The 72,089-nt window shown below is 38.0% G+C and overlaps 3 protein-coding genes and 1 pseudogene across 3 annotated transcripts; 1 reads left to right on the forward strand and 3 right to left on the reverse strand.

The window, feature by feature from the left end:
* Positions 1 to 275: 275 nt before the first annotated feature.
* Positions 276 to 52,857, forward strand: LOC132130062 (serine/threonine-protein kinase TAO1-B-like). Its single transcript, XM_059541681.1, has 20 exons — positions 276 to 802; positions 32,823 to 33,070; positions 33,187 to 33,258; positions 33,762 to 33,863; positions 33,980 to 34,025; positions 34,345 to 34,441; positions 40,216 to 40,329; positions 40,404 to 40,495; positions 40,587 to 40,680; positions 41,768 to 41,849; positions 41,975 to 42,142; positions 44,293 to 44,493; positions 44,632 to 44,769; positions 45,577 to 45,813; positions 46,395 to 46,523; positions 48,093 to 48,296; positions 48,403 to 48,642; positions 48,725 to 48,937; positions 49,194 to 49,376; positions 50,670 to 52,857. The coding sequence occupies exons 2-20, from the start codon at positions 32,939 to 32,941 to the stop codon at positions 51,183 to 51,185; spliced, it is 3,060 nt and encodes a 1,019-aa protein (XP_059397664.1). The 5' UTR covers positions 276 to 802; positions 32,823 to 32,938; the 3' UTR covers positions 51,186 to 52,857.
* Positions 5,399 to 6,947, reverse strand: LOC132130329 (uncharacterized). The gene is made up of 5 exons (XM_059542011.1): positions 6,845 to 6,947; positions 6,480 to 6,737; positions 6,140 to 6,311; positions 5,688 to 5,836; positions 5,399 to 5,583 (listed from the first exon to the last, which is right to left on the reverse strand). The coding sequence occupies exons 1-5, from the start codon at positions 6,894 to 6,896 to the stop codon at positions 5,399 to 5,401; spliced, it is 816 nt and encodes a 271-aa protein (XP_059397994.1). The 5' UTR covers positions 6,897 to 6,947.
* On the reverse strand, positions 7,466 to 8,689 carry LOC132130613 (uncharacterized). The gene is made up of 4 exons (XM_059542378.1): positions 8,528 to 8,689; positions 8,053 to 8,275; positions 7,846 to 7,972; positions 7,466 to 7,693 (listed from the first exon to the last, which is right to left on the reverse strand). Exons 1-4 carry the CDS (start codon positions 8,595 to 8,597, stop codon positions 7,475 to 7,477), a joined length of 639 nt encoding a protein of 212 aa, XP_059398361.1. The 5' UTR covers positions 8,598 to 8,689; the 3' UTR covers positions 7,466 to 7,474.
* A 15,715-nt stretch (positions 52,858 to 68,572) lies between the features above and the next one.
* Positions 68,573 to 72,089, reverse strand: part of LOC132130330 (coronin-6-like) — a 23,290-nt pseudogene continuing 19,773 nt past the window's right edge.

Below are 72,089 nucleotides of genomic sequence, written 5' to 3' on the forward strand. Positions count from 1 at the left end.
GGACAGGAAGCTCTCGTACTAAATCTAAAATACTTTAAACTGTGTTCCGAAGATGAACGGAGGTCTTACGAGTTTGGAACAACATGAGGGTGAACTAACCCTTTAAGTTCCGCTCAGACCGATTCAGCCAGATTCGTTCAGAATGATTCAACTGATTCATCCAAAAGATTACATTCAAAGGAACAATTGGTTCACGATAGAGGAGGAGGGTGACGGGGAGATAGAGAGAGAGAGAGAGAGAGAGAGAGAGAGAGAGAGAGAGAGAGAGAGAGAGAGAGAGAGAGGGAGAGAGATGAAAATCAATGCCTGGCCACACTACAGACGCGCCACGCATGAAGAACTTTTACAGCCGAGGCAACATTGAAAGGCTGTCATATCTTGGGTGGTTACGGAGAGCGCCCATGGTGTTGTTTAGAGAGCTACTAACAAAATTTCTCCCATGTTTTCCACGAAGTGAAGGAGGCAAAAACTACCCGCCGCCATTTTTTTTGGAAGTGACTGACTGGGAGTGGAGAGTTAACGTTAGCTGTAAACTGGCCACAGCTGATTTAGTTTATATTCCTTGTGAGTCATCACCTTCAACACTGTCAGCCCGGACGGCCTGGATACTGTAACGTTAAATACACAGACTCTTCTTCACTGTACGAGGTGTGGAATGCCCAAAGTAATAAACAAAAAAAGTGATTTTGTTTACACATTTCTCCTGAATTCTTACTAACGTTAACTGTTGTGGGCTAAGTTAGCCACATTAGCACACTGAGGTTTTCTTCTGGAGTCCGCTCAAACCTGGCCTGGTGGACGGGTGAGTTCAACTAAATTACAACCTCAAATGAGCCGTTTATCTGTTCTTGTCAGGACCTTACCGATGTCTCTTTGCGGATGTCTCTTATATTGTCGTCGTATTAAGTTAGCCAACATTCCATCAACTGCTGAGCTAATGTCTAGCTAAGGTGGCTAAGTTGGGTTTGGTCTAACTTTTGGCGCTGTTTAATCGTGTTTAACAGACAAACTACACACTTTTAACGTTTATTTTTTTCTCGAATTACATAGCTGGTGTCACTAATTTTTGACAGTTTTGCTGCTTGGTAACGTTAGGTATGCATAGTTTTGTTTGTGCCAGCCCAGCATGCAGGGTTGACAAACTTGGTTTAGGGTGATGTTGGTCTATATTGGTAAAATTGCTTTGACATTCATGGACTGCTAGTGTTTATTTAACTAGCTAAATGTATAAATTTTGTAAAGTTGTCCCCTGCTTTGAAGGATTGAGGTGAGGGAAAACGTTGTGATTTTGTTTCTGAATTGTACTTTATAAATTGAATTATACTTAATTTTGTCAGTAAAATATAATCTAACCACATTGCTTTTACGACAATGTCGAAAGTCGCATATATATATATATATATATATATATATATATATATATATATATATATATATATATATATATATATATTATTGCAATGACACTCCCAGTTTCACTGCTTTCAGCAGCAGGCTTTGATAACTAAACAAAATACAAGCATTTTAGGGCCTAGTAGTGTCCTTCCTCATTATATAAATTAACTATCCACAGCTTTGTTATGACAAGTATTCATCTGATTAAAGCCCTGGTTTATCGAGTTGGGTATTCCCTTGTTGTGAGCTTCATTCAGTGACGCGCGCCGCATTCCTCAGCGGTGTTGACATTGCGTAACACTGGACTGGACAGCAGCCTTTGTACTCATCTCCATATCTATTTAAAGCATCATTCATGATAGTCACCTGGCCTAGGGACAATACAGTTCATTTATTAGCGTAGTTACGCATTTTAATAGATTAGTTTCAAACAGCATCGTCTCAGAGCTGAAAGAAGCTCAGCCTGAATATTGATCGTCTATTGAGACTGCGCTGCTCTTCCCATCCTTTGTCATCGTGGATCTATCGCTGCGTATGTATACGAGATTCAGTGTGCGTATATGGAGTTTGGCAACCATTTGCATTTGTTAAAATATCTCTAAATCCATACGCCATATTAACTGATTGCTATATATATATATATTTTTTGTTTAACAAGGGGCACATTGGCAAGCCTTTCTAATACATACTGTTACTGTTTAAGCTGTGAATTGAATGCCTAAGTGTTTTTTTTTTTCAAGGATGTGATGACTAAATATTTTGCTGACAAATATTGTGTGCCTAAAGTTGATTTTATTCCCCTGTAGATACCTTTGTGCTGAAGTGACAAAGGGGCGTGATTTTACACCTTAATTTTGGAAGCAGTTATTACATATTTAACACTTTCTAGCCAAAGTAAAATTTGTATATTTTGTTTGATTCGTATATGAAGCTCTACATATGAACTGAATCCTTCTTTTTATTACATTTTATAGTGATATACAGTGGTCGTCAATTTATGATACACATAACCAGTTTAAGCTCTCAGGCACACAAATTTGACCTACTGTATGATAAATTATAATAATAATGATAGATTCAATAATATTTTAATGGGTTGTTTTGCATGAGCAAGCAACAGGAATTACTTCTCTAAATCACCCATTATAAATCACTTTTTGTTTGAACCCCCGTTCATCAGTTCTCTTTTTTCATTGGCCTTGATTGCAAGTTCTCAACGTTGATGATGTCTGTAATGACCCCTTTCTTCAGTGTTGTATTATTTTGATGCTGCATGCTATTCCTTTTGTCGTTTAAAGGGTTAGTTCACCTAAAAATGAGGCTGCGTTTTACTCTTTAATATTGTGACAGTTACTGTGCATTACTGTTTTTGTGCACAGAACTAATAGGACTGGGAGCTTGACATTTATACTGAACATGCTTTGATTTAATGTACTGTATCTAACCATTTTGTGTTGAATGTACATACATAGATTGTCCTTATATGGCATGCACAGCGTATTTAATACAATCTCACACTGGCACATTCTGAAATGCTATGTATGGGGGGGATATGTATAGTGACCGATACATTTATCTAGCCTCAGATCTTAAAACTAGCATAGTATTTTATGTCATCAGCAATGAGAAGATGAATGGGATCAGTGTACAAACAACAAACTGTATAAAATGAACCGTACCATGTGAAAAAGTCACCAATGATTGATGGGATCAGATCATCTGTTTCTATTCCACACTCGTGTATATGAAATTTCAGAATCATACAAACATTTTTAGTATCAAAAGTAGGGCTGTAGCTATCGAATATTTTAGTAATCGAGTATTCTACCAAAAATTCCATCGATTAATCGAGTAATCAGATAAAATGTGTTTTTGCGTAATTAAAGTGCAATATTAATTATGCAAGATAAAATAAGACTCCTGGGTTTCTAAAAATTAACAACTAAGTTTCCGTTTTTGGAAAAAAAATATTTTTATTTTTTAAATGCATAGAATGCAATGCATACATCAAAAATAAACATTTAATTATTACCCATTGTTTCTCTGCCTGTACTTGTACTGTGAACAATGACAATAAAGTTGACAGATGAATTAAGGGCATTTAAAGCCTATCTTTCAAGTTGAAGATCCCTGTGAATAAACGTGTAGATAAATAGTGTAGGAATTCGACTTGCGTGAAGAAATTAATCATAAATGTGCATTAAAACAGTTTTTTAAAAGAAATTGTGAGTAAAATTACTTCCGTTGTGAAAACGCTCTGATCGGAAGTGACGCAACGGCCGGTAAACATCGTCTCTTCGTAATGGAGTCAGACAGTGAAGAGGTTGCAGTAGGGATAAATGTCAACTCTTACGATGGGCCATTGCCGTATAATTACGAGCCGCCTAGGCGAGAGAGGGGTCAGACAGAGTTAAGGGGAAGGGTAAATGGACAGAGGAGAGAGATAGAGTTGTGGTGTGAGGAGAATCGGTTGAGAATTGGGCAGGTGTCTTGGTGAGTGACCACAGGCTAAAGCCAATTGTGGCTAACGTCTCCATGTTTAACACATTGCAGTATCTTTAATAAATCATATTTAGCAATATTGCTGTCGACTTTGTTGTTTTTCAAGCATCCATGTAGATTGTCACCATTTATGCCAGCAACATGTGTCTTAAAATAATTAATTTAGATCCCAGATTTTAAATGAATGTTGTAGGATGTAGGCTATAGCTTACATATGTGACGGTCAGCTAGTCTGGATAGAAATTCTGTGCATTTCTATTCAACACAGTTTAATGTGAAATTTTGTAGAAATTGCTAGCTGATTTTTAATCAGTAACTGCTTTTAGACCTAGGTGTCCGCATGTTCTGCTTCTGCAGATGTCAAGCGTTTGGGCCGTATATCTAAACAACATAACTGGACAACTGGCTGGAACCGGCTGGAATTCCGAACTTAGTCGGCTGTTATACTACTCACCTTAGTATTTCCGACGGACATTATGTAAATGAGCTCACATGTACTGTGGAGTACGTGTATGAAAGCGGTTAGTCTTCCGACTAGGACGGGAATATGCTGTTCATGTAAATACAGTCATTGTAACAAGGATCTTTTATTGTCATGTGAAGGGATACTGGTTGTAAGGCATGCAGATAAATGCATCTAATTGACAGCCTATACTGTACAGGGGGTGTGTCTTTTTACAGTGCATATTTACCCAAGTTTTAGGAAGTAAGTAGTCTACATGTCGTTTCTTACAAGGTCTTACACCAACCATTAGAGCTAAAAGGAGGGAAGGAGAGTGAGTTTATCTTAGCACATTTGTTTAACAGGTGCTTGTGTGGTAGATGTGAGGCTATGCCATCAGCAGTGGAGAGTGTGTGCTGTAGGGAGGTCGACGCCTATTGGTCCCTTGTCCAAAACCTAGATCCCCCAGAAGACATTACCTGCCTCACACTCCATCCAGGGTTTGAAGCATCCTGTCTGAATCCTTTTGTGCTGCAGATAGCATACATGAACTTCAGACAGGAGCATGGCCCTCTTCAAGCCAGCAGACCAGAGTAGGTTTTGAGCAAAAATTATTTCACACTGCAATTCAAAGAAACAGCTTTTCTACACCAAAATAGTAAATCCTGTTAAGCAGGTTTTTAAACTCAGTGGTTTCCATATACTTCCTATAAAAACAACTTTGGTGTTGTGTAGTACAGTAGAATATCAGCCAACAGGACATGCAATATTTACCATTGAAATTATTTACTATGAAAACAAGGTATGATAAAAATGTAATTATGTCCCAATCTACACCACAGGCAGTTCCGATACACAGCATACAGGCAGGTTGTCCGCTGGGCGTACGGAATAATAGGCAGGAACATTAGGAAAGCCATACCTTCATGTGTTGTGTCAGCAATAAGGAGGCAGTTTTCAGAGGAGGGACAAACATACAAAGGTTTCCAGTGGCCCCGCTTGGAAGACGATTAATAAATACATAGTGAAACAAACTGTACTGGTAAAATTGATCTTTTATTACATGTTAAAACGTGAGTGTCGTGCGAGATGGAGGCTGACTGCCTCATCCTTGGCAACCTTCTGGACGGAAGAGGTGAGGGGGGGCGATGCAGCAGAGGACAAGACGGCACTGCTTTCTTGTAGGGCCTGTGGTGACTTGCAGTATTCCTCTACCAGAGAGACCATAAGATTTGTTGCGTATCCTTAAGGAGAGAAATGTTTAGAAAACATTTAGTAACATGGATGACTCGCATAAAGATAAATTCACACAAAAAAAGATATTGAAAAACTAAGTGAAACTACTAACCGTAAGATGGTTTCTCCTTGGTGGGGTGGACTACCCAGCCACCTTTCCGAAACTGTGGGTAGCGAACAGCGTAGCGTACCTCACCCTCACTAGTTCGCGCTACATCTCTGTTGCCATTACTATTGAAATGTAGGGCTGCCAAGAGAAGTCTGTACGAGATAAGTAGATAGAACATTAGTTCTCCAAAGCTAACCCAATGCAGTGAAATGCAACAGAAATATGACATTAATGTTTTCAGTTCAAATGGGTATAAGACAATGACTCATCTTTGCAATTATTTTTTTGCAAAAAATAAATTGTAATAATGTTATCAATCTATAACATTTTGGTCTGCTATACAAGACTGCATTAGTTTTTAGCCATATTCATTCTGTCATAATTTCCTGAAAAAAAAAAAAAAAAAAAAAAAAACTAATTTTATTAGTATCGATACTTTTAAGTGATAACACTACCTGCTGTACATCCCAAGAAAAGAAAAGCCAGTGTGTTTGGGAGCAAAGTGCAGAATAAGGGAATGGTAGGCCTCCAGGGAGAATGTCTGATGCTGAGGTGACAATTGTCGAATATCCTTTACCAGTGCTTTCCTGGCAGCTACACTCTCCAGTTTAGTGGCTGCTGGTGATCCTGAATAAAACGTATTCTGTCATATAATCTCTCGCATTTCATAACACAAGTAATTATTAGTACACATGGGGTTACGTATTGATAAAACCAAACTAAAATTTACAAGCACTGAAAAAAGTTTAGCCTCAAAACATTTGACATCTTTTAACATAGGGTATTATGTTGTACCTGGTTCCAGCCACTCCTTGTTTCTTGCCTCTCCTTCCAACGGTGGATGTGCGCAGCTGGTAAATGCTGGAGAGCTGTGTTCATGTATGTCCTGTACATGATTTATCATACTCTGCCATTTTGCCTGCATCTCATCTGGATCTCCTGTAGGGGTGGAAGCTGCGGTCCAGTAGAGATGGTTGATAATGGCAGGCCTCCACAGCTTCAGATCCTCACAGTCCCTCTCTTTTGCAGCAGCATCCAGTGCTTTCTGTACACCTGTTCCAGAGCAGACAAACAGAGCAGAGCAAATTAATTATTAGGAAAGTGAATTTAACTACAAAAACAAGTCTGTTATATAGAACTACCAGCATCACAATACATACTTTTCCCAATATGCCAGACGTCAAAGAAATGCTTTGTTCCTTCTGAACACATTTTCTCACGTACCCACTTGGCCACCTAAAACACAAATTGATTTTATAGAATTGATTTTGAGTGATACTGTGCCTGTCAATGCTGTTCAGCTTTAGATCTCCTAGCATCATTACCTGCCGATTTCTGTCTGTTATCAAAGCAGACACTTGCATGTCTTGGTCCATCAGGAACTGCATACTCCGCTTTAGACCCTCTAGCTCACACCAAGAGCTGCTTGGGACTTCTGAGCTCTGTAAAACCAACTGATTATTACTGAACAGTAACTGTAATATCAGTAACTAAATCAGACACAAGATTTCTGTGTGACATCAACTTACTTGGACAAGCTGAACATCCAAAACTTTGTTAATTCGATCCTCAATCAAGGAGTAGCTACCATACTTGGCACAGTGTCCAGGAGAATCTGATCTAAGAACGTCAAAAACAGTTACATTTATAGGTTAATGCAAAAACACATTGACCTGTTCTACATCAGTGACGTGAGCTGGACCATTCTACCTGCAGTCACAAGACAGGATCAATCCACCCCCAGTCTCCTTCAACTCCCTGATGATCCCACTCTGCTCATTCCTCCAGGCCTACATGATGGTAGGGATAGTGTAATAGCGCTGATGGCGGAAAAAAGTGCCGGGACTTATGCACTGAAGTCCAAACAGCTTCAGCATCCTGATTGTCTGAGTAGCCATGCAACCTGAGAAGTGGATGGCACCGCTGAGTAAAAGGTTGCAGGCAGGCATGTTTCGATGCACCTTCTCTTGGTTTTGCCAGTAACGCTCATAGCCACAAGTTCCGCAGGCCTGAAAGATGAGAGAAGATTCAATACTCAAGCAGCTTTAAGATGAGCCAGTAAAAAACCTGTATAGTTAAGACACAAATAATGAATATACATACTGTACATTCACAGACTATAATTCAGCTCCTCATAGACAGTTGACAATTAAGACATTACCTGCTTGACTTTTATGAAAGTTCCTTCCGGGTGCATTATGTGTCCCTGGGTTTCCCCACAGCATGTAGGGCAAACTGTGAACAAGGACAGCAACTGCCTCTGGCAAACAATGAACTTGTCAACAGCACTGAAAACAAGAAAAGGAAAACACTCATTAATTCTGACTATGACATCAGAAACAGTTTCCATTAATAAAAAGGTTTTTACTTTGGGTCACTGAGAGATTCCAGCTCTTCTGGTTCCTCCTCAGAGGACTCTCTCAACATCTCCTCCCCTGGACTCCATGACATATCACCAGAATGGTTGACAATATCAGAAAATGACCATTCATCATCACTTTTTTCAGGACTGGCCAGTGGAGTTGATCTGCGATGCTCAAACCTTTCGGTTTGAGTCCCCACATCCACCATCTGAGGCTTTACCTGAACACCTTAGATGAAAGAGATTCATCTTAATAATTGTTCACCATTGTACATTCATTGGTAACAACACATGCATTATCTAATGCAACCCAGTAAAAATGTATTTTTCTAACATGAAGTTCTTAATTTTTAATGTTTACTGTCTGAAAAGTGGAAATGACAAAATAGTAACCATGGAGATCATGAAAATTTTTGACGTAATCCTTATTTGTGATTGTTTACGGCATGTATGTTGAATGCTAGATATATAAGCTAACTACCTAATGAACGATGTAAACATCTTATGTTGCACTGTGATCCACGATGGACCACTTCTGGCTCAGGGTCCATTGTAGAGATGTCTCCATCTCCATCAGGATTTGAAGTGGCAGTTGCACCCGCCCCGTCTTTGCTGGCAGCACTCTCTCCCAAAATCTGAAAACAGACCGAGATCACAACTTTAAACTCTAAAAAATGTAGTCCTTTCATGAAAATCCCCCATTCATGCATTATTTAAAAGACTGTTAAACTTTTCAAAATCTTTTTAAAGTACGTTAGTCCCGAGCTGCATTCCCTCGCATGTGCCTTGTTGATACCAGCTTCGATTAGTCAAAGAAAACCAAGGCAAATCCGATTTAACTAAGAAAACTAATATTGTAAAGAATTACTTGGATGCGTTTTGGAGACGGTGAAAAGTGCGCGCTCTTTCTTTCAGTCAAACATGTGCCCTGTCACAAGGGCAGCAGTTCATCTACATTACTCACCGATCAAATAAGACTTTGGCGGGACAAAAAAATCAATTTGGCGGGCGCTAAAACAAGTTAAATGCAGGAAAATTCATGCGTGAATTTAACCGAGTAGTAATATGTGAATGCGACCACATAAAATTGTAATTAAAAAAAAATAAAATTTTCTGGAACCCTGTCTTAATAGCTCAATAAAATAAGTGGCAGGAGGCTCATGTGCAGCCTCACGGGGTGTAACAAGAGTAAGCTGACGGCAGCTAGGCGGGCTTTCGTGCCATGCCAAGACTAATCCATTATAACGTCAAGAAAAATACATTTGCAGAAATTACATGCAGAGCTACATTTCGATGCAACAATTTGTATATGGTATTATAAGACTTACTGTGCAAAGCTCCCGTTTTCGACGCGCAGATTCTCTGCTAGAGCTAACATTAATGTTAGACTCTTCACTCCCGCCAGATTTAGCAGGTGGACTTGCATGCACCGATGGCACAGCTCCATTTGCCAGCCTAACCCACTCTTTTCGTCGAAATCCCATGCGAAATTCCATAAGATCTCCTTGGTTGTAGCTGTCCGGTGTGAAGTGTTTTTCACATACCACCGTGTGTCTTGTCAATGAGGAGGCAGCGAAATTGCTTCTCTTTGCCTGGACGAAACGTATCCAAGCACGGAAATCTTTGTGTTTCTTGTTTGGAAATCAGTGGACCCGATGGCCAGACAAGTTGGAGTTGTTGCATCCAAAACAAACACAAGAATTCACCATTGTGACAACTCAAACCTACTATAACTATAATAACGATAACGACAATCTCTATTTTCTGTTTCCACCTCTCAGACTACGTAAACCCACACTGAGAACCAGGGCTGCAGCGCCTATGTTTGCCTGTCGTTACGTCATATGATGCGTTCTCTGGGAAAAGGCGGTTTTTTGGCGCGTAGCTTAGAATAGGCACTTTTTTTTCTTAATTTCTGCCCGTGGGTGTTGTAAAACATGTATTCTTATGTACGTCTTTTTAAATTTACATTTTCATACAATATTCTGTATAAATTAAGTTATAAAATTATATTGAAAGATGGCCTTTAAGTGCCATTCATTTGGGGTTTTAAATAAAGCCTTTTCTGAGATGCACATTAAACAGTAAAAACATAAAACATTAATTTAATTTATCTTTTAATTATTGAAAATTAAGCAATCTTAACTTTTTGGTAAACAAAGGGGATTTACTAGTAAAAGAAAACATGGAAGAAATGTTGTGTGATTTAACCTTAAAAAAATAATGTTTGATTTTTTTTTTTAGTAGTAGTATATGTACATTCTGCTGAACAATAGTAATACATTAGAGCTGTAATCGGGCCATAAAAGTTAGGCCCGACAGAACCCGAGCCTGACAAGTACATTTTGATTGACAGCTTTTTAAAAGCCCGAACCCGTTTACAGCCCGACATTATTCAAATGTGCGCACTCACACACAGCTCTTTTGCCTTTTGTCAAGAATGAGTAATTTATACATGTTTTAACATAATTTATTCAATAAAAACGAGTCTTTTTAACAAATTAAGATAAATTTTAAATTAAGATGGGTATTTGGCAATAACGAAATTAAGATAAAGTCTCCGCTGGATTTGCTTCGCACTAGCAGATGACATTTAATAAAAGAATAATGTCAACATTAGCGTAAATACTCTGTCTACATCATGCATTTAAGACTCAATGAATATTTAGGTTCGGGCAAAGATCTTCAGCTCTATAATTTTAAAATCAAAGATATTAAAATTCATTGACCTGGTTCATTTTCAAACAGCACAAATCATGTACAAAGCAATACACAAAAAACTTCCTGGAAATATACAAAAATAGTTTTTTAACAGAGAGGGGGGTTATAACCTGAGAGGGGAGTTTAATTTAAAACATCAGTGGGTACGTACAACAATAAAAAGGTTTTTGTATTTCTGTTTGTGGAGTGAGGTTGTGGAACAGTTTGGGTGTGGAGGTTAAGCTTTTTTTTTTTTTGTAAATAATTTATGTATTTGTTTTCTTAATTTATTTATTTTCTATTTTTTGTAGATAGGTATTATGTAAATATGTTTATTAGGGGAAACTGATTGTTTATTGAATAGTGGAGAAGGGGTAGGTTTTAATAAGCTTATGCTTCATCCTACTCCTTTTCGGAAATGTTGGTTTCATATTATTATCATTAATTGTATGGTTTGTTTGTCTTTTTATTTTCAGTTTACTTTCTTTTGTTACTTGTTTTATGTTTATGTTCGAAATAAAGCATTCATTCATAATACATATCTGGCAAATATGTATAAACCGGACTTTTATTTTGACGGGTTGACGTACCTTTACAGTTCTGTGTATGTGATGTGACGCTAGTTTTACTCAAATCAAACGGTCAAATTCTCATGAAGGGACTGTCAGAGCAGTTCTGGAGATGTTGTTCATGTGTTCACGTCCTTATTTAGTGAGACAGCAGACGCTGAAATCACAGCAAGCGTCACGTGCGCTTCAATGTGTTTAATGAATGAAGACGCACTCCTGCTCCATTCATTAACACAGACACGCAGGACATGCAGGATTCATTTTTAAATAGACTGTTCCAGCTTAATATTTACAGATATTAGTCCATATCGTGATTTGATGTAAGTGCAATGCATTAAACTGTAAATTCCCTTTTTATGACTAGATTCTGCGATTCCCTCCGCGTTTTCTGCATCACGGAAATCATAGGGCCCTAGTTGTGGTATGCCAGCTCTATCTTGCAATGGACACACGCCACGATGTTCTCTTTACGTTTGCCCGCACCCTCAAATAAAAAAACTGCTGATTCCTTGCAGTATGCTATTTCGGACGCAGCACTTGTGTCTCCTTCCGCTTTGTGGGTGACGTAAACGCGTTGTGTGACATTGAAAAAATCATTGCGAAAGAACCTGAGATTTAAAATAAATTAAAAGAGGCTTCGAGGCAGAGGAATTTGCCTTGATAATTTTTTGTAATCGAGTTACTCGAGGAATCGTTTCAGCCCTAATCAATAGAAGATTCACTGATATGCTTTTCATGATGGAATCCAGCATCTTTAAAAAAAATATATATTTAATTGTGCTGGTTTAAATTCTCTTTAAAAAAATTATATTAGTCTGCTTACATTCAAATGATTCCGAAACAACAGCAAAGTATGCTCACCATGCTGGGATAAGGATAGAATCAAAATGTAAAGCAATTTTGATGTTATTTGAACGTCCCATCTTAACAAGCTATGTGAATTTTGTGCTTTGTATCGTTTTTATCTAAAGCATACATTAAAAATCGTTTTTAAATTGCTCTTTTATAGCACTTAAATTTGTTAATCACCATGAAAAAGGCCTAGGAAACTGGTATGGCGTTAAAACCCCAACCAACCATTTGTCTAGCAGGTGGGAACTTGATAAGTGTGTGAGAATGTTACCTTTAGAAAATCAAACTGAAAACCTGCACCAGGAAGGAGGAACCTTCTGTCATGTGAACAGTTTTAACAGCAGAGATCTTGATCAAAACAGTAGGCTTCCAGTGAAGGACAGTCATGCTGTTTTGCAAAAGACAAGCTGGAAAGAACACGCCTGGTGTTGTCTGGTATTGTCTGATATCGTTTTGACTCTTGAAAACAGCTTCAATTTGACGTTACCAGCTTAGAAAATCTTTTCTTTATCTGATAAACGGCAAAAGGATTTTGAGAACATTGTTTGTCTATCAAAATTTGTTAAAAGGGTCATATGATGCGATTTTTAAAATTTTCCTCTCTCTGTGGAGTGTTACAAGCTCTTGGTGCATAAAGAAGATCTGTAAAGTTGCAAAGACTAAAGTCTCAAATCCAAAGAGAGATTCTTTATAAAAGTTAAGTCAACCAAACCTAAAATGGCTCATTCTAACACGCCCCCACATGTGTACATCATGATGTGGGAAGATTTGTATAATGCTGCCCAAATGTTCACACAAAGAAAGAAGGCGTAACTTTTATTCTGGCTGTTGTATTGTTGTTGCCGTGCTGCCATGTTGTGGAGATGCTGTATGTTTCATTGTGAAAGTGAAACTACTTTGTTTGGATTTCCAAAAGAGGATAATATTCGCTTCGTCATGCCTAAATCTGATCCGTGCTGGTTGCTGAAGAAATACATCAACTACGTGCTGTGGATTGCCGTCCACAGTGAAAGCCCAGGGTCGTCACGTGTGGTTGCCGCAAGCTCCTTCAACGAATCTGCCGGGCGCACCGTTCTGAAGCCTGCCTCCGCTCACTCTAGCCCGCCGTGTGTGTAACGCTGTGTTTCATTGTGAAAATAAAACTACTTTGTTTGGCCTTCCAAAAGAAGACACGACTAGAAATCAGTAGAGTAGCGCTTGTAATTTCTCCAAATACAAATGCAGACATGGTTTTATGTTTACGTGGTGCGATGCAACTTGTAAAAAGACAGTTCAAGTCATAATAATCAGTAATTATGTCCCCACTGGATGCAACAAATGCTTTGTAGTTTGTAATGGGTTTTAATGGTTTTGTCTGGTCGTGCCTGGAGATGGCATCGCAGTATGGTGATGGGCGTAACATATCCGTCCTACACTTGAGGTATTCGGCCAATCAAAATGCACTGGATAGCTGGCCACTCAGAGCACACCTTACTTTTTAGACAGTCAGCGGAGCAAGCAGTCAGGAGAAAACACAACAGCCATTTATGCATGTTTGAATTTGTTGTTCTGTAGCATATGCAGCAAAAATATCTAAGATAAATTGGTGGTTTATTCTTAAACCAATCAGCGAGCTCGAATAGTGGAAGCATAGTAACAGTTTAATATTTATTTTTTGTTATTTAATTATATATATGAAATGATGTTATGTTATGACTTAGACATTTTTACTTGTATTAACAATATTATTTCTTTTAATAGTAATTGGCAGCCCACCTGCAATACCACCGCGACCCACTAGGGGGCCGCGGACCACAGGTTGAAAACCACTGCCCTATGGTGTTTATTACAGAGCCAACTAATGAAATATTTAGACTTAATAGGCTATTTATCTTCAAACATTTTTTTTTTCATCTGGACTACAAATGCCTAGATATTGTTTGAAAGTGTTTTGATCTTTTGTTGTTCATTCACACTTTACATTATGGCTTCATTAGTTAACATAAACTGCCAATTAAAAAAATTATTCTCAATAAAACATTCATTAATCTTAGGTATTCCAATATTTAATAACACATTGTTTAAATTGAAAATTGCAACTGTGTTATTTAATGAGCTAACATGAACTAAGACTTTTTTCTAAGTATTTTTTAACAAAGATGAATAACTTCTATAGTAAATGTAGCTATTGCTCATTGTTTAGCTGTACATTTATTGAATGAGCACTTTGCGATGTCCGAACTGATTACACTATATTTTATGTATTGCACTGTATTTTATGTAAAATCATTTTCTGTTTTTAAACTGTCTTAAATTCATTTTAAGTCAATTTTTAAATAATTTTCATTTTCAAGGTCTTACATTTTTTCCTTTACCTTTTTCTTCTTTAAATTTTTGTGATTTTATTTTTCTTCATTACTTATTTTTTACTTTCTTTTTGAATTACCATTGTGTACGAAATGTGCTTTATAAATAAACTTGCCTTGAATGTTAATGCATTAACTAAGGTTAACTAATGAGGTCTTACTGTAAAGTGACACCTATTGGTTTTTATAGTTCTTTTGCACTTTAATGTGTAAAACATTTAACTTTTATATATTTTTCTGTATTGCTTTATTGTTTTAAATGTTTAGTTATTTATGTTATAAGAAAAAAAGTTATTTAACCTGTTATACTGTATTATGACCACTTTTTTAAAACAAAATTTCAATACCGTGATAATAGCGTCCACCGCGATAAAAGCATTATCAATTAACCGCAACAGGAAAATTTGATACCGGCATATCCCTACTTTTAATAAATATTTATTATTATGTACTCGCCTTCATCTTGTTTCAAACTTATGTTTATATGGTAATAGTTTTTTTTTGTGGAACAAAAAGGGAGACAATTTAAAGAATATACATTCATCCACATTATGAAGATGAAAGAGATTAGCACTCATCTAAATTCAGCCAAAAGGCTTATAACATTTATTGCTCAGAGGTCATAAAAATATGTACAAAAAAGTCTTTTTTTAACAAAGATTAATAACTTCTATAGTAAATGTAGCTATTGCTCATTGTTTAGCTGTGCATTTATTGAATGAGCACTTTGCGATGTCCGAACTGATTACACTATATTTTATGTATTAAACTGTATTTTATGTAATATCATTTTCTATTTTTAAACTGTCTTAAATTCATTTTAAGTCAATTTTTAAATCATTTTCATTTTCAAGTTCTTAAATTTTTTTTTTCTTTAAATTTTTGTGATTATTTTTCTTCATTACTTATTTTTTACTTTCTTTTTGAATTACCATGTGTACGAAATGTGCTATATAAATAAACTTGCCTTGCCTTGAATGTTAACAAGTAGCACTCGTCTAAATTCAGCCAAAAGGCTTATAACATTTATTGCTCAGAGGTCATAAAAATATGTACCAAAAAAAGTGCAACGATGTATAACGTTTGCACAACATCCACATTATATTATTATGGCTTTCAAACTCATTTTGATGCCACTTTTTTTATCTAAAGAAATGTTATTTGGGTTAACTAGAATTTTGGTCTTTCCTCACGCAACGCTATTGTGTTGCTTCAGAAAAGCATGTACTGCACAACTTTGCACAACTTTGATTTTGTGGCTTGACAACCATGGTCACCAAACTGTCATTGATGGGAAATAGCTGATTCTGCAGCATTTCTCCTACCTGACTTGAGGAAGGATGCTTGGAATGACATGAGGTACATGAAGTAAATAACAAACTATTCCTTTAAGGAAACAATCCAAGCATGTTTAAGTTCAGCTGGAATACCATGGATAGTTTAAATGCCTCTGTAAGTTGAATGTCAATGGTACGCACAGAAATGCCACAAAATGAACTTGAACACTCTGCTTGACTTCACCTTTTGTTTGAATCTTTAGAGTTATTTTTTTTGTTTGTTTCAGCAATAGTTAATATAAAAATAAATCCCTTATTATTATTATTATTATTATTATAGTTGATTTCCAAACAGCACAGTAGAAGATTTGTTAGTTATGTAATATTCCCTTTTCAAACTCGCTGGAACAAACAGATGAACATTGTGTCATTTGGAAGTTCATTAATTTACACTCTCTGAAAATGTGATATCTGTCAGTCAACAGTTCTTTTGGTGCTGAATTGTGCCTGAGCTCAAGGTAGGCTAGATGTAATAGATAATCTATTTGTGGCTATTGAAGTGTTTAATCTATTCAATTCCTGTTAGTGCTATCTGTAAGAATGTCAGTATGCTTTCAGTCATTCTGCACTAGCTTGACCTCAGAGTAAATGACATGCTCCAAATAATTCAATTCAATTTAATTCAATTCAAGTTTATTTGTATAGCGCTTTTTACAATACAAATCGTTACAAAGCAACTTTACAGAAAATTGTTTCTACAATATTTAGTAATAGCTTATAAGTGGTGACGTATGACAGGATTTGTAGAAAAATAAATACAAGTCGTAGTCAGCCAGATGATGAACATTATTAATATTATTAATAATTAATAACTATTATATGATGCAGTCACACTTGTAGCAATATTTGTTAGTTCTGTTGTTAATTCAGGGTTAGCATCATCTGGGGTCCTCTGAGGGTCCGCATCATCTCTTCTCGTCCTTCGGATGAGATGTTAAACCGAGGTCTTGACTCTCTGTGGTCATTAAAAATCCCAGGATGTCTTTCGAAAAGAGTAGAGGTGTGACCTCGGCATCCTGGCTAAATTCGCCCATTGGCTTCTGACCATCATGGCCTCCTTACAATCCCCATATCCGCTGATTAGCTTCATCACTCTCTCTCCTCTCCACCAGTAAGCTGGTGTGTGGTGGGCGTTCTGGCGCAATATGGCTGCCGTCGCATCATCCAGGTGGATGCTGCACACTGGTGGTGGATGAGGAGATACCCCCTGACTATGTAAAGCGCTTTGAGTGCATAGAAAAGCGCTATATAAATGTAATGAATTATTATTATTATTATTATTCTCAAGTGTTCTGGATCCAGACTGGAGCTTGTGTAAATCCTAGTTACCAAGGGATGTAAATTCTGTGGCAAAACATAGAAACAAATAGAGACATCATTAGCATAGCTGCTGTTCCAGCAAAGTGAAATTAATTAGTTTAACCCAAGCTAAAGAATAAGAATGCACATTTGATCAGATACAACTATACTCACAATTTAAGATACATAATTCAAATGCTTGGCTCAAGAGATGCGTTTTTAATCTAGATTTAAACAGAGAGAGTGTGTCTGGACCCCGAACATTATCAGGAAGGCTATTCCAGAGTTTGGGAGCCAAATGTGAAAAAGCTCCACCTCCTTTAGTGGACTTTGCTATCCTAGGAACTACCAAAAGTCCAGCGTTTTGTGACATTAGTGAGCGTGATGGATTGTAGCGTGGTAGAAGGCTACTTAAGTACGCAGGAGCTAAACCATTTAGGGCCTTGTAGGTAAGTAATGATAATTTGTAACTGATACGGAACTTAATAGGAAGCCAGTGCAGAGACTGTAAAATTGGGGTAATATGATCATATTTTCTTGACCTGGTAAGGACTCTAGCCGCTGCATTTTGGACTACCTTTAGCTTGTTTATTGAAGAAGCAGGACAACCACCTAGAAGTGCATTACAATAGTCCAGTCTAGAGGTCATGAATGCATGAACTAGCTTTTATGCATCAGAAACAGACAACATGTTTCGTAGCTTGGCAATGTTTCTAAGATGGAAGAAAATATGATTTTCAAAAGATAAGTTGCTGTCTAATATAACACCCAGATTTTTGACTGTGGAAGAAGTAACAGTACATCCGTCTAGTTGCAGATTGTAATCTACAAGATTCTGTGTAGTGTTTTTTGGTCCAATAATTAATATCTCTGTCTTATCCGAATTTAATTGGAGAAAATGATTGGTCATCCAATCTTTTACATTTTTAACACACTCTGTTAGCTTAAATAATTTAGAGGTTTCATCTGGTCTCGTTGAGATATATAGCGGAGTATCATCAGCATAACAGTGGAAGCTAATTCCGTATTTTCTAGTAATATTACCAAGGGGCAACATGTATATTGAAAATAGAAGGGGACCTAGGACGGATCCTTGTGGCACTCCATATTTTACTGATGATGAATAAGATGACTCCCCATTTAAATAAACAAAATGGTAGCGATCGGACAGGTAGGATCTAAACCATCTTAGAGCCTGCCCTTGAATACCTGTATAGTTTTGTAATCGATCTATGAGTATGTCATGATCTATGGTGTCGAACGCAGCACTAAGATCAAGTAAAACTAGAAATGAGATGCAGCCTTGATCTGAAGCAAGAATCAGGTCATTTGTAATTTTAACAAGTGCAGTTTCTGTGCTATGGTGGGGCATGAAACCTCACTGAAATTCTTCATACAGATCATTTTTGTGCAGGAAGGTGCTCAATTGAGCAGACACAACTTTTAAAAATTTTTTAGACATAAATGGAAGATTTTAAATAGGCCTATAATTTGCCAGTTCACTAGGATCTAGTTTTGGTTTCTTAATAAGAGGCTTAATAACCGCCAGCTTGAATGGTTTTGGGACGTGACCTAAAGATAACGACGAGTTAATAATATTGAGAAGCGGTTCTTTGGCTACAGGTAACAACTCTTTCAGTAATTTAGTGGGTACAGGATCTAATAAACATGTTGTTGGTTTAGATACAGTGATAAGTTTATTTAGCTCTTCCTGTCCTATATTTGTAAAGCACTACAGTTTATCTTTGGGTGCGATGGATGAAACTGTGTGTTAGACGCTGTTGAATCTACATTCGCTATTGTATTTCTAATGTTATCTGTTTTATCAGTGAAGAAATACATAAAGTCATTACTATTTAACGTTGGTGGAATATTTGAATCAGGTGGCGTCTGGTAATTTGTTAATTTAGCCACTGTGCTAAATAAAAACCTTGGATTGATTTGGTTATTTTCTATGAGTTTGTGTATATGCTCTGCCCTAGCAGTTTTTAGAGCCTGTCTATAGTTGGACATACTGTATTTCCATGCAATTCTAAAAACTTCAAAGTTAGTTTTTCTCCATTTGCACTCAAGACTACAAGTTACTTTCTTGAGAGAGTGAGTATTACTGTTATACCATGGCACAGTACGTTTTTTTCTAACCTTTTTCAATTTAATGGGGGCAACAGCTTCTAATGTATTAGAGAAAATAGTGCCCATGTTGTCAGTCATTTCGTCTAATTCATGTGTATTTTTGGGTACAAATAGCAGTTGAGATAGATCAGGCAGGTTATTTGCGAATCTGTCTTTGGTGACTGGAACAATAGTTCTGCCCAGACGGTAACGCTCAGACATATAGTTAATATCAGTGATATGCAGCATGCACGATACAAGGAAATGGTCTGTAATATCATCACATTGAGGTACGATATCTATAGCAGTAAGATCAATTCCATGCGATATAATTAAATCTAGTGTATGATTAAAAGGATGAGTGGGCCTGGTGACATTTTGCTTGACTCCAAAAGAGTTTATTAGGTCAGTAAACGCAAGTCCTAATGCATCATTTTGTAGTATGTTCGTGAGAGGAAAGGAACAGGACAAAGGGGTCGGCTGGACTGCTGACGTATTTATTAAACTAAAATAACAGAAAGTTCACAAACACCAAATGGTGACTTTTACTCTGACACGTTCGCACAACACTTTTGGTTTACTCCTTCCGGTTTCCGTTTCCGGCTCGGGTCAGCAGTCCGTCTCTCTCTCGCCTGCTTCCATCTCTTCTGGCATTTTATACTCTCTCCGCGCCAATTACTGAAACAAGAAACAGGTGTTGATAGTTTTTGCCCAAACCACTCACTTACCGCTCGTCTCCTGATTCTCTCTCCCGCTGCAGACTTCGCTAAACCACGCCCCCCTGCCACACATTTGTATCATCAACGTGAATATTAAAATCTCCCATGATTGGCGCCTTATCGAGGAAATCTGCAAACTCTTTTAGGAATTTTGTATACGGCCCTGGTGGTCTATACACAGTAGCCAGAGCAAGAGATACATTAGATTTCTTTTGCATGTCTGACAGTGTAACATTAAGCAGAAGTATTTCGAATGAGTTAAACCTGTATCCCGTTTTCTGGGTAACATTGAGAATATCACTATATATTGTTGCAACACCTCCGCCACGACCAGTCTGACGGGGCTCATGCTTATAACAGTAGTTTGGTGGAGTTGACTCATTTAGACCAAAATAATCATTTGGTTTTAGCCAGGTTTCAGTCAAGCAGAGTACATCAAAACTATTATCTGTGATCATTTCATTTACAATAACTGCTTTGGTTGTGAGTGATCTAATATTTATGAGCCCAAACTTTAAAGATTGTTTTTGTTCATTTACTTTACATGTTTCAGGTTTAATCACAATAAGATTTTTTCTAGATCCTACATTAAATTTATATTTTGACCTCACTATTCGGGGAACAGACACAGTCTTAATAGATTGTACAGCGCAATAACTTTTATCTTTTAAGCGGGTGGAACAAAAGTCATCATAATAGTTATTAGAGAATTGTCTTACTAGTCACATGGAGCGAAGTGTCCTGGAGATGTTGTCAGAGAGCAGCTCCGCTCCGACTCTGCTGGGGTGCAAGCCATCAGCGCGAAACAGCCTAGGACGCTCCCAGAAAAGATTCCAGTTATTAACAAATAGCAGTTTCTGTTCTTTACACCATGACACTAACCATTCATTTAAAGCAAAAAGTCTACTGAACATTTCGTGTCCTCGTCGATTCGTGGGCAGTGGTCCTGACAAAATGATCGTCGCCACGGGCGTCGTGCTGCGAACCGTCTCGATCAGGCTGCTGAAGTCCCTCTTCAGCGTCTCCGTCTGCCGCAGCGTGGTGTCGTTAACCCCAGCGTGAAGCACGACCGCTCTGGGGCTCTTGTCGGCCTTCAGAATCGCGGGTATCTGCAGAGAAACATCGAGAACACGAGCACCAGGGAAACAATGAGTGTGCACTTTACCTTCGGCTAACGTAGCACGGACGTGTCAGACGATGGAGTCTCCGATGACCACAGCGTCGCATCCTGTCTTGCGGAGGGGAGCGAAGCGGTTCCGTGTGGAGATCTCGAAGAACGGAGGGGGAGAAGTCGTCGCCCGGGGCCTGGCTCGCGTCCTCTGCTGTGGATGCACCCAGGGTCCGTGGTGTCCTGGCGCCGGAGTGAAGGACATCTGAGATGATCGCGTCCTGGGTGCACCGGGCCTGTGCAGAGAAACACACGGAGTAGACGTGGTGGGACTGTTAACAGCACGCTGTATACTTACCCCGGACCTGTGAGCGTCAGCCCGGGATGATTCCAGCGCGGCTCTCCGCTCTCTCAGCTGGGCCTGCCTCACCTCCAGGTCGCGAATCTGCTTCCCCATGGCCTCGAGCTCGAGCTGCACCGAATGCTCGAACGTGTCCTCGCCTGCAATCAAAGGTAGACATTCATCCGCCATTAAAGCAAGTAACAGTGAGTACAGCAGTGGTAATCAGGGTTCTAAATTAACTTTTTTGATCACCAGCCAATGTGGCTGGTAACTTTCTAAATGTACCAGCCAATCAGAATTTCCACTAGCCATTTTTTTTCAATAAAAATAACATAAATTATGAGTGCCACTGAATGCATTTGATCATTTTATTAACATTGTTGGCATGAAAAACACATATAAAGTACAATGCATACAACAAAATATACACTGACTCAAATGTAAAATTATTAGTTCCCACCACGAAATTGCTTGTTTTGTTTTTTCTTTCACGTAACTTACATGTGGCAATCCTGACAAAGCATTACGACATTCTTGAGATCAAACACAAGCCATGCATGACCCGTCAGCCATTTGGCATTAAATTTTCTTTTCTTTGTTTCTCTGTCGATATCCTCATCCCCTGCCTCGTTCCTGTTTTCACCCCCATAAATCTGTCCCAACCACCACCGCATTTAGTTTAATCTTAATTTTTTTCTTTAATAGCTAACTCCCTCCTCTTTCAGTCTATGCTCCCTGTTCTGGCTCCATTCGTTTTTCTTCCTTGTGTTTTCTGATGGACGCTCAATACGTTTCCATGTTTTTTCATGCTGGTTTCACTGCAAACTGCGTGCAGCCAATGGGTATATGAAACGTCATCACGTAGCATTACAGCACAGTGTTCATGGGAAATGTAGGAAGTGCTGCCAGGGGGATAAATGACCGAGAACAGAGTCTCATGTCATGCATCACCAGCCAAACTGGCTAGTAAATTTTAATTAACACCCGCCAAAATGAATTTTAAGCCGCATTTAGCGGGTTGGCGGGTGTTAATTTAGAACCCTGGTGGTAATGTGTGTGAATAGAGTATTAGCAATGTAAGCGCAGTTAGCAGCAACCACGCCGCTGATGCTAACGGGCTATAAGCTAATAGCAGACCCAGGAGCTCAAAATAAAACTAGTGATAACGAGGCGCTCTGATTGTTGTAGAATACAATAGAGGGTATATTAACACGTTATATAAACGGAAACGATGGTGTATAAAATAGTTTAAGATAAAAATAGTCGATAAAAAGAATATAGTGATGGAGCTCAAACGCAGTACGGGCGCCAACAACAAACAGGAAGTGACGTACTCTCTGTTGGGCCTTCAAATAATGTCTTTCCTATTTTGTTGTTTTGAAAATCGCGGCCGAAAGATTTTGTAAAAGATGCTCTTTAACTCTTTCTCCTGCCTGTGTGTGGTTGAGAAAGTAACAACGTGTTATGTGATGACGGTTTAATTGTGATGTGTATTCCCCAAAGAGTTTAAGACCTGGCCTATCCAAACTTTTAATCACAATGCTTATTGGAAATTAAGGCCCAACAGATCCAGTTCACTCATTTTTAAAGCTTGTTGAAGGAATTTCCCACAGAGACTAACTGGAGATCATGGCCAAGTTCCTGTTTCTGTCACACTGGAGTTACTACTCTATGTCTCAGACTGTCTTGCTGAGCTTCTGTTGCATACAGGCCTGCAGCTCAACAAAATGTTGATTATGCAAGACCCAGGCCCTAGTTAAGAAGGGGGCTGCTAGTTAATCACAGTTAATATCTAAATTTGTTTCCATTCATGCCTGCAGAGCTTTACTAAAATGCAGTAAAATTCTGCCACCCGGCATTACATGCAACCCACAGGTTTTACAATATATTGTGCTGCTGCTTATGTCCTCCTTTAGTTACTATAATTTTCACTTCCATTTAGATCTCATCTGAAATCCAACCCTCCAAATTACCCACCGCTTAAGTATAGTTTGTTATAGACTGTCTCTATAAAAATATAAACTAGTAATTATAATTTTAATGTAAGCAGTTGTGGGAAGTTAGATTGCAAACAAAGTGTGAAGATCAATATTGTACATTTAAAAGTATTATTTGGCGCATAACCGTATTCCCCATAGCCTAATTAATGCTGAGCTGTATTTGTTTGGTCTCAGAGGAGCATCAGTAGGGAATAATTCAGCAATTTTTCTCAGAGGCTATGTTTTCTCTATGTGAAATAGGCTGAGAGTGTTTGATATTTCTGAATGAAGTTTTTCATAAATCAGATAAGTCAATGAAGTCAGTATCGATTCAGATGTCCCGATTTGATTCTATTTCGATTCAAGATATTCCTTTTTTTTTCTTTTTTTTTTTTATTACATTCAGTGAATATAGTTTTAATACAAATCCTATTGATATTTCTAAAAAGTGAATGGTGAATTAATAAAAAAAAAGAAAAAGAAAGAAAAAAAATTAAGAACTACAGGCCTGTATTTTAAACCTATTCTTTTTTTGGATAGGGTCCTTTTTTGAACAATAATAGGGCCCTATAAAATGTTGTTTTATTTTTTCTGGTAATCAGATGAAGGCATAAATCATTAATTTAATTTATCCTAAATGAAAATTAAATCCTTTTATACTTTGGCAAACAAAGTGGTGCACAACAGAGGTTTACTGTTAAAGGGGTCATATAATGCTACATACACTTACAAGTTGTTTGAACTGAAATGTGTGTTGGCAGTGTGTGTACACAACCACCCTGTAATGATAAAAATCCATGCAGTTTTTTTTTGTAATGCGTTTTGTTGTTGGATGTAATGAACATAGCAGTAGTCCGTTACTCCCGACTGAAAACGCAGAGGATTAACCTGCGTTTGGATCTGAAAGGAATGTGCCCTTGATCTACCTAAATGTGTTTGTTCACGCAAATCATTCATGATCCAGCCTCACCTAAAGAAGCAGTGAGTATAATGTCTTTTAATTAATCATTGCAAATCCTTTTCCTAATAATGTGCTAATTAACAAGTTTCACTATGAATGCGGCTAAAGAAGTCTCTCAGAGAGCAGATCTTGTTTTAAATGTGTACTGAAATACAGAAAAAGATAGATTTGTGGCTTTTGAGATCAAATATCGAATTGATGACAATTAAAAAAAACAATAAATTAAGGGCCCCTCAGTCGTGGTATTGAAGGTGGGAGAGAGTGCTGTACATTCAACCCCGACCACCCACAATCCCTGTCGCAGGGGTGGGCGATATGGAAAAAATATATCACGATTTGAGAAATTTTAAAATTTTATCACAGTTCTTTGTCATGTTGGTTTTACTATTTTGCAAGTTTTTTGAGCATTACAGCCTAAGACAAAGCCTTTCAAGTTAACAAAAAAAAAAAAAGAATAGCAGATATTTATGCCAAAGTGGGCGAAGATAAACATCTTTGTTCCTATTTTTTTAATAACAAAGATAAAAGAATGACAAAGATACACATTTTCTACTACACATAATACAAACAAACAAACAAACAGTGCTTTATTTTCAGGTACAATAGGTGTATTTAGCAGGAGCATTCAAGAAATTGAATGAACAAATATAAAAATAAAACCCTATATAAACTGATTCCTAAAACAACTGTATTAAATTTCTTCAGTCAAGAGCAGTGAGTGATTTTTCTCTTGTTTAGTTTTTTTTTTATTAACATTTAAAGGAATAGTTCACCACAAGAAAGAAATCAATGCAGGTTTGGGACAACGTGACAGTGTGTAAATAATGACAGGCGCTGTTGGACAGGCTTTAGCACGCTCGCTTTGGGTCTATGCGGTGCTCAGAAAAAGCACAGGTCAGACCTGCGTGCAAATGAAACTTTTAAAAGCACAAGCAAATAATGAGAGAGTAACTCTACCACTGAGTTAACACTGCTATGAATGCGTGTGGCACTGTACAGTATATGATTGAGGTGCCAGAACTGCAGCTGGTAGAATGTGCGCTGTAGCACGATACTACAACATTTCTTCAAAAGCAGATCGTGGAGACATTCTTAGCATCCACGATCAAAAATCATCAAATCGCACACCCCTACCCTGCCAGTATGAGGTCCGACTATAACCATTAGGCCACGACTTCCCTTTATCTACAGTGTCTTAAGGCTGGAATGCACTACAAAATATATATATATATATATATATATATATATATATATATATATATATATATATATAATTTTTTTTTTTTTTTTTTTTTTTACAAGATTTTCCAAAAATTTTTAGTCATGTCTGGTTCGCGAATGAATGGTTTGATCTGACCGGTTCTTCTTAGTGAACCGGATGAACCAGTTCACCAAATAGGACCGAATCGGTTGAACCGGTTTGCGTCTCCAGTAAGCATTAATCCACAATTTATTTACTTTTTTTAACGTGGCCAACACTCCCTCTGAGTCTAAATAAACCAATATCACGGAGTAATTCATTTACTCAAACAATACACTGACCGAACTGTTGTGAAGAGAAAACTGAAGATGAACACGAGCTGAGCAGCTTTCTATACAGCCTGCGCACTGTGACTCCATGTTGTTTCAAGCTCATTATTCTGCGCACAGGATGCCCATAAGCACTCTGTTGCGCTCTATATTGGCGCCTTCAGTATTATATTTTCTGCGAAATCAAAGATTAATTAATAGTCTTTCTTCTTCTGTCCTATCTATGATATATTGCTGCCTTTATTATTGTGCTCTAGATTTAAAAGAAACGTCTTTTAGATTTCTATATAATGTATATACTTGTTTTTCAATGTATTCTACAACAATACAAAGAGTAATGTGTAACATTTGTACCAGATTTTAGACTTATACACTTTTATTTGTAAATAAAATATTTCAATAGATTTGATAAAATATTTGTGCTCCTGTGATTTTTCTAGAATCTAAAGTATCTTTTGCTGCTGAATTATCTAACAACCTAGTTTATAATATTTTTGTAATCGTTTGATTATATATTTTTTCATTATTTATTTTTAATTAAAATGAAGTTGTGTATATGAAGTAGATTGTGATTAACACAAACGAATGATGACCAGGTCAACACAGAGAAGTATAGAAATTCTATATTGAATAACATTTTTTTTTTTTTTTATTATCGTTGCATCCATATTTTCTATAGTATTAGGCCTAAAATGTCAACTATAAATTGGATTGGTTTCTCTTTTTTAAACTATAAAAAAGTAAAAATATGAACTAAAATTAAAATAATGGGAAAAACACTTAAGATAACATGTAGAAAGAAGAAAAAATCCATCTTAAGCACACAGAATAACATGAGTGGACTTTGAAAGATTAATTGCCACTTTGAACGATTATGTAATTGTGGAAACCATAATTGTAATTGCGATTAGAAATTGTATTAACTGTGCAGCCCTAATGTAGTATATTCTAGCCTGTAGTTGTTTTTTCCTGAACAGATATGACTGGTTTCTGCTGGCTCTTTTTTTTTTTTTTTTTTTTTTTTTTTTTTTTGAGTTGACAACATGCCTCTTTCATCTTTGGGCATAAACTATAGTTACATCTACATTTTGTCACCTTACAGCTGTGAAAATAAGTTATTAACTTTAACTCTTTCCCCGCCATTGATGAGTTATCTCATCTTTTAAAAGAAAATGCTTCCCTGCCATTGACAATTTTTATGAATTTGTGCTTTAATTGTTATACACTCGGGGGGCGCTATTACACATCTTCATTTACACAAGTACAAAACCTCATGAACAAAAACGTGAACAGGAAGGAGAAACGTGCAATATCTTATGTAAACAGATGCATATGAGAAATAATGCGATCATTTTCCCACTGGTTAACCGATGTGTGACAACCGGTAATCGGTAATCGGAAAACCGGTAATACCGGTAATCACCGTGGGGGCAGGGGTATGGGCGTTCCCCCTTTTCTTCGCGTTCCTTTGCTTCTAAATAGCTTTAAAAGTGCGTGCGCATTTTACTATTATTTTCAAATAACGGCAATTCGGTGTCAATAGCTTGAATACAACAAATTACAACATCAAACTCACTTTTAGGGCTGCAACAACTAATCGATAAAATTGATTATCGATAATGAAAATCATCGACAATGATTCTCATTATCAATTAGTTGGGTCTGCCCACAGTGCACGTACAACTGCAGCCGATTGCATCAAATTACAGCACTGAATAATGCATTTCTATGGACAAAATGCATCTACAAATATTGGAGGAAACAAAATGAGCTCCTAAAGCAAAAGTACGTGATCCAAGCTGCCCAAAACATGATAAATCTTTATTTTAAGCTTCAAGCTGATGCATTAGGGAAATGGCTTGTCTGTCAGACATTTTTACAGATACGTGTGTGCGTCCTTGGTGCCAAAAACTTTTAGTAAATGGTCATATGCTCATATCTGTAAATGTCACAAATTCACACAAGCCTTTCCCTTTTTGCATAAAGGCCCTCCCTGACAGTCTGCGTTAAGTTGAAATATTTACTGAAAGAGCGAAGGCGCGCATGTTAAACAGATGGAACACAGAGAGGGAGACAACTTCATCGCAAAAAAATTCATTGAGCTGAAATATGTTGTTTAACATTTTATATTTAGGTTTAAAAGTCAACATGCCATACGAGTAATTTACAAAAGTAGGAACTGTGAAGGGACAGCCGCGTGTAATTGTCTGAATATAAATATTAGACGCTTTTACAGGATAAAGAAATGACAGTAAGAGGAGAAAGACAGTTTGACTGTGATCAAAGTGCACGTAACGCGTGTTCCTGCAGAGCCTTACTGTGATTATTATTTATCTTTATTATCTTTTTTAATTTTTAATCTAGAGATTTAAACTATATTCACTTTACAGCCTTCAGTGATTAACAAATTTATTCAAACAAATGTAAGGTTTTTAACCAAATTTGTAAGGATTGTGCCACTGCTGCTCTTAACTAACAGTATTGGTAATTACCAAAATAATCTTTTAGCTTTATGTATTGGTTAGACCTCAAATATGCGTAAGCTTTTAAGTAACAGTAGTAAGCTATTTTTAATGCTATAATATAAGTTCCCTTTCATAGGTCACTTCGATGCTGCGGTGACGTCACCACATATGGGAACACCTTCGGTGTGACGAATGTCTGAAGCCCTATACCATCCCGCCAATCTTATTGGCCAAATAGCGCGTGGCACCGCCCAGCATGCGTAAGCATATATATACCTGGTGCCGCGCGCCATTTACCTCAGATTTCATTCCTTCAGTACGAAGCGAATCTTCTGTGCCCTATTATCTCGCGTTCTCAGCGATCATCTACGAGCAGTATACTCCTCTCCGTGGACGCGATGAGTCAACGAAAGGTAGGAGCCGTATGATGGGTTATCACGAGGAGGCACTTATGAGAGGTTCGTTGCAGCCTCTCTACAGGTTCTCTCCTTGATAGCCTATGGCTACAGTAAAATATGCATACACTTCCCCTGTGCACTAACGCCAATAGGAAGTATCCGCGCTCTGGAGTGTATTTCTTAAGTCGCCTCGCGTCTAACCCCCACCGCTTCGCTTCTGCGGTCGCCGAGGCCCCGCACGAGGTGTTGGTTAGGGGCGATATGTGCGGCTTAACTATGAATACAGTGATGCACTGGAGTTCCATGTGCTCGCTCTCCCCCACTCGAGCGCGTTAATCAACAGTTTTGCTCTTCAAATGGTGGATTACGGCTCACACAGCCGCCGCGTTTTCGCTAGCGGCTTGGCCCGATGTTATCTTGTTGGATTGAATCCTGCCGTGGATACGCTTCAGGATTATATACAACGAAACGCAGCGAGTTTGACGCACACGCTTTTCTTCATGTTAATATGCCAGGGTCTATGCCCTTCACTGAGAGTGCTGTTAGACTGCTAATGCACATCTACCCTCTCACTGCAGTCCCCATACTCTAACTTTGACTGTCTCGCAGCAAGGGCACCTCGAGCGTCATTGAACTGAGCCATCATTCGCGCGCCCCCTCAGACACTCTGCACAATCCAGTCTTCAGAGTTTGAGGGACGGCGCGGAGGCTGGCAAAGATGGCCAGCGTATGACGGTTCACACATCCGCCGCGTTCTCGCTAGCGGCGTGGCCCGATGTTTATCTTGTTGGATTAAATCCTGCCGTGGATACACTTCAGGATTATACACAACGAAACGCAGCGAATGTGACGCATGCGTTTTTCCTTCATGTTTGCTTAGGACTGTGCCCGCCTCCAGAGAGCGCTGTTGGACTGCTAATGCACATCTAAGCCTCTCACTGCAGTTTCCACACTCTAACATTTGACTGTCTCGCAGCAAAGGCTCCTCGAGCGTCATTTAACTGAGCTATCATTCGCGCGCCCCTCAGACACTCTGCACAATCCAGTCTTCAGAGTTTGAGGGACGGCGCGGAGGCTGGCAAAGATGGCCAGCGTATGACGGTTCACACAGCCGCCGCGTTCTCGCTAGCGGCGTGGCCCGATGTTTATCTTGTTGGATTAAATCCTGCCGTGGATACGCTTCATGCAAAAATAATCGACCAACTAATCGATTATCAAAATAATCATTAGTTGCAGCCCTACTCACTTTAGCCTATATATAAAACACAGAACTTTTATTAACAAAACAAATAAAAATACACCATGCTATAGGGCAGGCTATGCCTAATAAAAAATAACAAATAACTTACAGAAAGTTTAAATGGGTACACAAAACTGGAAATAGGCTAAGTAATATATATAACTAAATAAATAAATGTAGAAAGTTTATTAGCAAAATGAGTAAGAAAGCTTGGAGGCATGGCATACACCTTGATATCAAATAAAATAAATAAATGACACAAAGTTTAAATAAAGTAAAATTCAGCAAACAATAATGTGGAACCAATTAAATAATGTTTAAAAAAAAAAACTTCCAAAATCACCTTAGATGAACAGCAAAAGTCAACAGGCTTTACAAAATCCAAAATATTGCCAAACAGGGGCTTATCTATCTCAGTCTATCACTGCAAGCCTAATATGAAATCTTTAAAACAATTACAGAAGTGCAAAACCACAGACCAGCAATAAACTATCCATTTATAATATTATGGATTTAAAAGTACAAGCCAGTAATGCCTGTGAGTTTAAGTAATATATTGGCACACAATCCTCTACAGCTAGTCAGCTAACTGTGTTGCTAAAACTCTCTTTTGGATCTAAATGCAATTATTTCCCACATCCAGAAAATGTACAAATGTAGTGATCTGAGCACCAATCCGCAAGGAGACAGATAAAAATCCCAGCATGTCATAATGTTGAGCATTTGGTAGTGTCTCTCCACGGCCTGTCTTGTGACTCAAGCTTTCCTTCTTTATCCTAAATCTAAGAGAAGCGCTTTGAAGGGCTAAACCTGTTGTTTATTCACTGAGGCTTTGACTAATGCGGTCACCACAGGAGTAATAAAGGACTGTGGAAAGGCAAGTGGTTGTTACTGGCGGCACAATGGACATTCTGAAGTATATTTATTTTGCAGCAACATATTATGTGTCAGCAAATGGGTGTTATGCCCAATCTGTACCTATTACACATTTCCACCCATAAAATAGGTTGTGCACTAGACAAATTTTGCTGGTCTCTGCCAGGAACATATATAACATCACAGGCTTCTAAAGGTGGTATAATGTCAACACCAAGTTACATTTTAACAACAACTGACACGATGCAAAACTAGATTTTTCTTATCATAATCAAGGCTGCTTGACTGGACATATGGAAATGGAAATCATGCAACTAATTACCCAGTAGCTCCAGCCACATTTATCATTAATGTCCGACTTGCATCAAAAGCAGCTTTTTCATGGCATAAAGACTTATAACATCCCTAGTCATACAGATAAACATGCCACAAGTGTTAAGTAGGAGCATAGTCAGTTATGTCATCGCTTTGGCTCTCAAGTCAGTGGAAATTCCATTTGAATGTAAAAGGGTTAACCTACCCACAATCGTTCTTTCATTCATCCAGCTAATCAGCTCTGATGGATTGTGAATACGCCCAGAGTTTGACTATTATTCAACCCATTGCTTCATTTCCCTCCTAACCTAAATGAGCCTGACAAGATTAGAATGCAGCAGAGCAAATCAGTGTGAAAGCTGGGAGCTCAGCAGCTGTCATACTTCCACTTACATTACTTTATTTACAGCCTGTTAACAAAGGTTAGGTCATTGTGTAGAATCAGTATCTGAAGGTAAAACAGTTTCAATGGCCTCCTAGTCTGTTCCTTTTAAGGAACCACAGACACCCATCTAGCTCAATTTACATCGGCAACTCTGTGCTCCACCTACAAGTTTGTAAAAGGAAAGTAAAGAACTGGGCAGGTAATGGAAAGGTTGTAAGTTCAAAACATCAAATACTACACACATGATAATATTGTAAATAATACAGTATTTTATAAATAATTCAGTGACCGTAACAATCTGTTTGACCCTCCAACAAAGTAGATGGCGGTATCCACCTTATTTTATAACTTCTGGTGCAAGGTGAATGCTGAGACAGAGCTGGTAGGTGATACTGCGCATTTGTCAAGCTCATCAATCTCCACTCATCCATGATTGAGTTTATTTTGAAAGCTGTGTGGATAGCGTAGCGTCTATGTGCGAGTTGGAACAAAACACAGAAACTGTATTATACTCGGGCCTACAGAGCGATGCAAAGCAGACGTCAGAAGATTAAAACATTCAATTTAATTATTATTAGGAAATGTTAATTTTACTGTTATTTATTTATAATCCAACACCCACGATCCAAGCCGCATGTTCTAATCTATTTAATTTAATTTAAATTATTTAGAATGTTGTTGATGTTTTTTTATGCTTTCTTTGTTTAAAACGTCTAGCCTATCATTTGTTTGGTGTTTTTTGCATAATAAAATCTTTACTGTTTAAATTGTGTCCATTGAACTGTTTTGAATGTAATTTGTATTGTGATCAGAACAACTTTAGCAGAGTTGTGTAATGTTATGTTAAGTTAATTGTATGTTAATTAAGTTGTTAAATTAAGTTAATATGTTAAATTAAGTTAATGTATGTTATTACATTAAAAATTATTTTAAGTAATTGCGTGGAAATTGAAAGCATGCATTGTACTGCATAGTGTGATTAACATCCCGATGTCTGTCAGAAATCAGCGATGGTTGATGGCATTGTCTTTCGGCTCCACCCTTTTTTTATAGCTAAATATATTTGGATACGGATGACACTGGAAGCCTTGCATATTAAAGTTACAAAGGGGCGCTCCCGCCCAAAATTTTTTTTTTTTTTTTATTTTGCCCAGAATAATAGTGTAGTGAAATTATGATACAGTGATACAGCCCTATTATATATGTTGACAATGACATATTTGTTTTGATTGTTCCCCCTCAGGTCTCTATGCGTACACTGCCTCCCTCTGGCAGATGAGTAACCAGCGTGGCCGTACGTGTCGAAGTCGCACGGCCAGATAGTCCCCTGCGAGCACGGCGTGTCCTCCGGCTCGCAGAATGCCCTCCACCAGCCGGGCAGGGAGCCAGAAGGACCCCGAGATCGCAGAGCTATTCTTCAGAGAGGACCCCGAGAAGCTCTTCACAGACCTCCGTGAGATCGGTCATGGCAGCTTCGGCGCAGTGTATTTTGTATGTATCGAATGCTGCAGTGTGTAGGATAAGATTCATAATTTTGATGCATGCTACAGAACATAATGAAAAGTTCGGGAAATTAAATTGTGAAATCTGATGTGAATCTTGCTCAGGCAAGGGATGTGCGGACCGCAGAGGTGGTGGCCATCAAGAAGATGTCCTACAGTGGGAAACAGTCTAATGAGGTCAGTTTTCCTACATTCCACAGTCATTGCATACAGTCACGCAACAGTTTGGTTGTGGATTCAGCTTTTTCCTTCTGAAGTGCACAGTGAATTGCATTATATTACTCTTGACCCATGGACTTTGTTTCACATTGACAAACAACAAGTTTGGCTCTTAAATAGTGACCTGGCACAGTAAAATTAAGCAAATTAAAGTCAGTTGCTGAAGTCACATTAAGTCTTGTGTAACACCACAGATTGAAGCGAAGCACCACGGCCATTCATACTTTTGCTGGTGGCAGTGTTTCCTTTGTAATTTCAGATTAGCAGTAATCGGATTACACGTAATCTCTACAAAGAATCCTTCAGAAGCTTTTAGGACTGACTTTCCTTTTCAGGAGCTGTACTAGTAAGTCAGTGTGTCCAGTCTGCTCACGTCAGTAGTGGATGCAGTGATCTGGTGGAAAATTGGAATTCATTGTAGTTTTTTCTGGCTAATCAAATGCTTGCTTGTCTTTATTTAGAAATGGCAGGATATCATAAAGGAAGTCAAGTTCCTCCAGAGAATACAACACCCAAACAGCATAGAGTATAAAGGATGCTACCTGCGGGAACACACAGCATGGGTAAGATCTTTCTCTACATTTCTAAATTCTTCATTCTCACTCTCACTCTTTGGCATAACATGTTAATGAGTATATAAACACAATAATCATTTTATATCCCCCCCCCCCTTCTTCAGCTTGTCATGGAGTACTGTTTGGGCTCCACCTCTGACCTCCTTGAAGGTAAGATACAAAACATTTAGTTTAATTTGGAAGCATTATCACTATTACATCCAAAATATGTGGTTGCTTATTTATTTTCCAACTTTAGTCATAATCAAAGCATAGCTTTAATATTTAGGTGTATTATTTTTAAACCGTAAAACATTGTGCTAGCAACACCAAGTACTAGGTTTGATTCACAGGGAATGCACAAGCTGAAAAAATGAGTTCCTTGAATGCAGTGTGTGCCACTTTGCATGAAAGTTACTGTCAAATGCATTAATGTAACTGTAAATAATTTTCAGTTTAAAGAACATTCACCTTTACCATGTTTACTTAGTTCACAAGAAGCCCCTTCAGGAAGTTGAGATTGCAGCCATTACCCATGGTGCTTTGCAGGGCCTTGCATACCTTCATTCCCATAACATGATTCACAGGTTTGTGGGTTTTTCTTTTTGATGATCTTACAAAGTGAGTACTTGATCATTAACCTGTTAGCCAGCACCCCCCATTATGGGACTCACAGCAAAGTGCTCTACCTAATTTATATAATTGTAACAGTTTCCTACGTCAGTGTGTTACAAACATAATTTTGGTGTCTTTGGAAAGAAGAACCTTTGGGCTTTACTTTTTATCAACCAGATTTGATAATGCTCAAAAATATTAAAAGTTATAGACACTAAAGTGCCTTTAATTTTTTTTTACCACACTTAAATATTTTTTTATTTGATATAAAAATAAATGAAATGAGTCCTGGAGCAATATAGAAAAGTAATGGGTTGAAACCCACATGTCTCATGACATGAGTTTCTATTTCAAATCTGAATAAGATATCATGAAAAATGAGACTCCTGCAAATATTTTTATGAGACTGTCTACACCCCCACCCCCCAAATAAAAGTGTCACTAATAGCGCCTCTGTGGCCCTTTCTGACCGAACACAGCGGGAACCATCACCCGAATATTAGTTCCGCCCGGACTCTTTTCTCACACGGACCCAGTACTTTTCTGTCTCAGCTGTGGCTTATCATCTCATTAGTTATTGCCTTTATAGGCACAGACTTTCTTTGTTCATTGCGAAGTCTTATCGTTCCCTATGGTCGTAATTCTGAGCGTTTATCTCTGTGTTGGATTTTCTGTGTATGACTCTGGACTGTGTACCCCGTTGACGATTACTGCTGCCTGCCATTGCGACCATTGCCTATCTATTGAACTGTGTTCCGGGTTACCTACGTTGTTCCTGTTTTGGAAAACCCCTCCAGTATCTCGTGGACTGGGAGGGATACGGCCCCGAGGAGCGGTCTTAGGTCAATTCTAAGGACATGCCTGACCCCCAACTTACTGCTACATTCCACCGGGAACACTCGGAGAAACCCACTCCTCGTCCTCGTGGTAGACCTCAGCGCCGAGGAGGAGCTCACGTCGGGAGCCGTTCGCAGGGGAGGGGCTCTGTCACTAATAGCGCCTCTGTGGCCCTTTCTAACCGAACACAGCGGGAACCATCACCCGGATATTAGTTCCGCCCGGACTCTTTTCTCACACGGACCCAGTACTTTTCCGTCTCAGCTGTGGCTTATCATCTCATTAGTTATTGCCTTTATAGGCAGACTTTCTTTGTTCATTGCGAAGTCTTATCGTTCCCTATGGTCGTAATTCTGAGCGTTTATCTTTGTGTTGGATTTTCTGTGTATGACTCTGGACTGTGTACCCCGTTGACGATTACTGCTGCCTGCCATTGCGACCATTGCCTATCTATTGAACTGTGTTCCGGATTACCTACGTTGTTCCTGTTTTCTGGTGATTATTCCTGCCTGTTGACGATTCTAAATAAAGCCTTGCGGATGGATTCGAATGTCTCTGACTCCGTGTTACAATAAGAAAATATATTTCCCAATAGTATTGAAGGCTTCTACAAACTATTTAGTCAGTAAACATACCACTGCATAGTTTTTTTCAATTATAAAACACTAGACAGAAACTTAGACATCATATAAGTGATTTATTTGAGCACTAGAAAAATACAATAAGAATAATTTGAGTAAGAAAAAAAAGAATAATAAGAAAAATAAAAAAAGATTTAACTTTGTTTGCCAATTACAGAAAATCCTGAGATTGCTAGAAATGCAGCATTTACAATGAATTACGATGTGCTGATGGCCACTTATACAGATGGTAATACCACAAATGTGCCATAAAGTAAATAATCCACTCTCTCTATTCACATAGACGCGTTCACTTTGATAGCCGTGATCATGCAGGAATAGCGAGCTGATTTGGGCTGATTTGCACTCAAACAGATGGTAATCATGCAGGTACATTCACATTCAACATAAAACACACTCTCACATATAAAATAATGTAAAAATATAAATAAAACAAACAAAGAAAAAGGCGATCGCTATAAGTTCCGCCTCCATCAGCTGACAGGTGCATCAGAGCACGTCACGAGCCCTCACGAGGGAGCGCCAAAATTCAAATATACTATCTTTCGCCTATCTTTCATTCCAGTGGATCGTCTCATTCTGTTTGTGACACTGTACGCTGCAAAACCATGCCGTTTTTTTACTACCAAGACACAGTTTCCGACCGTGAGTTATTCCATAACGGAAGCAAACAATACTGTCCCTGAAGAACTGAAACGTATACAAAGGAATTATGATCCATATTACAATGTTATTGCTTCGTTGGACTAAAGTGCTTTATGAGATGTCGTTCCCTTACCTTTCTAACTAAACTGGGATTTACAGCTGTGGATGTGTTTATGATATGGTTATTACGGCAGATCTGGTATGTACAGCGTTTTCATCCTTCATGTTTTAATGTGTACTGCTTACACAAATGTAGCAAATACAGTTTTTATAAGCTTTCCATTGAAAAACAGCATCTGTCGTCGATGCTTGAGGCTTAGATCTTTATAATGATACATAGTTTGTCAAGATTAAATTTGTCCCGTTTAATTTAATCTATTCATGAACACTGACACGTGCAAGTTGAGGGGCATTCAGGACGAGGACTTCGGGGTGCTGGCTAAGAGGTTAAGTAGTGTTGGAAATAGAGAACCAGTTCCACTGGAACCAAATGAATTTCATGACACTGGTCCTGCTAACTGTTTTTGAATGTTTGCGTTCTTGTAGCAGAACACTTTGAATACTCCGACAAGGTTTCCTGCACCTTTATTCAGTTGTGGCACAGTGTAGTGCCAAAGGAAGTAGTTTTAGCTTTAGTTGTAAGGTTGCAGAGAATCAAATGCAGGGGACAGCAAACATACAGGTAGGGTTGCCAATTTCAGTAAAGGAAAATAAGTGACAATTGTGATTTTGGTATAGGAAAATAAGGGACAGAATAAGGGAAACTAAAATATTTGTTTTGTACCACATAGTGTATGTCATTTCCGTGTCTGCAGTTAAGTATATGTATAAAAGTTTCCCAAATATAATCACTTTTTGCTTAACCTACTTATGTACAATTACTCTAAAAATAATTTTTATGTCATACATAAAAAAAAAAAGAAATAGAAAAATGGCACACACCAACCATCGCCTGAGTAATTTGTACCATCATAGAATTTGGGTTGCACTTTATTTTACAGTACGTGTACTTACATGTAGTTATAGTTAACTTACAGTCTATTTATCTAAGAAAGTTCTGGTAATACAAGGTAACTACATGGGGTAGGGTTAGGTTTAGGGGTAGGTTCAGGGTTAGTACCTAGTTATTACATAGTTATTGTAATTACTATAATAAGTACATAGTATGTACATGGGGAACAGGACTGTAAAATAAAGTGCTACCGAATTTTGACTGCACAAGTGCTTTAGTAATTTAAGTGTATAAACTGTGAACTTACATAGTCTACATACATGACTATATGACATCAAATTTTAAAGCATAACTGAAGATCTGAAATGCCAAGTAAATGGAGCATATATTTTTTAAACAATCGCTAAATTTTGAACTAAAATGTTATTGCAACCATATAGCCTATGAATGAATGAAAATGCTTATTTTTTCATTAAAGAGAGCTTAGAGACTCAGTATAGGATTCTTTTGGTTCTTAAATTTGTGCTTCAATATTGGGGTCCAATTTTAAGAATACACCAAGTTGAAATTTAAAAAAAAAAATGTTCCTTTTTTTTTCTTCTCTCGTTAACAACATTAACTTACAATAGTGAAAGACATCTTCTCTCAGGTTTATTGCATGTTTTCCTGCCTTGCTGGAAGGATCCAGTTTCCTGCAGAGTTTAGCTCTAATCCTAATCAAACACACTTGAGCATGCTAATCAATGTCTCCAGGATCATTAGAAAATCACAGGTAGGTGAGTTTGATCAAGGTTCGAGCTAAACTCTGCAGCGCATTGGCCCTCCAGGATAAGTTTTGAGGAACCCTGCAATAGGGCGTGGACATATTGCGCTGATTTGAGAACAGAGTCTGTGCAGTAGTTAAATCGGGACCTGAGTCTCCTTGCAGAGTCAGTCGCAAGCACACGCCCCTGACCCTTTTTTAATTAGTCTGACTGCTCCAATTTTGTCTGCTGCTTGCCATACAAAGGCTTGTTAAAATAAGGTAAATACAACTCTGATCTCCTCCTGAAGATCCAGAAAAAGTTAGTTCGCTCAGAGAAGCTGTCAATCTCAGCTGTCAATCATGACTACACATTCCCGTTTTTATAGCATCACATAACTAACTAAACCCAAACTTATTTTTTTGTTATTTATTATTTAGTTTGTCTTGCATCCCATTAGATTACACGGAGAGGTCGGGGTTTATGACCTATACTGGGACCAGCCACCTGGGGGCGATCAAAACGTTTTGGCTTCACTTGCTAATGATCAATTATCACCCAATTTGCATTCACAAAAACTGTATAATATGGAGATTCCATATTATACAGAACAGTTGGCAATCCTACATACAGGTCACCAATTCATTTTAGGGCTGGGATAAACGATTATTTTTTAAACGATTAATCTAGCGATTATTTTTTCGATGCATCGATTAATCTAACGATTAATTTTTCCAGACCGATTTGATTAAGATTATCTCCCCATTAATTGACTACTAACAATTTATACATGTTGATTTACATATCTGAATGAAAAAAACATCAATTCCTTAACATTGCAATATATGTTTATTGCTCTTAAAATTACAAAATAAAAGACTGACTAAGAATGCATTACTTTGCACTTGTATAGAGATAGCATTCAATAAAACCTTGAAACCTTGAAAACACATAGCTTACTGAAACAAGCTTACTGAACACATAGGGTCTAGCTTACTGAAAAAAAGAAGTTCTTTCAGATGAAAATAACAACAACTTGATGTCTAGCATTCAATAAAAAAGGTCACCCAAAATACTTGTTTAGAGCAATTGAAAGAATACAGTATGTAAATGTAAACTTGAGGACTTTAAGCTAATACAGAGAGTGCTTTTCCAAAAAAAAAAAAAAATTAACAGTGGGAGCCAGCAGCCTGTCATGGAGAAAAAAAAATCTCTGAATGCTCCACGTGAAACTTTGGCATTCCCCCCTTTGTCTATCGTGTATGATTTTCGTTAATATGCACGAGGGAGGGAGGGAGAGAGAGAGAGAGAGAGAGAGAGAGAGAGAGAGAGAGCAAAACAGCGCTCGTGTAGTTTGAAGACTGTGAGTGCGTGAGCGCGCGTGAAACTTTGGTGTTTCGCCCTTTTTCTATCGTGTTTAATGATTTTGATTGAATATACACAAGGGAGAGCGAGAGCAAGAAGCGCTCATGTTGTTTGTAGACTGTGAGTGCGCGCGCAGCGGGGCTCTCTCTCGTACGCGCCCTGTCACTGTCACTCACCGATCAAATAAGGCTTTGACAGCCGCCAAAAAAAAAGATCAATGCAGAAAAACCCCTGGATTGGTTATATAACGTTAGACAGAATGTTGATCCGGCCATCGCGTATATTCAGCGCACATAAGGTAAACATTTTGCAAGCGTTTTTTAGAGAAATAAAAACAGGTCGACAAATCGATGCGCATATTTTGCGTCTACGTATTTTTTTCGTCGACGTCATCGATGACCTCGACGCGTTGTCCCAGCCCTAATTCATTTTAATTGATTCAAAAAGATTTCTAATTGCAAAGTCACATAGATATTTAAACAATTCTTCAGGTGACACTGCCTGTGGAATTCGAGGGAAACTACCCCTTATTTTGACAATTATGCATGTCATTCTTCACTTAGGGATATCAAAGCTGGGAACATCCTGCTGACCGAGCCTGGACAAGTCAAACTGGCAGATTTTGGTTCTGCCTCCATTGCTTCTCCAGCCAACTCTTTTGTGGGGACACCATATTGGTGAGCACACTGGTTATCTCTGAGTAATAATGATTCCATTCAGCCTGGTTACTAACAGGGCCACCTCCTCTCAGGATGGCCCCTGAAGTGATTTTAGCCATGGATGAGGGACAGTATGATGGAAAGATTGACATCTGGTCTCTTGGGATCACCTGCATAGAACTAGGTGATGAAGAAGTGCTGCTCATTGTAAGAATTGTGTGTCTTTGATGTTGTGAAAGTCAGTCTTACTTTTTTTTCCCTCCCTTTTGCTGTAGCGGAAAGGAAACCTCCTCTGTTTAACATGAATGCGATGAGTGCCTTATACCACATAGCACAGAATGAGAGCCCTGCACTGCAATCGAGTGAATGGTGAGTCCACTAATATATATATATATATATATATATATATATATATATATATATATATATATATATATATATATATATACTAATATAAATCTCCTTTACAACCAATGTATGTTTGGCTGAAATGAAGGTTCAGCTAATTGAAGCAAGGTTTTTGTAGGTCTTAGGCCCCGATCAGACAGAATGAGCCTTTTTTAAATTTTCTATTGGCGGTGAGTGTTTTGCACGCTGTTTATGTGCCCGGGTGCCTTGTGTTTTAGCAACCTGCTGCACCTTACATTTTTGTAGGAGTGCTCCGAGCAACTGAAGTTGAAAGAAAAAAAAATCAACTCTGAGCAGGAAAGCATCGGACGTCATTCACATTTTTTTTCCATTGTCCAATCGATCGAATGGACAGATGGGCCTTCTGTTGTGGTGATGGAAGTTTACAGTTGCTGGAAAGTCTGGATTAATGGAGGTTAAACTTGTGGTGGCTTGTCACTGGTTACCTGGAGCTGTATTTTTTTTTTACGTTTCTGCTATTAGGACAGTTTACTTGACCACAATCCAAAGGTTCTAGAGCGTTTGCAGTCGTGGCCTAATGGTTCGAGAATGTGACTTGTAACCGGAAGGTTGTGGGTTCAAGTCCCTTGATACCCTTGAGCAAGGCACCGAACCCCCAACTGCTCCCCAGGCACCGCAGAAGTACGACTGCCCACAGCTCTGTGTGCGTGTTCACTACTGCGTGTGTGTACTTGGATGGAGTAAATGCAGAGCACAAATTCCGAATAGGAGTCGCCACACTTTATTTTTTACCTCACTAAAATCCTTGATTAGACAGACAGGACAGCTGGGTTGCGTAGCAAGAACAACGACAACAACAAAAAAACAGCACACTGCTTTTTTCTAAAAATAAATAAAATCTACTGAAAAGTCAGTGAAAAAGTCTAATCAAACCTGCAAAAAAACTATTGAGGTCACTTTAAATGGCCCATTTAAGTCAGTTTGGAACAGATAGATTAAGATGTATATTATGAAAAATACTGAGGGATTTCTGCATTAATGTGGAGTCATAAGTTGATTTACATGCTGTATCATTTTCTTTCCTCAGGACGGATTATTTTAGAAATTTTGTTGACTCCTGCCTTCAGAAAATCCCTCAAGACAGACCACACTCTGAGGATCTGAAGCAGGTGTTTACTTTGCTATAAATTATCAACATTTAAATTAAATTAAATTTTTGTTTCTTAATTAAATAAATATTACACTTGAATATTTACAACTCTCTTATTTTCTGTGCTCTTTACTAAAACCATAGCATGCCTTTGTCCTGCGAGAGAGGCCAGAATCTGTTCTGATAGACTTAATTTTGCGGACAAAAGATGCGGTCCGAGAGCTGGACAACCTGCAGTACCGCAAGATGAAGAAGATCCTATTTCAGGAGGCGCACAATGGGCCGACCACTGAAACCCAGGAGGGAGATGAGGTCCGATCTCGAACCCTATCTAGTTCCAGTGTTTTAATATTGACTGGCTCGTATGTATGTATGTATCGTATTTTCCGGACTAGAAGTCGCACTTTTTTACATAGTTTGGCTGGTCCTGCGACTTATAGTCAGGTGTGACTTATTTATCAAAATTAAATTGACATGAACCAAGAGAGAACATTACCGTCTACAGCCGCCAGAGGGCGCTCTATGCTGCTCAGTGCTCCTGTAGCCTACCCCTGAAAACATAGAGCGCCCTCTCGCGGCTGTAGACGGTCATGTTTTCTCTTGGTTTTTGGTTCTAAATAAATGCGAGTTATAGTCCAGTGCGACTTATATATGTTTTTTTCCTCGTCATCACGTATTTTTGTACTGATGCTGTTACTTAGGTGCGACTTATAGTCCAAAAAATACGGTATGTATGTGGGGTCTGAAATCTGAGTCGAAATTAATATTCAAAATTTTCCCAGTCTGGACACTCTATTTATGTATTTATTCAAAATAGGGTTGTTTGTATCACTATGACCATTGGTACCTGATACAGGTGCGCCGAAATAACGTTTTCCTAATATAAGGCCTTAAAATGTCTTAAATTTGTATTCAATGGTTCTTAAATATTTTTTGTCACATTACCACTAAAATTTCTCAAGTCTTGACAGACCTAATGATGGTTTACAATCATTGGACAGACCAAAGATTTTTTTCTTCCTCATGGTAAGTTACTGCGTCATCAGAGAGAACTGCAGTAAGTTGATGCTTACTCTGTTTTGTCTCTTTGTGAGAGACTTCAGAACAAATGAGCGTGACGGCATACTTAAACTCAGAAGAAACACACGGAGTTAAAAATTCAAAATGTATTGTTTAGTCATACACGTGATTTTATTAAATAACATCATGACAAATTAGCTATTTTGCTCAATGTTCTCACGATGCAAAACAAACATTTAAAACACCTACAGAGTCCACGCATTACGAATTACAAATGTGATAGTTTTTTTTTTTTTTTTTTACAACAGTTTAATAAACTAAACGTTTTATTAAGAGACTTACATTTTAGACAACCATTGCATGTTTTTGCACTATTTCGCCAACAAAATAATTGTAAAAAAAAAAATGTTGCGCCTTTGAGCAACATGATGGTTTTTCATTCCTGAACCCGTTTGAATGATTCGGTTCATTCGCAGTGACTCACGTATTAACAGTGACATGCTGGCACCTACTGGTGGTTTTAATTTCACATTTAAAGTATCTTTTCTTTTTTTTTTTAATCATTTCAAATATCAGTATTCAACGTTTTATGTTTAATATATCAAATTATTTATGCATTTGTAACTGCAGGTTAAATGCATTCATGTCCTGCATTAAACAATGTGTAAATACTTCTTAATGCCACTTCAGGTGGAGCTTATGCCTGGATTGCAAAGATAAATTTTGATGATACTGATTTGCATTTGCACAGTAACAGCCCAAATGTCTTATTATTCTAATTCACTGATTAAATGTAAGAATTTGACTCAAAAGATAATGCACACTTATATAAAAAATGCCTTTATAAAGGTAAAATGGCCATAAAAGTTAAAAAGCTATTTAAACTTATTGGAAAAGATTCATTTTTATCTGACCACCACATAGAAACTTAAGGAGTCAGCTGTCCACGAATTGTAATTATTATTATTTGCGGTGAAAATTACTTAATCTGACTGGAAGCAGCCCTATAATGTATATTGAATTTGATAAATTTTAATAATTTGACATGAAACATGATGCATACATCTAAAAAGGTTAAAAATAGGCTTTTGTAAAAGTAAATAAAAGTATGCAGATTTAAGAATGTAAAAGCTGATAGAACACTGAAAATTATGCTTCAGAATAAATTGTTTACTCCACCAAAAATCTCAGTGATGCAATTATTTTGAAGGGATATTTAGTATGAAATATTGTCTGCTGACATTAAAAGTTCATTATATATCATAGTAATAAATATAATTTATTACAGCAATGATATTTTGTTTTCTTTTTAATTTAAACACATTAAATATTATGTATATGTAGGATTCTGTATACTCAGAATTTCTGGTATCAGTTCTGAAAAATTGGTATGGAGCCAGCCCTAGTATCTGAACTGCTGTTTTTTGTGTATGTGTATTTAGGAGCCAGAGCACGGTCCTGGTCACACGGGCACAGTGAGCAGTGTGGGCAGTAATCAGTCCATTCCCAGCATGTCAATCAGTGCAAGCTCTCAGAGCAGCTCAGTGAACAGCATTCCCGATGCTGCTGATGACAAGAGTGACCTTGACCTGGAGAAAGACCACACTTTTATGTCTAATAATTCGGTCATACACCTGAAGCCTGTACGTTCACACATCTTGATAAAATATCTCAGAAATGTCTTCCTGCATAACCAAAATCTGAGATTCTTTATACTAAGTAACTGTGAACTTTGAACTTCATGATACCTAATATATGTTTCCTGCTTTTTTGTCCAACAGGAAGAAGAGGAAGTTTACCCTAACGTTCCTGAAACGCGTCCTCATCCCTCAGAAGCCCAGGCGGCAACCGCACAGCCCCCGCAACGCAAACACCATCGCAACCGCGAGCACTTTGCCACCATTCGCACAGCTTATCTGGTGAGTAGGGATGTGCCTGAATCGGAATCTGGTATTCGGAAAGTTAATGACGTATACTACGATACTATTAATACGTGATGTATGATACAAATATATTTCAGTTCTTTCTTTCACAATTATGCCGCTGGGTTATTGTCCTGTATATAAACTGCGGGCATCAGGGAGCCGTTATTAATATATGAAGGTCATTAAAATAACTTATAAATGCACGTTGGCTTTTTACTTTCACTTTTGAGATTCATGTTTACACTCAGCCTCCTCTACTACAGAGCGGCAATACTTACCACGCATTTCACAAGATTAGTTTTTTGTCAGTGGAGCTCAGGATATGCAAATAATTTGCCAGCATCCTATCAATCATCTGTCCTTACTTCTCTCTGTTTATGTGGTAAGTGAAATTTTATGTACTGCATGTAAAAGGCAACTGCTAGCAAGCGGCTAACCATGTCCCTTTAGTGGCTCCATACTCCGTACGACGCATTATTTGTTTTCCATGCCTTTCTGAATACGTATTTGCTATTCAGGCACATCCCTAATGGTGAGACAGTCATAGTGGATCTGTAGTGAAATGCTTCACAACCCTAAAGACGCATTAAAACTACATTACTCATTTATAATCGATGAACTTTGGCATTGGTTGCTTTCAGTGTAGACACAGTGTAAACTGAATAGCTTCACAAGGATTTTTTGTTCACAGCCTCAGGCTCTTGTAATGTTCAAAATTTACAAGACATCTCTTGATTATTTTTATTTCCTCCTCTTCACTTTTGATCCATTTTCTTCTGTTCCTCCTTTCCCTTCTTTCAGGTGACACGTCAGATGCAGGAACATGAGCAGGACTCCGAGCTGAGGGAGCAGATGTCCGGTTACAAACGCATGAGACGGCAGCACCAGAAGCACCTTATGGCCCTGGAGAACAAACTCAAAGTGGAGGTGGACGAACACCGGCTGAGACTGGACAAAGAACTGGAGGCCCAGAGGAACAGCTTTGCCGCTGAGATGGAGAAACTTGTGAAGAAAAACCAAGCATCCATAGAGAAAGATGTAAGAATCAGAATCAGAATCAGAATCAGAAAGAGCTTTATTGCCAAGTATGCTTGCGCATACAAGGAATTTGTTTTAGTGACATAAGCTTCCAGTAAACAGAGACAACAACACACAGACAAAAAAAAAAAAAAAAAAAAAAAAAAAAAAAAAAAAAAAAAATTTTACAGGAGATTTACAAATTGGCAAATAAATAAGTGTATAAACAATTGTGCTATAAATGATAATGGAATAGCACAATATTCCACTTATGGAATATAAGTGTGAGAAAGATGTAACATGATCTGTTAGATAACAAGCACAATCATTTCTTGGGCGGCACAAAGATGTGGAAAGTAATGTGGAAGTTCACCTGAAAAATGCTTATGAACTGGGAATTCCCCTCTTCCTCTTATGCCATGGCCCTCAATTCCAGTGAAGACAAATCTTTATATCATAAAATGATGTGCTTTCTACTTTGTGGCAATAAAAAGGGGAGATTCTATTTCTACTTTATCATTACAAAGGCACTATGCACAAAGATATTTTATTTGATCTATTTAATTTTTTTGATTTATTTTTATGAATGTTTAATCTTGAAGGCCAAGTCATTCGCCAATGATGAGAAGAAATTCCAACAGCACATTCAAGCACAGCAAAAGAAAGAGCTTAGTAGCTTCCTGGAGTCACAGAAACGAGAGTACAAGCTAAGGAAGGAACAACTGAAAGAGGTAAACACACATGCTCAAGCATGGCTTGATACCCATGTATGAATTCGCCAATGGTGTTTTTATAATGTCAAATATCTCTTATTTATTCAGCCATTTGACAGTTACACAATTATACAAATGGACAATATACGATCCAGAGGATGAGAAAAAACTGTTAGAAAATTGATTCAAAATGTTTAAAGCAAGAAGTAAAATACAGACATATTCATAGTTTTTTGCTTAATGAATTAAAAAGAATGTTTATTGATTTAAAGCCTCCCTGCAATCACAAATTTGTAAGTAAATCTTTGATAATCAAAATTAAAATTTTCCCCATTAAAATAATTGACTGGGGCCTGTATATTCTTAGTTTTACAGGATTAGTTTCTAGTTGACAAAACCAAACCAACCCAGTCTGGCTTTGTTGGTACCCTGACGCTGATCATCAACTTTCTTTGTCAACCCCCGCTTTGATCCTGAATTTATAGAGCATGTTCACATTAAAGTGTGACATCAGTAATGAACAGCCAGTTACACACCTTGAAACTGTGATTCAATTTTCACCAAATTTTAAATTCTTGATATTTTTTAATCACACATTTACACGGCAAGATAAAAAGAGCAGTCCATAAGAAGACAATTTAAAGAAAACATCTTGCAATATCAGTGGAAGTCAAAGTTGTGGGAGTCGTTTATATAATGAAAACTGTATAAATGTATATAGGTATACAGAGACTAAAAAATCTAAGCTCAAATGAAGTTATGTTTAAAGTTTTATCTATTGTTTATAAAGCTTATTTATATTATGTATGTACTTGTTTATTAATTAGGCTAAAATGGCTAGTGTAATGGATCAAGGGTATAATAATCATATGAATTATATAAAACAATTATAATAAATATCAATAAAAGACAGACGATTTTACCTTTAAAAATGTTTTACTGTGTAGTGCCCTTTAATTTGGAGCTAGAGAAACTGGGGTAGTGACAATGTGTCACAGATGTGTCTCTTTGCTCGAAGCTGATTGGAAGAATTTCGAATCTTTAAATCAAAGCCATGGAGCACAAGTTACTATGGTGATGAACACTGCTGAAAGCCAAACCCCAAACCACTTTCATGGTGCCTAACAACCCAAAGTTAGCGCAAACTTAACTGAAACTTATTTGGCTAGCCAGCTAAAACAGCTTCATTGTATAGGCCCCAGATATAAAAAGCCTCATCTCACAAGTTGACACAATTGGTTACATGTTTGTGATGGTAGGAGACGGGCGGTTTAAAAACACTTTTTTGAGACCGTCTTTATTACACTGCAGTTTTAAGAAGAAAATCCTCAGCGATGGTGTTGACTGATGAATTTGCACATGGTTTGTCTTTAAGCATGATAAAAACACCAGTGAAACATGTGAACTATTTCATAAACCAGATTTAGGATCTGATCACAGTGGGTCTTTAAAATTTTTATTATATATAACAAATATATAAAAATATGTAGTTAAATCTTGCCTTTTATTACTAAAACAAGAAAAAAAGCAAGAAAAATGTCTGTATTTCACCTTACAATCCATTGATGTTTCCCAATCTGCGTGTAGGAGCTAAATGAGAACCAGTCCAGCCCTAAGAAAGAGAAGCAGGAGCGGCTTTCGAAGCAGAAGGAGAATTTTCAGCACTACCAGGCAGAGGAGGAAGCCAACCTGCTCCGCCGACAGCGGCAGTACCTGGAGCTAGAATGTCGGCGCTTTAAACGGCGAATCCTCATTGCAAAACACAATGTAGAGCAAGACCTTGTACGGGAGGTAACTTCACATAACTAATGACTGTTTTGATGCTTCATTAGTCTTTTTTTTTTTTTTTTTCCATATTTTTACTTTTAAAGAAAACATTTTTTTTTTCTTGATCCAGGAACTAAATAAGCGCCAGACGCAGAAAGATCTGGAACATGCCATGCTGCTTCGCCATCATGAATCCATGCAGGAGCTGGAGGTGAGGCAGCTGGGCACCATTCAGAAGATGCGTACAGAGCTGATTCGCTTGCAACATCAGACTGAACTCACCAACCAGCTAGAGTACAACAAACGCAGAGAGCGAGAGCTACGCCGCAAACATGTCATGGAGGTCCGGCAACAGCCCAAAAGCCTTAAGGTGTGTAGCCTATGCTTGTTTTTGTAACATACATTAGCTAGTATGTACTAGTAGTGTAGAATCAGTATTTTCTCTTCTCTAGTCTAAAGAGCTCCAGATCAAGAAACAGTTCCAGGACACGTGTAAAATCCAGACACGGCAGTATAAGGCCTTGCGCAACCACCTCCTGGAGACCACACCCAAGTCTGACCACAAGGCTGTGCTGAAGAGGCTGAAGGAGGAGCAGACCCGGAAATTAGCCATCCTTGCTGAACAGTATGACCATTCCATCAATGACATGCTCTCCACACAAGCTGTGAGTGACCTGCCATGTTAGGTGTATGCATATGTATATTTCTTCCTGTAAAGCCATCGAAGAGTTTGAACCAATCACAAAGTTCTGAAGGAGTTGATGCAGTTACTTACTAAACAGTATTCAGTTATTCAGGGATGTAATGCAGGAGACAAAAAATTGTTCTCCTAATTTAAATGTGGATAATGTGCTATTCATCTTCTCTTGTCATTAACAAACTAATTCTAAATGTAACTATGCCTCCCATCTTGCTCCTTAGCTGCGATTGGATGAGGCACAGGAGGCCGAATGTCAGGTGTTAAAGATGCAGCTGCAGCAGGAGTTGGAGTTGCTGAATGCTTATCAGAGCAAAATCAAAAAGCAGACGGATGCACAGCACGATCGTGAGAGGAAAGAGCTGGAGCAGAGGGTTTCGCTGAGGAGGGCTCTTCTTGAGCAGAAGGTATGTTAACTGATACAAACCCAAGCAGCCCACTACTTGAAACCACAAGGCGGGCATGTTGTTTTAAAGAGTTTGAGTTTTTGACATTCTAGAATAAGAAATAAAGGTATAGCTCACACAAATATAAAAGTTCTGTCATTTGTTCCATTTAACTCATTTTCAAACTTATTTTCAGTGGAATATGAACTTTGAAGCATCTCCAAATTATTGAAAGATGTTTAGCCTAATTTCACATCCAAAATTTAAAAAAGACATTCACTTAATGCATGCCCAAGAACAAGTGTTTTGCCATTTATGTTGACCCACCAATTTTGAATTTGGACACAGTATTTAAAAAATGTGTAGATTCTTCAAAAATGTCTACTTTTGTATCCCCCCAAAAAATGTACATACAGATTCAGAATGACACAGGGGTGAATAAATGAAGCTTAAGTTTGACAAGTATTTTGTCTAAAGGCTGGAATATACTACACAACTTTTTTTAAAACCTGAACACTGCATCATTCAGTTGGCGACTTTCTGAATGGTTAGAGTGAAAAACTGGTCATCATAAGCTAATATGAATGATGTTCACACAATACCAGACTTTCAAGTAGTTCTGAACACAGTCTCATGCATAACCATCTTCCTCGGTGCTAGGAGACAAAAAGATAAATAATATTGTATATACAATATACGCAATTTTCTGTGAAATCGGTCACCTCTGACTGCCCAATATCTGCAGGATAGTGTTGTGGAAAAAGTCTGTTTTCCTTGCAAAAATCACTCAAGTCACAGAGTTGTAGATGTCAAAGATAAAACTATTGCAGCAGTCAACAAAGCAAGATGCCTGCAGAACCCAGTCACTGCTTTCACTTTTCAGTTCATAACCAATGACTTCATCTTTAAACTCTTGTTATAATTATTTAACTATCCTCTTGCTTACTTTCTAAGGGTGAAGCACATACTACCAACATGCGTTAAATTATGTCAATGGCCAGTGCAGCGTGTTTATCATGCACCATGAACAGAATAAGACCCATCAAACAGTGCGAGTCAGAAAGGCCTTACGTTTCCTGGCTTTATTCATACAGTTCCCAGGATATCCTACAATCACATCTTATGTGTCTAATAAAAATATACTATACTAGTTCTGACTTTCTTCAGCTAGCGTTGACACACATGCCAAAAATCTGTGCAAAAATCTGGGGAAAGGGATGTGGTGTATTACAGCCTTAACTATACCAACAACAGCTTAGAAAATATAATTTCTTCATCAAAATGTTACCTGATTCTGTTTTGGTTTTTGGTCAGATTGAAGAGGAGATGTTTACCCTGCAAAATGAGCGCTCAGAACGAATCCGCAGTCTATTAGAGAAGCAGGCCCGGGAGATTGAAGCGTTCGACTCTGAAAGCATGCGCCTGGGTTTCAGCAACATGGTGCTCTCCAACCTGGCCTCATCCGATGGCCACAGCCACAGATTTCCGGGGGCCCAGAGTAGCTGGGGCTCCCAGAACGTTGCAAGCACCCAGGGGTCACACTGGGGAGGGCACCACAGTGGCAGCCAGCATGGCCACCACCACCACACAAGCCACAGTGACTCTATCCAGCAGCCTTGGGGTCATGGCCTGCCTTCAGGGGGGCCACCCCCCTGGGGGCACTACGGGTCTGGGGCCAGTCAGCGCTCGAGTGGGGGAAGTGGTGGGCTACGGAACAGTCCCCAGGTAATACGGCGGGCCACCACAGGTGTCCGCAATGAGCAGGGGATGAGCAGAAGTGCCAGCATCGCCTCTCAGATTTCCAATGGTTCGCACCTGTCCTACACGTAAGACCACCCACTGCTTTCCCACAACACTCATCTTGACCCAAAGTGCCATAGGGGAGGGGACAAAGGGGCACCAGGGCTTTTTTTCTTTTTTTTTTACACACATTCTCTAATCCTCTAAATACATATTTTATACACATGGTAAGCACAAAATGCATCAATTGTAGTTCAGGTTCTAAGAATGTAAAACATTCTAGAGAAAATGCAGTGTGCATTTTAGAGTGCGTTAAACTGATTTGAAAATGTTAGTGAGGGTGAGAATGAATATATGGATGCTGTACATTGCCTCTCACAGGTAAAATTGTAAGTCTTTATGCAGTGGGTTTTATCATGGTCTCATTAGCAGCTGGTACCAGTTGTATAGAGCGGGAGATCTATTTATATGTATTTCTGAAATAGTTTTCTTATGAATCAATGTTCCTGAGAAAATTATATGCATTCTCTCAGAAACATTGATTCATAAGAAAACAATTTCAGAAATACATATAAATAGATGGTATAAAGGTTGGATAGCAGAATGTGAAAGAATCAAGCTTTACAACACACTTGATTTTGTGTAGCTTAGTCTTTTATAAACAAGCACTAATTTTAATGTGTGACTGAACATTATGCTCTTTGTGCCAGAACAAATTTTAACTATGAAAAGATACTGTGAAATTCCAAGATTTTGCTGATTTATTTTGATTATTGAATTATTATTATTTTTTTTTTTTATGTTGCCATTGACATCCTTCCACAGTTCCAAATAACCAAAAACTGTGTGGAGAGCAGGATGCCATTTTGCTTTTAAAACTTTGAAAACATAGCCTAAAATTCTGATAGTAAGTGTATGAACAAATGTGTTCTTTTGCTATAGGCCAAAAGGACATAAGTTATAAGGTAGGTGAGCGCTGTGAAATGACTATATTAATATGGAGGTACTGAAAGGTAGCGGTCTGATGACACTTAAAACAGGTTTTGCAATGTGAATGTACGTGAGTGTTAAAGCATGTTGGCACAGTAAAACTTCACTCGTTAATTACAGCCGCTGAAGTATATTAATGTTTGTTTTAGTCTTTTGATTTAGTGATGCCAAAGTTAACAATCGCAACTATGCAATAGGATAATAGCCTGTTACATTAAAGTCTTCTTTCATTGAGCTTAACATCACAGAAAAGCACTTTATCATCCTCTTCTACTCTTAGTTTCTCACTACAATCACATACAAGCAGATCTCCTGGTCTTCAGGTGTCCCCTCCTTCCCTTTCTCAGGCTGGGTTTGACAAGAGCGTGTTGTGTGGATTTTAGGGGTGGGGAGGTCTGGTTTGGGTAAGGCTTGAGACCACTGAATGTTTTTGCTGGGCGGGTGGGTGCTGCTGCTGTTATCCCTGCAATGCCTTTGTTTCTTCCACGCCCACTCTAGAGCTCCAGTGACTGCCGCCCACCCTCCAACTGAACACTCATTACAGCATGTAGAAAAAAAGATTAGAAATGCAATGAAAAATGTCAGATAGCATATAAAACATTATAGTGGAAGGGTATACATCCAGGAGACGGCTTTAAGTGAGATGTATAGGAGAATGTTTGTATATTGTATATTTAGAAATTTAAATAAATGAAAATCAATATAAAGACCCAAGTTAAAACTAGACTAAAATGTAATTGCTTAAATGTGAAGATACAAGAAAAAAAAATTACTTGGTCTCTAATACTGATTATTTAAAAAAAGAGAGTATATGTGTGTGTGTATATATATATATATATATATATATATATATATATATATATATATATATATATATATATATATATATATATATACATACACACACACACACACACAAAAGCATATTCTCAGAGGTGTCAGGTAAAGAATTTTTTTTTTATTTCCCCTGCAATTACACTCATACAGAGGATATCACAGTCCTCTCTTTGCTTCTTGCTTTTTTTTTTACCTTCAAAGGTATGAATTACCATATTCACTAATGCCAGTTATCATGTTTTGTTATCTGTGAACCAGCTGTGAACTTTAATTTTCTGAAAGATGAATGGCTTGGGTTTTCTTTAGTTTCATTCGAAGACAGAGAAATCTCTTCATAACCGCCATCATGCCTATTTCAGAATGGTTTTAAAAACATTTTTTTCCAGGAAAAGAAATTCCAGTTTGCAATATCAGTGCTACCTATAAGTAATAACTATGAACACTATTTTTGGCACACTTCTGGTATATGCATGGGATTGCCGATTTCATGAAGTTGCATATCTCAGTCTAACTAAACCCAGCTGAGCCAATGCAGAGCCAATCCTAAAGATTTAGGCCAAATGTAACAAATTAACGAGATATACATATAACATCTCAATCGTTTAATTACATTCAGTACTCTAATGGAATCACTGGAGAAGAGGAATAGCCATAGACTCATAATGTGACTACTCTCGCAAACAGGGTCATGCAGTATTTTCGAAAAGAAAAAAAAGAGAGAGGTGTGTCCTTTTATAAGAGAGCAGATTTCTTTGCTAGCTCATAGCATCCTTGTTTTAATTACCCTTTTGACAAGTATGAAAACAAAAAGATGAATAATAATCAAGAAAGGTGGTCTATGTACAGTGTGTTTACCAGTATTTCAACCTTTTTCTTTGGATGGATGTTGTGTCGTTTTCCTGCTTCAACATTACCATAACAATCCATATATAACCTGTATTAAAATGTATAGATTGTAAAAAGAAATTAAACTGAATGTTGGAGAGATTACAAAAATTGTTATGGCTATTCATAACAAAAACACAAGTGAATTAAAATATACAAAAATTATGAAAACTTAAGGGGACAAATGTAATGTTTTGTTTGTAATTACTACTTTTGCTGGCAGAGGGCTACTGGACAAAGAAATCAACTGTAATAAAGTAATTTTAGTATATTTTGGTTTTGTCATTTGTATGTTTCAATACAGTCTGCTTTAGGTGAATAAGTGTAATCTTTCCTGAACATCCTTTTCATTAGGATTTTTTCACTGATTCCCCTTTTGAACATGGTGCATTTGAATTCAGATAATGAATCCAAAAATTTGAAAACCATCTTGCACACAGTGTTGCCTCACTTGCTCCAACTGAATTTGTACAAAAAAAAATGAGATGGTTAAATTTAGCATCTAATAGTATAGGCCAAGCTGTCAACATAATTAAGCCCCTTGCCCGTTAGTAGATGTCCTTTTTGTCTTTCAACACGTTCTTGATCTCCATTTTGTTCCCTTTATCTTCCATGGTGTCCTCCTTACTCATTTCCACACAACTGTGGTTTCATAACTAAGTGCACCTCATATTTCTTAAAGGGATAGTTGACCCAAAAAAAGAATTGTCATTAATTACTAACCCTCATCAAGTTCCAAACTTGTAAGACCATCTTCGGAACAAAAAGTACTAGTTTTTGATGAAATGCATAGACAGCAAGGGAACTACCACATTCAAGGCCCAGAAATGTAGTAAGGACATCATTGGATCGACTAATTTTAAGCTACGAGAATACTTTTTTTGCACAAAGAAAACAAATAACTATTCAACAGTTTCTTCTCTTCAATGTCAGTTTGGAATGCCATGAGGGTGTGTAATTGTGGGAAGTCGTGGCCTAATGGTTAGAGAGTCGGACTCCCAATCGAAAGGTTGTGAGTTCGAGTCCCGGGCCGGCAGGAATTGTGGGTGGGGGGTGTGCATGTACAGTTCTCTCTCCACCTTCAATACCACGACTTAGGTGCCCTTGAGCAAGGCATCGAACCCCCAACTGCTCCCCGGGCGCCGCAGCATAAATGGCTGCCCACTGCTCCGGGTGTGTGCTCACAGTGTGTGTGTGTGTGTGCATTTCGGATGGGTTAAATGCAGAGCACAAATTCTGAGTATGGGTCACCATACTTGGCTGAATGTCACTTCACTCACTTTCAATCTGGTATGATCTTATAATACCACCTGCTTTTCTCACTCAGCATGTATAGGATCTATTCCAAGTAAAATCCTCCTGCTCCTCTTAAATGTGAATATATCGGAGGGAGTTGAGACTTGCCGTCTTTGTGAACCTAAGATGGGCCTTGTCTTTTTCGGAGCAAGTTTGTTGTTCTTCTGGACAGCACGGCACTGGTGCAATGCCTCTGACCTCCATGACCATCCTCATGCATAAAGCTGCAAAGTCCTCACTGTTCTGTCACAGCCAGCAGGAAGTAAGGGTTATTATGAAAAAGGTGAAAGAAGAGGATCATCTTGGCTACACAAACAGCACTGGGACTGCTACTTCTTCTGCATCTCGCTTCATTGATAATCTGTGATCCGACTGCTTAGGAGCACAGAACATGAGCTCTTCCATATCTCTCAAGGATTTGCAGTGTATAATTTTTTGCAATGTCCATCACAGAGCTCAAAGCAGTGGCGTACCTGTGGAATGGGAATTTTTTGCGTGGTAGTTTTGCACTGTGGCATTTTGCAATGCCCTAACTTAAGAGGGCAGTTCTTGTACTATCCTTGTAAGATTAATAATATTATTATAATATTATACTATTAATAATACCATGTCTGATTTTCAATCTGGTTTCAGAAAACAACATAGCACAACTACGGCAGCCTTAAAGGTACTAAATGATTTTATTGAATCAGTTGATAGTAAGAAACACTGTGCAGCCTTATTCATCGATCTATCAAAAGCATTTGATACGGTTGATCATACTTTACTGATAAAACGACTTGTCAGTATTGGTTTATCTAAACATACGATTGGTTGGTTTAAAAACTATCTTTCAGACAGAACTCAGGCAGAAGGTTTTATCTCTGGTTCACTCGGTGTCACTAAAGGTGTGCCACAGGGGTCAGTCCTTGGACCACTCCTATTTACTCTATATAAAAATAATATTGATCATAATGTGCAAAATGTAAATTTTCATTATTACGCTGATGATACAGTTATATATAGCTTAGCAGCCACACCCAATCTGGCTCTTTCTCAGTTACGGCTTGCATTTGATATTGTTCAGCGTAACTTATTTGAATTGAAACTAGTTTTAAATGTTGATAAAACAAAATTCATGTTGTTTTCTAAATCAAAATCAATCCCCCATAATAATCTTCTGCCTATTACTACGTCCCAAGGTTCAGAAATTAAATTTGTGTCTCAGTATAGGTATCTGGGGATTTTAATTGATGACGCTCTCTCCTTTGGCCCTCATGTTCAGCAACTGGTGAAAAGATTGAAAGTGAAATTGGGTTTTTACTTCAGAATCAAATCCTGTCTTTCCTTTGAGGCAAAAAAAGAGGCTTGTTGCAGCCACTTTTATGTCTGTACTGGACTACGGTGATGTTATATATATGCATGCACCTTCAAAGTGTTTACATGCTTTAGACACTGTTAATCATGGTGCACTGAGGTTCATAACAAATCTTAAAACCCTCACTCATCATTGTGTGTTGTATGCTCGGGTTGGCTGGTCCATGTTGTCCATTCGAAGACAAAAACACTGGCATGTTTTTATTTATAAATCTATCCTGGGTTTACTTCCTTCCTATCTTTGTACATACATCTGTAAAAAGTATGCTTGTAGCTATAGCCTCCGGTCACAGGATATATTTTTACTGTCTGTTCCAGTGGTACGTACGGAGTTGGGGAAAAATACATTTAAATTTGCTGCTCCCTCTGCCTGGAATTGTTTGCAAAGTATATTGAAACTGAACGAACTGGTTTCGTTAGACACTTTTAAAGTAGTTTTAAATGATTTTGGAGAATGAGACATTGGGTTGTAGATGTTTTAGCTAGTTATGTATTGATATTGAAATTAGATGGATTTGCTTGTGTGTGTGTATATGTGTATGTATGTATTGTTGGATGTTATTTGTTACACTCAAACGTGCTGTGTCTGTCAGTCTTGGCCAGGACGCTCTTGTAAAAGAGATTCTTAATCTCAATGTGCTTCTTTCCTGGTAAAATAAAGGTTATAATAATCCTATTCACAAGATTTAGTTCACTAAAAAATGAAAATTTGTCATCATGTCATTCCAAGCCACTGTATTCTTTTGTGGAATGCAATAATTCCTATAAATGATGACTATAGATTATGCAACTCAATTGATTATGCAACTGCAAGTGATTGCAAGATTGGAATTAATGCTTTTAATTATGAATTGTCTCAAAGGGGTTGACATAAGTGCATTCAGCATAATGGCATAGGATAGCTGTTAAAGTGCATATGCAATTTTAACAGTTTAGCATAGGACACAAAGTTGCATGAGCTAATTTTATAGTGTTTTTTTTTCATTTGTCATTTTTTGGGTGAACTTTTCTTTAACCGAGGGGAGTCCAATCCTGCTTCTGGAGGGCCACTGATCCCTGATACACACCCGAACCACCTGATCAAGGTCTTTCTAGGCATACTAGAAACGTCCGGGCAGATGTGCTGAGGCAAGTTAGAGCTAAACTCTGCAGGACACTGGCCCTCCAGAACTGAGTTTGGACACACCTGCTTTAACCTGTACTTATGCAGCAGTAGATTCTGTAGTCCATACAATTTTTGAGATTGTTGGTCTGTCAGACTCACAGCCCAATTCAGGGCCACAATACTTTTATCTTTAAGAGAAGGTAATCCTGTGTAAAGCAGACTCCACCGTGCAGTTCAGCAACTTCCTTTTGTGGGCGATATGAGATTTCTAATTATCTGAAAATGAGTGTCAGCCTGAGGCCATCTTGCCAGCAGAGGTGGCTGGGCCAAAGTATAGCAGTATTTCTTCAGGTGGCTGACAAGGGCTGTGGATTTACAGATCAGTGTGACTTCAGGTTGACATTCTTCTGTGGATTCTGATACTGTAAAGCCTGGCGGTTTCAAGAGTCTATAGGCCATAGTCCTTATACAGTGACCCAACTTCTAAACAGTACTATCTTTTAAGATGACAGATCAAGTTCTATCGATGAAATATCATAACCAGGACCAACAGCAGAGAAGGTAGCAGGCCGAGGAGTCCCAAATTGCTCTCAAATTTGTAACCTATAGGTCTATCCAAGGGCACAAGGAACCTTACCTTAACACCGAGGTTGGTGGACAATGGTTTCTCAAGTGAGCAAATGGAAAAACCTTTGCTTTGTTAAACCAAATTATCTGTTCTAATATTACTAGTGCATCAGCCTAAATGGACTTTCACCTCCTCCCATTCTTTTCTTTACTGCCTTCAGAATCCACTTCAAGTGCTACAGAGGTAGAACGCATTGAAAGTGACCATTGACAGCTCACAATCTGAATAGGGAAGAGACCTTGAGGATATTGCACCCAAACCAGTACCCTTTGTTCCCGAGTTGTTTATATAATAAAACTGTGCTAGCTGCACAGTCCTATAACTAAAAACTGAACAGAGACACTATTTGCTATGTGCCTAGAAATAAATAAGCTGCAGAGAGTAATTAACCATGGTGAATGTGTTGTGTGTGTCCATGCATTTTTATAAGAAAGTAACTATGTATTCAACACTGGCAACATTTTCTTGTAAAAAGTTTTATTCAAAACATAGTACTCACGAATTATCCTCTACATAAACACAAAACAATGTCTTTGGCTTTTTTTTTTTTTTTTTTTTTTTTTTTTTAAATATATTTACATTTTGAAATGTTAAACAGAAGCCACATGAGTTTTAATTGTGTTGGTCAAAGCTGGAAATTCAGAGGTGTGTAAAATGAGTTTAGTAGTATTTTAAGAGTTAATAATGCAAGCACTCTTACAAAGAGGGACAAATAGAGACATGTTGTCTATGCAAACATCATTTTGCTTTTTATGTTAAATCATTAGATTATATAAAGATATCAAATGTTAATCTTGTTAAAGATTTCCAGGAGCCACCTGCCTTAAGGAAGTTCACCCAAAGATGAAAATTTTGTTCTCATTTATCTACGTTTTTTTTTTTTTTTTTTATCTTGAATGTTCATACTGTTTTTTCATGCAATGAAAGTGTGTATTGATGCTGTCAAGCTTCAAGTTTCAAAAATGTGAAATAAAAATGGTATAATACTAATACACACACCAACACATGCATACAGGTGTTGGTCTTATAATTGGAATATCATCAAAAAGTTGATTTATTTCACCAATTCCATTCAAAAAGTGAAACTTTTATATTATGCTCATTCATTACACATAGACTGATATATTTCAAATGTTTTTTTTCTTTTAATTTTGATGATTATAACTGACAGCTAAGGAAAATCCCAAATTCATCATCTCAGAAAATAAGACCAATACAAAGAAAGGATTTTTAGAAATCTTGGCCAACTAAAAAGTATGAGCATGTACAGCACTCAATACATAGTTGGGGCTCCTTTTGCCTTAATTACTGCAGCAATGCGGCGTGGCATGGAGTCGATCAGTCTGTGGCACTGCTCAGGTGTTTTGAGAGCCCAGGTTGCTCTGATAGTGGTCTTCTGCATTGTTGGGTCTGACATATTGCATCTTCCTCTTCACAGTACCCCATAGATTTTCTATGGGGTTAAGGTCGGGCAAGATTGCTGGCCAATTGAGAACAGGGATACCATGGTCCTTAAACCAGGTACTGGTAGCTTTGGCACTGTGTGCAGGTGCCAAGTCCCGTTGGAAAATGAAATCTGCATCTCCATAAAGTTGGTCAGCAGCAGGAAGCATTAAGTGCTCTAAAACTTCCTGGTATACGGCTACGTTGACCTTGGACCTCAGAAAACACAGTGGACTAACACCAGCAGATGACATGGCACCACAAACCATCACTGACTGTGGAAACTTTACACTGGACCTCTGGGGATTGTGTGCCTGTCCTCTCTTCCTCCAGACTCTGGGACCCTGATTTCCAAAAGAAAATGCAAAATTTACTTTCATCAGAGAACATAACTTTGGACTAGAGGTCTTCACAGTGCACCCGAGACCCGTCGACCCAGGACCCGACCCGGGACCCGTACGGGTTCGGGTCTATATTTTAAATGATCAGCCGGGTCGGGTCAGAATCTATTACCTCGGGTCCCGGGTCTGTTTAACATTGTGTATAATACCCGTGCGATCGGAGTCATCGGACTCGGAGAACACCCGGCCGCGATCAAAGACTGCTTGTGTTTTTTGTAACTTGCGACTTGTAAAATTAGGAAAAGAAAAGAGTGAGCCAAAAAAAGTGATCTCTCTCTCTCTCTCTTTTAGAAGCAGAGTGCGCAGACTCAGAGTTAATACAAGTGTACGCACGGTATTAATGCTTCCAGACTTGACACACTCATATTTAATATATTTCAAATCAGCAACACAATCTGAGGTGAACTGTCACATGAATGTTTTCTATGACGCTCAAATTGCGTTAAAGCATTTTAGGTTGATACAGCTAGCACGCATGTGCAGTCTCGAGCGTATTTCCTGTTTCTATAGCAACCAGTGAGGGACACTTCGACAGCCAAACTGCGTTTTACATTTTCTTCCATTTTTATAATATTATAAATGAACCGTTTAATCTTAAAGTTTTAGTGGTCAAATTCAGACTCGATGCAGAGCAGAGAGCACAGAGATCAGATGATCGCAAATAAATGACGTCAGCGGCCATGGCATTGCACGAGCGATCGTTATTATAGTTCAAAAGGGCAAACAGTCGAAGTTATTATGCGAATTAACTCGAGTCAGAATGTGCATGTGCACAGTAGCATTTGTCATCCGTCACCGTGACATCAAGTGGACTTTTGAAGCTGAAATAATGAGTGGATTCAGCTTACACTTGGAATAACATGAATAACTTTCTTGTCGGAGGATTGTAATGCATCACAGGCAGTCAGGTACAAGGAAGAGAGACTACGGCTCTTTAAATTAGGTAAGACAAAAAGCTGTATTTTTCGCAACAGGTTTATTGACTTGTAATAGCAATTTATGGTGGAATATGTCACAGTCGGGTCAAGTTGGGTCTGTGTCTTCCCGGCGGGATCGGGTCCAGATTTCAAATAATATACGGGTCCGGGTCAGGTCCGGGTAGGCATTTCTTGGATCTACATGGGTCTGGGTCCAGCTTTTGAAATATTAGACGGGTCCGGGTCGGTTCGGTGTAGTACATTACGAGTCTCTTTTGGGTTCGGGCACAAATTTTTGGACCCGTGAAGACCTCTACTTTGGACCACTCAGCAGCAGTCCAGTACTTTTTTAAACGAGACGCTTCTGACGCTGTCTGTTGTTCAAGTGGATTGACAAAAGCAATGTGACAGCTGAAACCCATGTCTTGCATATGTCTGTGCGTAGTGATTCTTGAAGCACTGACTCCAGCTGCAGTCCACTCTTTGTGAATCTCCCCCACATTTTTTATGGGTTTTGTTTCACAATCCTCTCCAGGGTGCAGTTATCCCTATTGCTTGTACACTTTTTTTTCCACCACATCTTTTCCTTTCCTTCGCCTCTCTATTAATGTGCTTGGACACGGAGCTCTGTGAACAGCCAGCCTTTTTTGCAATTACCTTTTGTGTCTTGACCTCCTTGTGCAAGGTGTCAATGGTCGTCTTTTGGACAACTGTCAAGTCAGCAGACTTCCCCATGATTGTGTAGCCTACAGAACTAGACTGAGAGACCATTTAAAGGCTTTGCAGGTGTTTTGAGTTAATTTGTTGAATTGTGGCACCAGGTGTCTTCAATATTGAACCTTTCACAATATTCAAATTTTCTGAGATACTAAATTTGGGATTTTCCTTAGTTGTTAGTTATAAACATCAAAATTAAAAGAAATAAACATTTGAAATATATCAGTCTGTGTGTTATGAATGAATATAATATACAAGTTTCACTTTTTGAATGGAATTAGTGAAATGAACTTTTTGATGATATTCTAATTATATGACCAGCACCTGTACACAATAATAAAATGTCTTCTGAAGCTATATGGTCTATATATAGTTTTGTATGAAGAACAGACCAAAAGCAGTTATATTGTTATTTTCAGTTGTGCTGATGGCATGATGCATCTTGTGCTTGTTCCTCAGTTATCCTAAGTCTTCAGAACATTTAGAATATAGTGCACGAGTCACGGGCCACTTTTATGGTAGGTGGGTTTTTTTTGGAGCTCCACAGCCCGAGTAATTACTCACATTCATTGTATGGAAAAGAGTAGCTTGGACATTCAGCAACAACTTCCATATCTACTAAAAAATTAAACAATAGTTTGGAACAATATGAGGGTGAGTATATGAAGAGTATATCATTTTTTGGGTGAACTGTTCCTTTAAGATAAAATGGCAGGATGTGATGTACAGAATTCTTAAGATCAGCCTTAAATCTGAGGGAAATTGGTGCTCGTTCATGTGAGTGACTATCGCATAGTTTGAGGTCATATAGTGGGGAAAAGCAATTGAATTAAAATCTGTACTTACTGTGTGAATCTGTATGAACACAAATTGTGTTTTGACTCTAAATGACATTGGCGACCACTTGCAGCCAATGAGAGAAAAAAATCTAGTGCAAGGGAAATATTGAGTAGAAGTCATCTTAACCTTAACTTATTTATTTTTATTTTTTGGTAGATTACAAGCTTGTGGATCACCATTTTGATTTGCAGTCCCATACCAGAATTCCATTCATACATGATCTCTCATTCCCTGTATCTCTTCTCAGAATAGGATTCTTACTAGTAAATTATGTGATGTGTGACCCACAGTCACTGATCTGTCGTTATGTGCAAACCACAGAAACTTCATGAACCTAAAAAAAAAGTATAATGTGAAAAGAACAGCAATCGATGACCTGAAAATTGTGTAGTGTTTTGGCGGCATTACTGAGCTCACTACTGTCCTGACATGTCATAGTCATGACGTAGATGTTGCTTTTCCAGAGCTGACCAAATAAGAGCTACATATGCTACCATCTGGTCCCAACTCCTGGTCTTTATAATAAAGTATGTTCACACAGAGACTACCAAAGACACTGTGACTATTAACCACTACAGCTACATTTCTTCCATCATTATTTGTCAGCATTTAAGTTTAAAAAGCAGTAAGTACATTAAAGGATTTGTAAATCCTAAAATGAAGGTGGTTTTGCCTACCTTTTGCATGCTGGCATAAATTCTTCCTGATATGATCCCTTAAGCATTTAAGGAATAAAGCTAATATTGTGTACTACTACACAATATTAAAAAAAATTTCTACAAAGCATCAGGGTGAGCATTATAAGTGCCTTTGCCAAATTAAATCTCATAATTCTCCAAAATCTGACTATCGTATAGGTGATTTATTCACATGTAGAATTCACATCTTACTATCACTCTCTTTTTTTTAAAGTGGTAAAATATAACTTAATTCACACCATATTTCTGATATTATCGATCAATCTTATCAGATTAACTTTGATCGTTCACTTTTATTTTATTTTATTTTATTTCCGTGAGTGCAGTACACTCGTTAGCCTGTCATTAGCGTTTTCATTCGAACCTATCGCTGTTTTCTTTTCTCCTCTCCCTCGCTCCAGTTTTTCACAAGTTCATCAAACAACCGCAGTAAGAATTTTCATCAAGCACGGTGAGTAATGGCTTCTCCTATCATTGTTTCTTGCACCTCTTGCCACATGTAAGAGCACCTCTTGCCACATCTCTGTCGCTGATGAGGGATTCACATGTGATAAATGTAGGGAAATAGTTAGGCTGACAGAGAAGATTTCAGAATTAGAGACACGCATCCAAACTTTAATTGAGGACAGTAAAAATGTTAGGGCTCTAGATACGGCTTTGGATGCGTCTAGCTCAGGGATTCCTGTACATTGTTCGGTTCCGGAAACAGAGCCCCAGCAGCAGGGCAACTGGGTGACGGTGAGGCAGCGTAGTCGTGGGTCAAAACACTGCTCTTCTGTTCCGATCAAAACATTAAACAGGTTCTCCCCACTCAGTGATGCACCCACTGAGAAACCTGATGAAAGTGCTCTAGTTATTGGTGATTCTATTGTACGGAACGTGAATATAGAGACACCAGCCACCATAGTCAAATGTTTACCGGGAGCCAGAGCGCCTGACATCTTGGCAAATTTAAAAGTGCTGGCTAATGCTAAACGTAAATACAGTAAGATTGTTATTCATGCCGGCGCTAATGATGTTCGACTTCGCCAGTCGGAGATCACTAAAAATAACATTAAAGAGGTGTGTGAACTTGCAAGCACGATGTCAGACACTGTAATATGCTCTGGTCCCCTCCCTGCTTACCGTGGTGATGAGATGCATAGCAGATTGTCATCACTCAATGGCTGGATGTCTAAGTGGTGCCCACAGAATAACATAGGTTTCATAGACAATTGGACGAGCTTTTGGGGCAGACCTGACCTGTTTAAAAGAGATGGTCTTCATCCCTCCTGGGGTGGCGCCACTCTTCTCTCTAGAAATATGGCAAATAGTCTTAGTGTTTATACTTGACTAACTGGGGCCCAGGTCAGGAAGCAGACAGACTGGCTAAACCGACCGTCTGCTAGCTGCCTCCCGTCACAGAGGTCAGTTAATTCTCAGCACATAGAGACTCTTTCACCTAGATATCACACTATAGAGACTGTGTCTGTTCCCCGAACTAGAAAATACAAAAAACGTCCAAACCAAGTTAAGATTAACAATTTAATTGAGGTTCAACAAATAAAAAACAGAAGCAATATGGATAAACAAATGATAAAGCTTGGCTTATTGAATATCAGATCCCTTTCTACGAAAACACTGTTTGTAAATAATATGATCACTGATCATAATATAGATGTACTCTGTTTGACAGAAACCTGGCTAAAACCTGATGATTACATTATTTTAAATGAGTCCACCCCCCAAGATTACTGTTATAAACATGAGCCACGTCTAAAAGGCAAAGGTGGAGGTGTTGCTTCAATTTATAACAACGTTTTCAGGATTTCTCAGAGGGCAGGCTACAAGTATAACTCGTTTGAAGTAATGGTACTTCATATAACATTATCCAAAGAAACAAATGTTAATGATAAATCCCCTGTTATGTTTGTACTGGCTACTGTATACAGGCCACCAGGGCACCATACAGACTTTATTAAAGAGTTTGGTGATTTTACATCCGAGTTAGTTCTGGCTGCAGATAAAGTTTTAATAGTTGGTGATTTTAATATCCATGTTGATAATGAAAACGATGCATTGGGATCAGCATTTATAGACATTCTGAACTCTATTGGTGTTAGACAACACGTTTCAGGACCTACTCATTGTCGAAATCATACTCTAGATTTAATACTGTCACATGGAATTGATGTTGATGGTGTTGAAATTATTCAGCCAAGTGATGATATCTCAGATCATTATTTAGTTCTTTGCAAAATTCATATAGCCAAAATTGTAAATTCTACTTCTTGTTACAAGTATGGAAGAACCATCACTTCTAACACAAAAGACTGCTTTTTAAGTTATCTTCCTGATGTATCCAATTTCCTTAGCATATCCAAAACCTCAGAACAACTTGATGATGTAACAGAAACTATGGACTCTCTCTTTTCTAGCACTTTAAATAAAGTTGCTCCTTTACGCTTAAGGAAGGTTAAGGAAAACAGTTTGACACCATGGTATAATGAGCATACTCGCACCCTAAAGAGAGCAGCCCGAAAAATGGAGCGCAGCTGGAGGAAAACAAAACTAGAGGTATTTCGTATTGCTTGGCAGGAAAGTAACATATCCTACAGAAAAGCATTAAAAACTGCTAGATCCGATTACCTTTCTTCTCTTTTAGAAGAAAACAAACATAACCCCAGGTATTTATTCAATACAGTGGCTAAATTAACGAAAAATAAAGCCTCAACAAGTGTTGACATTTCCCAACACCACAGCAGTAATGACTTTATGAACTACTTTACTTCTAAAATCGATACTATTAGAGATAAAATTGCAACCATTCAGCCGTCAGCTACAGTATCACATCAGACTACAGTGCACTATAGACCCCCTGAGGAACAGTTCCACTCATTCTCTACCATAGGAGAGGAAGAATTGTATAAACTTGTTAAATCATCTAAACCAACAACATGTATGTTAGACCCTATACCATCTAAGCTCCTGAAAGAGGTGCTTCCAGAAGTCATAGATCCTCTTCTGACTATTATTAATTCCTCATTGTCATTAGGACATGTCCCCAAAACCTTCAAACTGGCTGTTATTAAGCCTCTCATCAAAAAACCACAACTTGACCCCAAAGAACTAGTTAATTATAGACCAATCTCGAATCTCCCATTTTCTGTCCAAGATACTAGAAAAGGTGGTATCCACACAATTATATTCCTTCTTCTTAGAGAAAAATGGTATATGTGAGGATTTCCAGTCAGGATTTAGACCGTATCATAGTACTGAGACTGCTCTTCTTAGAGTTACAAATGATCTGCTCTTATCATCTGATCGTGGGTGTATCTCTCTATTAGTTTTATTGGATCTTAGTGCTGCGTTTGACACAATTGACCACAACATTCTTTTGCATAGACTTGAATACTTTGTTGGCATCAGTGGAAGTGCATTAGCATGGTTTAAATCGTACTTATATGACCGCCATCAGTTCGTAGCAGTGAATGATGATGTATCCTATCGATCACAAGTGCAGTATGGAGTACCTCAAGGCTCAGTACTAGGGCCGCTACTCTTCACGCTTTATATGTTACCCTTGGGAGATATCATCAGGAAACATGGTGTTAGCTTTCACTGTTATGCTGATGATACTCAGCTCTATATTTCTTCGCAGCCCGGTGAAACACACCAATTTGAAAAACTAATGGATTGCATAGTCGATATAAAAAACTGGATGACGAGTAATTTCTTACTGCTAAATTCTGAAAAAACAGAGGTGTTAATTATAGGACCTAAAAACTCTGCTTGTAATAACCTAGAACACTGTCTAAGACTTGATGGTTGCTCTGTCAATTCTTCGTCATCAGTTAGGAACCTAGGTGTGCTATTTGATCGCAATCTTTCCTTAGAAAGCCACGTTTCTAGCATTTGTAAAACTGCATTTTTCCATCTCAAAAATATGTCTAAATTACGGCCTATGCTCTCAATGTCAAATGCAGAAATGTTAATCCATGCATTTATGACCTCAAGGTTAGATTATTGTAATGCTTTATTGGGTGGTTGTTCTGCACGCTTAGTAAACAAACTACAGCTAGTCCAAAATGCAGCAGCAAGAGTTCTTACTAGAACCAGGAAGTATGACCATATTAGCCCGGTCCTGTCAACACTGCACTGGCTCCCTATCAAGCATTGCATAGATTTTAAAATCTTGCTTATTACTTATAAAGCCCTGAATGGTTTAGCACCTCAGTATTTGAATGAGCTCCTTTTACATTATAATCCTCTACGTCCGCTACGTTCTCAAAACTCAGGCAATTTGATAATACCTAGAATATCAAAATCAACTGCAGGCGGCAGATCCTTTTCCTATTTGGCGCCCAAACTCTGGAATAACCTACCTAACATTGTTCGGGAGGCAGACACACTCTTGCAGTTTAAATCTAGATTAAAGACCCATCTCTTTAACCTGGCATACACATAACATACTAATATGCTTTTATTATCCAAATCCGTTAAAGGATTTTTAGGCTGCATTAATTAGGTAAACCGGAACCGGAAACACTTCCCATAACAACCTATGTACTTGCTACATCATTAGAAGAATGGCATCTACGCTAATATTTGTCTGTTTCTCTCTTGTTCCGAGGTCACCGTGGCCACCAGATCCAGTCTGTGTCCAGATCAGAGGGTCACTGCAGTCACCCGGATCCAGTACGTATCCAGACCAGATGGTGGATCAGCACCTAGAAAGGACCTCTACATCCCTGAAAGACAGCGGAGACCAGGACAACTAGAGCCCCAGATACAGATCCCCTGTAAAGACCTTGTCTCAGAGGAGCACCAGGACAAGACCACAGGAAACAGATGATTCTTCTGCACAATCTGACTTTGCTGCAGCCTGGAATTGAAATACTGGTTTCGTCTGGTCAGAGGAGAACTGGCCCCTCAACTGAGCCTGGTTTCTCCCAAGGTTTTTTTCTCCATTCTGTCACCGATGGAGTTTCGGTTCCTTGCCGCTGTCGCCTCTGGCTTGCTTAGTTGGGGACACTTCATCTACAGCGATATCGTTGACTTGATTGCAAATAAATGCACAGACACTATTTAACTGAACAGAGATGACATAACTGAATCCAATGATGAACTGCCTTTAACTATCATTTTTGCATTATTGACACTGTTTTCCTAATGAATGTTGTTCAGTTGCTTTGACGCAATGTATTTTGTTTAAAGCGCTATATAAATAAAGGTGACATGTAGAAAAAGCCTGTGAAGTCAAGAAGTCACTTGGTGGTACTGCCAGTTGAACCGGAGTTACGGTTGTTGCCTTATCTGTGCTCATACTTTAGTTTTAAGGGGTTAGCAGTGAATTGGGGAGTGCATTGGATGAGTTAGCTTTATTTAGACTGTGCCATTAGTGTACTTAGAGAGCTTATTCTCTAAATCACAGATTCGTTTCTCCTGAGAGAGAACTGTGGCCTTCAGATTTTGGATCTCCTAAACAAGCTTCTCCAACAACTGAGGCTATAGTTTGAAAGAGATTGAGAGAAAGCAAAGGAGAAGATGGCAGTTGGAAAGAGGAAACAGAAGAGAGAAGAATAGTGACAGTAGAAGAAGGATGAATAAGAGCAAAAAATAGAGGGAAAAGAGCAAGTCAAGGACAGGCTTAATTTGGAAATGAAAAGATATGTTTAGCTTCTAGGGATGGGAATCAAAAGGAAATGAATGATTCTGATTCAGATTCAGATTAAACTTCCATTTATACACTTACACTGTGGTTTCCACAATTCAATTCTTCAAAGTACCAAATTTCAAACAATATTAGGTACAACTGTCAGGTGTCGCCAACTTACTGATTCAGTAGTATTTAGTGATAGTGTGAGTTATTTTGACAGTTTCATTAAAAGAACCATATCATTTAAGTCATTAATTTGTGATTTAAGCTGATACACTGTATTAATTATATAATTTAGTGGTGCTTTTTTCATCGTATCAGACATCAAGCTACAGCTTAAACATACATCTGCCATAGCATTATAGATTAAAAAAACACAGAAAACATTGTTAGGGTATGTTTTTATAATGTTCCAATGTGTTTTTTTTTTGTTTTGTTTTTGATTGTTTTTAAAAAAAACTGAATCTGAATAAAATTCCTAGCCATATTTGCTTCTTGAGAAATTTCAGAAAAGGAGGTGATTAAGGAACAAAATCTTTGAAAAAGACCAAGGATAACCAACATATTCTACTTACGGGCAAACTACTTCCATCTATGACAGACATGCTTCTACGTGTTGCAGGTCTGGTGTCTAGAACATTCTTCTTGGCCACCATTAGCTCTCTACTCTTTGGAGGAACATAGCCATCCCTCATGGACACTAATATGGGGTCTGCATCTCGTCCGTCCGTCCATCCATTCTTCAGGTTCAGGTTCTCTATGTCTGGGTACAGATCATCCTGGAACAGGTTCGACTGGCATCATAGCAAAAGAAAGAGAAAAATTTTACTGGATGAACCGATTTTACATACTTCATCATCATTTATTCAGTTTTGTTGGATTTGTGTTCATAGTGGTTCAGAATTTAAACAACCCTCAACAAAGAGTATGTACTTACCTTTCTGGGTACTGTCATCATAATAGGCTCACACTTTCATTCATGGAGTTTATATAATCTATATAAGGAATAATAAAAGTTTCAGAAATGCTCAATGTGAATGTTTAGAATAACATGTACTGATTGGACTGTGAACTATAATACACAAAATGAGTACTGAGAAAGTAAAAGGATCCATTTTGATTTCTTATAGAGAAAAGTCCTTTCAAAAACAAGGAAATGTTTGAAAAGACTATACTTTCCCTCAAAAAAAGTACATTGATTAAAAGTATGAGGAAGTTAAGATGTCACATTACATTTATTCATTTAGCTGACGCTTTTATCCAAAGCGATTACAATTGCTATATATGTGAGAGGTTGCACGCCTCCGGAGCAACTAGGGGTTAAAGTGTCTTGCTCAGGGACACATTGGTGTCTCACAGTGGATTCGAACCCAGGTCTCTCACACCAAAGGCATGTGTCTTAACCACTGCGTCAACACCACCCCATGTTTCTTTCTTTTTATTTGATACAAAAACTAAAAACATTAAAAACATCAAAATTGTGAAATAGTATTACAATTTAAAATAACTGTTTTCTGTTTTAATATAATTTATAAGGGAATTTTAAGTGTTCCTGTAGCTCAAGTGGTAGAGCATCGTGTTACCAAGCGCAAGGTTGGGGGTTCGATTCCCCAGGAGCCTGATAGGTAAAAATTGATAGCCTGAAGTAAGATAAAAGCGTCTGCTAAATGCATAAAAATTTACACTTAAATGAATTTATTCCTGTGATGGCAAAGCAGATTTTTCATTACTCCAGTCTTCAGTGTCACATGATCATTTAGAAATCATTCTAATATGCTGATTTGGTGCTTAAAAATATCTCTCATTATCCATACTGAAAACATTTGTGCTGCTTAATATTTTTGTGGAAACGTTTTTTTTTCGTCAGGATTTTTTGATGAATAGAAAGCTCCATAGAACAGTATACTGTATATTTATTTGAAACACAAATATTTTGTAACATTACAAATAACTGTCACTTTTAATCAATTTAATGTGTCCCTGCTAAATAAAAGTACAAATAAATCTCACTGACCCCATGGTATTTCTGTATACCACATTTAAGTAACTAACACATATCCAAATTAACCAGTATAACCATGCAAATCTGACCTGGCAATCTCACACTTGCTGACGTCCACTCCTCTCTTGGGCATGAAGCCCATTCCTCTCTGTGGTTCCTTGCTACTGAATGTGCTGATGTAATGCACACAGGGAGGCTCCTCTGTGATCTCAAAATACCGAATACTGCTGTCACCCTGTGGAGACATGGAAAGAACTTTACAGCACCAGCCTGAGTATGATAGCAAATGGAGATGAAACATGGAGTCATACCTTGCCACTGAGAAACACAATGCTAGTGTCTGGATCATAAAAAGACAATAAAACTCCATTACTTGTGTCCAACTCCAACAGTGCTATGGGCTCTTCAAAATTAGTCTAAATGATGACAGGAATAAACACTATCAGTGATTTGAAAGAAAACCCCTGCAGTGAAATAAAACTGATCAAATTATAGAAAAATGAATGGAATAAAATCAATAAAATGAATAATTAATTAGCCTTGAATCGATATATGAACATTTTGTCACCATTTAATCACCCTCATATTGTTACAAACACAAAACTTTAATTAATTAAGACTCATATAAAGGTATTTCAGTGTAACCTGAGAGAATACTTTCTGTCCACTGAAAGTCCAGGTAATCAAATATTGGAATATCCAAAAATGCATTATAAAAGTAAACCTTTTGAAGAGATATGATCACATATGGCAAACAACAAGCTCAAACATGTATGTGTTACACAGGAGAACCAGTGAGGTTTGTTCTAGCATGTGAGACACACACAGGCTTCCATGTTTACCTTATTTTATGTGCTCTATGTATGTGTGTTTATATGTGAATAAAATCTTGTAAAGTTATCATATCTCTTCATGAGACTTGGATTTAACCACTCAGTTCATACAGATTATTTTTTATAACGTTTTATTATTTTATAATGGCTCTTCAAAGTTTCAGGCACATGGCCCCTCAATGGAGTGACAGAAATTTCTCAGGTTTCACAAAATATATTAAAATTTGTGTTGAAGATTAGCCAAAGCAAACTAGGTTTGGAATAGTATAAAGGTATGTAAATTAACTATCCTTCATTACCGGATCCTACAGGCCAAGCTCTCTCTGACTCATCCAGGTGAAACCTGTGGTGAAAATGTTGCCCTCTCTGGTGAAAATGGCTCTCATTGGCCGGATACCATCATATGGG

This window comes from Carassius carassius, chromosome 47 (assembly GCF_963082965.1).
Source record: "Carassius carassius chromosome 47, fCarCar2.1, whole genome shotgun sequence".
NCBI lineage: Eukaryota > Metazoa > Chordata > Actinopteri > Cypriniformes > Cyprinidae > Carassius > Carassius carassius.

Bases quoted from the DNA above. Each gene is read 5' to 3' on its own strand.
- LOC132130613 (XM_059542378.1), bottom strand. From the start codon at position 8,597: ATGGACCCTGAGCCAGAAGTGGTCCATCGTGGATCACAGTGCAACATA. The intron at 8,276-8,527 runs GTAGTTAGCTTA...CTTTCATCTAAG, and splicing joins ATGTTTACATCGTTCATTAG to GTGTTCAGGTAAAGCCTCAG. The intron at 7,694-7,845 runs GTAATGTCTTAA...CTCATCTTTCAG, and splicing joins CTTTCATAAAAGTCAAGCAG to GCCTGCGGAACTTGTGGCTA.
- LOC132130062 (XM_059541681.1), top strand. From the start codon at position 32,939: ATGCCCTCCACCAGCCGGGCAGGGAGCCAGAAGGACCCCGAGATCGCA. The intron at 33,071-33,186 runs GTATGTATCGAA...AATCTTGCTCAG, and splicing joins GCTTCGGCGCAGTGTATTTT to GCAAGGGATGTGCGGACCGC. The intron at 34,442-40,215 runs GTTTGTGGGTTT...TTCTTCACTTAG, and splicing joins TCCCATAACATGATTCACAG to GGATATCAAAGCTGGGAACA.
- LOC132130329 (XM_059542011.1), bottom strand. From the start codon at position 6,896: ATGTGTTCAGAAGGAACAAAGCATTTCTTTGACGTCTGGCATATTGGG. The intron at 6,738-6,844 runs GTATGTATTGTG...GCTCTGGAACAG, and splicing joins CGTCTGGCATATTGGGAAAA to GTGTACAGAAAGCACTGGAT. The intron at 5,837-6,139 runs GTAGTGTTATCA...TATCTCGTACAG, and splicing joins TTTCTTGGGATGTACAGCAG to ACTTCTCTTGGCAGCCCTAC.